Source organism: Budorcas taxicolor, chromosome 25 (genome assembly GCF_023091745.1).
Source record: "Budorcas taxicolor isolate Tak-1 chromosome 25, Takin1.1, whole genome shotgun sequence".
In the NCBI taxonomy this organism is placed as follows: domain Eukaryota; kingdom Metazoa; phylum Chordata; class Mammalia; order Artiodactyla; family Bovidae; genus Budorcas; species Budorcas taxicolor.
The window spans coordinates 13,062,808-13,134,896 of NC_068934.1; the positions used below are offsets into that span (position 1 = coordinate 13,062,808).

The 72,089-nt window shown below is 39.0% G+C and overlaps 1 protein-coding gene across 1 annotated transcript; it reads right to left on the bottom strand.

Annotated features, from left to right (window-relative positions):
* Window positions 1–466: 466 nt before the first annotated feature.
* Window positions 467–24,447, bottom strand: PCF11 (PCF11 cleavage and polyadenylation factor subunit). Its single transcript, XM_052661640.1, has 16 exons — window positions 23,968–24,447; window positions 20,185–20,310; window positions 18,221–18,409; window positions 17,666–17,860; window positions 15,740–16,854; window positions 15,141–15,321; window positions 14,551–15,034; window positions 12,465–14,029; window positions 10,520–10,619; window positions 6,087–6,206; window positions 5,480–5,585; window positions 4,021–4,204; window positions 3,313–3,468; window positions 2,852–2,944; window positions 2,265–2,300; window positions 467–1,396 (listed from the first exon to the last, which is right to left on the bottom strand). The coding sequence occupies exons 1-16, from the start codon at window positions 24,157–24,159 to the stop codon at window positions 1,181–1,183; spliced, it is 5,058 nt and encodes a 1,685-aa protein (XP_052517600.1). The 5' UTR covers window positions 24,160–24,447; the 3' UTR covers window positions 467–1,180.
* Between the last annotated feature and the right edge of the window lie 47,642 nt (window positions 24,448–72,089).

Sequence of the window (72,089 nt, forward strand, 5' to 3'; positions counted from 1 at the left end):
ATGGATTTAATTTCATCTCAAAAGTGAGAATACCATCTACCATTTAGATTTATAAGCATCAGAGTATATGTAATATGCCTACCATATAATAAGTGCTAAACACTGACTTTTGTTGTTTTCTAATAGCCTGTCTCCTCCAGTAGATGGCAGAAAAGATTAATCTTGCATCTCAGAGTGCCCAGCTCATAGCAAGTGCCTTCTTCATGTTTTAAAGAACAGAGTGATGAAAGACAAAGGAAAAGGAAATCACTTTCTGAAGGCACTCAAGAAATAAAGAGATACAAACTGGAGTTTCTTCATCATTCTATTTATTACATGTATGAATATTAACATCTCATGGCATCCATCTAATTCAGTCAAAACCAACAAAGGAAAAAAGGTTAACCATGTTTCAAATTAACATTCTTACAGATTCCCCTGTAACTTAAAATAGAAATATGTTCATCTGCATTAAACTGACAAATCTGAAAAATGTCATTAAAAAAAAAAATCACCTTTAGTATTTAAATATATTTGTTAATCTTTTGATGGCATCACTGTCCAAGAATAAAAGTTGCTCCATTAGGTACTTTTCAAAAATGGACATCTGGATGGTTCTCTCTAGCTGGAGATACATAGATATGCAAATATGTCCTATTTCATTTAAAATTTTTTCAAATCTGCCTTTTCAATTTGAGAAAAGTCCCACAGTGCTCTCGCCACAACCCCCTTTTGAAGGATAAAAGTAATTCAGACTTTGCTTTAATCATGGGAAGCTGCTGGAAAAAAATCTTATGTTGAGGTTGCTGTTTAATTCCATTTTCACCCAATAAAAAGTACAGAAACACTGTCTTTATTTGATGGTGTGCATAAATATTACACTCCATTGATAGCAAAAATATTTTTTATTTATAATTTACAGTTTCACAAGTGAAAATCGTACATTTTTACACATACAATTTCATTTTGTTAAATTTGCACACATCTACAGAACTTTCACACGACAAGCACCTGAAACTGTGCAGGCAGTAGGAAATGCAAATACTAAAATGTATTTATTAACCAAATGATAGCTGAAGGCCCTGCCTCAGCTAGACAATTTATATAGATATGTCTATATATACATAAAAATGTCTTCACCTTCTAGATTTCAACAGCAGCTTTTTTTTTAAAAAAGAAAAACATACCTTTCTCATTTTATTTAAACTGACTCGACTGTATCATTTTCTGTTTTAATTTCAGTGGCTGTTGCTATGCTTTCCTCTGTGCAAGCTGGTGGAGTATCAATTCGTTCTTCCTTAACTTTGGGACTTTCAGAGGGTTCCTGCAATTCGTTTTTGACAATGTTCAACATAATGTTCAAGGGATTTTCAACTGGTGTCTTGCTGGGAGATGGTGTACAATCAAATGAAGATGTCTACAAAATGAAAAACCCTTTAAGTACTGACGAATAACACATTAAATGACGTTTAGTTTTATAAGACCCTTTTATGGGCAAAGAAACACACATATACCAAATGCAATTTAAAAACCCTGCTGTCCTGCAAAATATGCCATAAAGGCAGCCAATTACTGAGCACTTGATTTTTATCTACTCAAGTAATGAGATAAGGTAAGAAAAGCAGTCATAAGGCCAAAAGAAGTTGATTAAATGACTAGACATGTTTCTGTATTTTAACCCCACTATAACCCCCTACGTATATCCTGCGATTTGTGTGTGACTCCTAGTTTCAAATACTCCATCAAAACATCCTGTAAAGTCTAATCTTTTGATGACCTAAGTGTATCTTCCAAACTGCCCCTTGAACCTGTGAAACATTCACTGAGAGTCAATGTTTCACTGTTTAAAAAAAAAAAAGAAAGGTCACTACAAATAGGAAAATTTAAACTTCTAAGGTCAATACACTGGTGTCTTTTCATAATTCATATATGATAATTTAAAAATTATTCCTATATGTGGCTGAGTAGGGTATGTAAAAGAAGTAAATGTGACCCATAACTTGTACAATATTATTAACCATCATGAACCTTCTCATTTTTAGTCTTCCTCACATTTCTCTAAGCCTAATGCTGCAGTAAGATCAAGATTCAAACGAAAAGAATGCAAGGAAAATGACACAAAATCTCAACAGACCATATCAATCTATCACCAATATTTAGTGAACAACCTAAATGCGCCATCAAATCTAACAGCTCAACATATCAAGATTAAAATAACAATGCTGATACAAAAAATAAAATTTACAGTATAAATGAGAACAAAGAAGTAACCAAAAAGAACTTACATTTTGATAATCTTCATAACATGATGGATGATAAATCTGAAGCAAAAACAAAAAAGTTTTAAGTATTCACATGCATGCATACTCATTTCTAATGGACTATTCTGATAAAATTTTCTTTTTAAATTTAAACCAGAAGGAAAACTATCATTGGAAAGGCAAAGAAAATCACTTGGTCAGAAAAACAGATAAAAACAAAATTTTCATTCTGATTTTTCTTAAAGCTTCCTTTGTATATTTAGTTAACATGATATAGTAAACTAGTTAATATATGAGTTTTGATGATGAAATATAAATTCAGATCAAAATAGTGTGATTAAGCAGAAGACTAGCTAGACTCAGAAGACCTAGTGCTGGATTTATCATTAACTAGTTAGGCAGCCTCTTTTATAAAATGAGTACAAGACCAGATGATTGGTAAAACGCCTTCCATCTCAAATACTGTGACTCCCTAAAGTCAAATACTTAAGAAATACTGCTTTTATTAAAAACCATAAAATAAAAAGTTTTCTGAGAACTATCCCTACAAAATTAAAAATTTTTAAATCTTAACTTTCTTATAAAGTACATCATAAAGAGCTGAAAATTACCTTTCCATCTACTCTAATAGCATTTTTTAAATGCCATTCCTCCTCCTCTTCATCCCAGTACTGTTCAAATTGCTCTTGACAGATTTCACAACTCTAAAAATAGAATCATAAAAATGAAGTTTATGTAACAACACATTTAATCCCATTAAGTAAAAATAAGCAAACATTTTGTTACATGGAGAAAACAAGAGTTTTCTGAAAATTTAAACAACGTTCAAATATATAATACAAAATAAGACCCAAGAATTTTGCATTCTTCCATGTAAAATTAGTTAATATTTCACTGCTCTCATTTTTGTATAAAATGCAAAACCAAACTCAAAAACACTGAAAAGTAAAGCTTATAAGAAATCTTAAAATCATTAAAGAGGGATGTAAATAAAGTTATATGTTTATGGTTATTTACTTAAAGGAAGTGAAAGGCATGACCAAAGATAGAAAATTTAATGTTTCCCTTTTACCTCGACTGCTCCTGCTGGTCCAGCCGGTACACTCTGGAACTCCTTTTCTTTAGCAGCCTCCTGAGTTTTGAGTACAACTTCTTCATGTACCTTTTCAAAAAACTGGCTCTTTGCACGTTCTTCCAGATCAGCTATTTCCTCAAATTCTATCCAGTCCTTAAAAAGAGTTAATTTAAAAAGAGTATATTCATTTGTTTCTAAATTCTTACTGAACACCTTCAATATAATGCCATTTCAATATAAAAAGTTCATTCTTCTACAATATACTTCATTCTTCTACAATATACTTCATTCTTCTACAATATACTTTAATATTGATTATTTAAAATTTTGTCATCTCTATGAACCCCATAACTAATAGACAACATAAAGCAATTAATGAACAATTAAGATCTTAGTATCAACACTCCACTACCTCTACAGTTACAACTACTTATGCAAGTAAGATAAATTTCATTTATAATTTACCAAAAAAAAAAAAAATCAGTCATGGAACCTTGGAATTTTAGAGCTGGAACAAACCTGTGTTCTACTCTAATACAAGCAAATACGTACTCTTCAAAAAAAATTTTTTTTAATTAAAAAGGCATTTTATATTCTAGGGGTCAAATTTTATTCAAAAAATTCACTAGTACTCATCAATTACTAAATTTACTTTTAGAAATATAACTTAAAGGCTAAAAGTTCAGAGGCACATGAATTACTTACTGTTAAACTGTAGTACCAACGCCTATGAGTGACTTTTCTGCTTACATCTTTTTCAGTTCTATTTTGTCGATAATGCCAGTCCAAGTGATCTGCGTATACATCTGTCTGTGATGTTGTAAACCTCATTCCACAGGAATAACACTGAATACCAGTGTACAGTCGATTTATAACACTATCATAGCGTCTATTTTGAAAAATACAGAAATAATTTTTAGTTTTGATAACATGGCTTAATGGCCTTTAAAAAAAAAAGGCAGTTATAAGTACTTCAATTTTCCACATTTTAATAATGGTGAAGCCATTATTATGTGACAAAATAATGTTTCAGCCTAGAGCTGGTTGAGACTTACTATCTAAAGATCAATAATATTCTCTAGTATTGTATCACTGACTGTCTTTACCTTACCTTTGGTTAAATTTTGGAACGTGGAGTCTACCCTCTTATCAACAGACCTGGCTCAGTTACTTATTTCCCTCTAGCAAATAACAGAATGATCACTGGCCCACTAATAAGGTAATACTTGGCCTATTCTTCGATTAATGTCAGTATCATGGTGGATATGGCAGAACAATTCAGGTTCACCTTTCCAGAACTTCACAGTTTTGAGTAACTGTCCCACCCTGGTCTAAAGAATAGGGAAAGAGAAACTGAGGTCAGCAATAATCAGTTTTTTAAAAAATTCTAGGCTCCCTATTTGGAAAGAAATAGGAATGCAGAACAAGTAAGTGAACAAACAGGCCATTAAAAACTCTAAAAAAGTTTTTAAAGTAATAGAATAAAGCAAAGCATAGTACACTAGTATTCTGTATACCAGAAAACAAAATATTTAGAGGCATACTATTACTACTGAATAAAAATTTAATGAGAAATGGTTTTATAACTATACAGAGGAGAGCTGGTAGGACAGCAGAAGACCCAACCAAGTCTTCACTTTCAGGAAGTCAAATTGTCTAAATGGGATAAATCAAGATATGTACTAAATCAGAAGTTCTATTTTTTTTTATGAAGTTGCTCAACATAATGGATCTAATAAAGCAACTGTAATGATTTTATGTAAGTAATATAGGCAATAAAAAAATGAAAATATATGCACCAAATGTTAACACTCATGTTATCAGCGTTAACACCAAACGTTATCAGTAAAGTGGGAATTGTAGGTAACTTTATTTTCTGATTTTATTTCTGTAAAATGAAGTTTTAATTTTTTAAATCCCAGCCTATAAAAACCTCATTTTCTTAACTTCAAAAGCATGAAGAATAGCAGTAAAGAAAAAAAGTTATGATTAGGAGGAAATAAAGGTAAAGACATGAGTGACTTACTAATACCTAATACTCAATCTCCTTATACTTGCTATAAAACAGTAAGAGGGGTAAGATGAATGGCACTAATGATAATAACCACTGTTAGAAAGTCACCGTCCCTTTTACCTTAGGAAATCAGAGAACTAGATTACATACTGTTTTAATTCTTCAACTGTAAAATTGGTAAGATCTGGAACGTCTTGATCTTCATTTTGATCTTCCTCCTCCTCAGCAGGGGGCGGAGCAGCAACTTCATTTACTTCTTCAATTGAAAAGAAACAACAAATTTCTAAATACCAGTTTCCATGTATTCTTTACAGCGGAACACTAGAGTGTTAAAAGCATATGGAGAACCCCATCTTGTCTACTCAGGGCTTCTGATCTTAGGTTAACCGGCCAAGGAACCTAATACATTTATTTTGATAAGTAATATTATGTTTGATCTGTTAAAAGTCAATCTTTATGAAACTCATTAAGTCTAATTATTTTTATAGCCTAAAATAATATCGAACAACTAGAAAAAGTCTGCACATGGTATTTGCAGGAATATTTGTTAACTGATACAGTGTCCACTATAAAGCTAACAGTTCCATGTTAAAATATTTTTAAGTTTCATTATAAACCAGTTATATTTAATTTTCAAAAAACAAAGTATACCTAAGAATTCAATTATTGTAAGAACTCTTTATCATAGAACATACCATTTTATATCATGTCTTTATAACTTAAGCTTTGTGTAGATGAATTACAGATCCATACTTACGTGTTGTAGCTGAATCAGGCTGGGACAATTTGAGAATTCCTGTTTTTAGCAGTTTTGAAAATAATTCATTTACGTCCACCTGACTGAGATGATTATCAGGATAAGCCTTAGGCAGGGCTCCTTTAAAAAAAAATAACACTCTTAAAAGTAGAAGAGGCAAACTGTACTAAACATTTTAAAACTTTTTTTTAAGATATCCTATCAATATTAACTTTGAAAAAAATCTTAAGATCAGTGTAATTACCAAAACCTAAAAATGTACTTTGCAATTTATGTCAGCAAATCATCACCTCTTAAAAATCTATTTACGACAAGTACTGAAACCACAAATATTTAAAAGGACATTCCCTGGTGGCTCAGACAGAACCTGCCTACAGTGCAGGAGACCAGGTTCAATTCCTAAGTCAGGAAGATCCCCTGGAGGATGGCATGGCAACCCCACTGCAGTATTCTTGCCTGGAGAATCCCATGGACAGAGGAGCCTGGCAGACTACAGTCCATGGGGCTGCAAAGTCAGGCACAAATGACCGACTAACACTTTCACTTTCGTGTATTATCTTAAAAAACCAGTATTACCTACTGTTGCCCAATTAATCCATGCCAAAGAAAGGCAGAGGACAGAAAGCTTAATGCTTCTTTCTATGCAATGTAGCACACCTCTAGATCCAACTTTTCACCCTTTCAATTCTCTATTCTTCACGTAACTATATTGGGAAAGGTAGTCTTATATAGATGAAGTAGGCTACCATCTCTTAGCACAGATTTCCAAGAGGAAAAAAAAATAACCAGAGCCTACACAGAAGTACTCCTGCCCAGCTCCCCAACTCCCCCGCCTCCCCATAACTACCCAGGGGAACTAATGCAAGGAGATGAGCCATAAGGCTCAGAATATACCTACCTCTGTGACCTGTACTTAATCACTGCCCTGGGAAAGCAGCTCAAACTACTGCTGAACAGGCAAATTACTGAAGCCCCAATAATTTGAATAAATGAAACAAGAATAACAATATTCTCCTTAAGCTCACTGGCAAGGAATCAATCCAATTCCATATTTGGCTAAGCACTAATTTAAAAATTATAGTTCTTTAACTCAATTATAAAAGACAAGTATTTTAATGTTTGTGTACCATTACTATCCATCTTATTTACCACACCTTTACACAACAGTTCTGAACCACTAAAAAGTCCTCTTAATGGGAGAAATTCAATTTGCATCCACAATACAATAAATGTGAGCAAACTCAGGGAGACAGTGAAGGACGAAGCCTGGCACGCTGCAGTCCACGGGGCACACAGAGTCGGACATGAGTTAGCAACTGAACCACCACCACAATACAATACAGACTCTCTGCCCTTAACCACTGCATGCTCTTTCCCAGGTGGTGCTACTGGTAAAGAGCCTGACTGCCAATGCAGGAGATCTAAGAGATGTGGCTTCAGTCCCTGGGTCAGGAAGATCCCCTGGAGAAGGAAATGGCAACCCACTCCAGTATTCTTGCCTGGGAAATCCCATGGACAGAGGAGCTTGGTGGGCTACAATCCATAGGGTCGCACAGAATTGGACACGACTGAAGCAACTTACCATGCACACGCTCTTTACATGTAGCACAGTGCCTGGTGTACAGCAGGCTAGTTAATGTCTGTTGAAATGTCTGACTACATGAATAAGTTAATTACAACAGTCATTTCACACACTAGTTTAACATTTACATTTCATTAGAATTAGTTATTTATATGTCTAGGAATCCTAACTAGCTGATCACATGTCTGCCAGCAGCCAAGTCTAGTGATCAAGAACATGAACTGTAGGAAAAAGAGCCAGGAATCAGACTCCTGGGATTCTAACTAGAAATTCCACTTTCTGGTTGTGTTACATGCTAAGTTGCTTATCTGTGCCTCAGTTTACTTTCCCAGGGACGGCAGAGCCTGGTGGGCTGCCGTCTATGGGGTCGCACAGAGTCAGACATGACTGAAGCGACTTAGCAGCAGCAGCAGCAGCAGTTTACTTTACTTATAAAAGGGCAATGATAATTGTTCCCACGTGAGGTTGTTATAAGGATTAAATGAATTAATATTTATAAAGGCACTGAGGTATTTGGCAGTATATATAATATTTGCTTAAAGAAAAACAGTCCAAGTGAAATAAGTCAGTGAAAAACAAATACCGTAAGGTATCACTTACATGTGGAATCTAAAAAATACAACAAACTAGCAAATATAACAAAAAAAGAAGAGAACAAATGAGTGGTGACCAGTTGGGAGAGGGAAGAAGGAAAGGGCAATATAAATATAGAGGGTAAAGAGTTAGGAAGTACAAACTATCAGGTATAAAATAAACTCAACAATATATTGTACAATGCAGGGAATATAGTAAATATTTTACAATAACTATAAATGGAGCAAAACTTTTTAAAATTATGAATCACTATATTGTATACCTATAACATATAATTTTTTAAAAAACCACAGAAAACAAAAAGCTTTGACAGTCTCAGATTTACTTTTCTGTTCATTTAGAAACAGGAATAAGAGGTAATTCTCAGAACAGACCTGGAATTTCAAACTTGGGTACCCAATGATGGTGTCTAGTTTATCAACCAACAGATGTAACTGAACAACTATTTAAATAAAAAAAAAGTCTACAGATCCTGCTACACTATAAAGCTCTTAGAAGGATAAACCTTATTAAAGTTATCCTAGCACAATGCCTAGCATACAGCAAATGATCAATATTTGTTTGAATGACTAAACGAACAAGAGTATGTTTACTACAAGGGAAAAAATACTTTAAATATTGAGAAAAAGACCTTGAGAGAAGCCAAACACTGAATACTTTTTATATCTCTTTAAGTAAAAAGAAGAAGGAAGGCATATCTAACATATTCAATAACCTCCAACCCAGGATATAAGATGTGATTTCCTCTGTGACATTGCTATGCCCTGTATACATAAGCATCCTAAGGTTATTAAAGCAAAAGAACACTGACAGGTTTTGTATATTATCTCATACAAAAAAGAGCAAAACTTAAGAGTTGTTGCACAGTATGTCATGCTACCAACTCCAATACAACAAACCCTCCACTCAACAAGAAAAACTGAGTTCTCAAGGAAAATACACTAATATAGCACTTTACAAGTCACAAAGTACTTTTGCATCTGCTATCTCATTTGATTCTCTGAAAAAAAATAAAGAGTCCCGGGCAAATCCTGACATTTATCATATCCTGTCTACACAGGAAAAATCTGAATGAAGCCCAGAGAGGCTATTTGCTTATATACACTCTGCCTACATGTACAGCAGCAGAGCAGAGGTTCTATCCCTGCTCTTTTGACTTTAGAATCCTAACACTTTGCTCCCTTTTCATTATGTGAAAATAAGAAAATACTAATCCTGTCAGTCTAGCAATTAAAAGCAAAATGTTCAAATTAATTTAGTTTCTTGTGATGATACAGCTGAATAATTAATCCATAAACTAGAGTTTGGCTAGGACTTTACTTGTTACTTCGGAACCTTTCAAAAACTCTAAATTTGTACCCTTTAATAGAGGCACACTAGACCATGTTTCTGAAAATGGCTGTTTTAATGATTCAGAAATAAAGCAAGTACCACTATAATTTGGTTAAGTTAGCTCAGTATATTGACTTCACAGCAATTCTTACTTACATATTTCCATTTTTCACCTATTAAAACTATAACTTTTTCTTCTTTTTTTCTTTTTGCCTGCATCACGTGGTTTGCAGGAGCTTAGTTCCCTTACGAGGAATTGAACCCAAGGCCTTCAACAGTGCAAGTGCACAGTCCTAACCACCGGACCACCAGGGAATTCCCTAAAACTTATTTTTAAAGCCTCAGGATCTACTATTGTTATTGTATTCATAACACTGTTATGTTTCACCCCATAGATGCTTATCATGGACATCAGCTAGGAAATCACAGAAGTATTTTTCTACTTCTCTTTCAGCATGTTGTGTACAATTATTACTTGGGCATCCATAAAGACATATAAATGAATCAACTTATAACATGAGGTCCCCAGTATTCACTTAATGTTAACTGGATCATCACATACACACAAAACAAAAATTCAAAGTATCAAATAACTAAGACTTCTGCGATTTGTCACTGATTTCATTTTATCTCAACACAAATGTCACATTCCTATCCCAACCTCTAGCTGCCACCTAACAAAACTCTGTTTGTGGTCTATCAATCCTGGCTAACCATCTATAGTTGTAAAGGGGATTAATGTGAAAACACATCAACAATGCAAACAAGCAAAGAAAGGAAGCAAAACATTCCTGTCAGATTAAATTTCTCTAAATTGCATATGCCCTCTCAAAATTGTCATCTTCTAAAACTGGCAAGGTAGCTATTCAATCAAACAATAATTATTTGTCTTTTGAGAAACACAAAGCTCAGAAAGTTAACATACCTGAAGGATTTTGAACAAATGCTCCAGGATTTTGTGGATGAACTGGCAAAAATTGCTGTCCTTGGCCAAATGCTACTGGCTGAGAAACACCAGTCAGAACCTTTAAGAAAAATCTTGGTTTTAAGATAGTTTTTTCTCTATTTTAACTAAAATCTTAACATTCAAATTACCAATACATTAAAATAGTCACAGATATCATAATGGTTTTTATGATAATGAAGATGTAAAAGTATGACCTGACTAGTTCTTTCACTTCTAAGGCTTTCTATAGAAAAGAATACTACCTTCCCTTTAGATTTTTCATAGAAATATAAGAAACTGAGAATGGATGTGAAAGTTCTTTGAAGTTTAAGATACCCTGCAAACTTAAGGTAGCCAACAACTAGTGAACTGTGTGACCTTACACAAATCACTTTACCTTGCCAGCACATTCTCTTATTTTACAAACAGAAAAGCTGACATGCAGATATGTGACCTATACAGAATCATAACAGCCAGTAAACATCAGAGCTGAGGCCAGAACTCCTGACCTGACTTCTTTACACATTTCAGGAGCCTGCTTTAATTAGCAACCTGAACTGCTTTATGATCATTCTGTTAGCCACCGAACTTTGAGTTCCAAAGTAGTCTGTAAACATTTTAGGGGACTGTTAAAAAATAAAACAGCCAGGAAACAAGTACTGTATATGCATACAAATATTGTACTCGAGAGTGAGATAGGACATCTGCATACTGCTACCATATAAACAAGTGTTCATTTATAAGCCTTGTTCAGGATTCCTCTGAACCTTTAGTGGTATGTATTTTTTCTTATGTATGAAACCCCCATCAATTCTGTATAATGTAGGAGCAAGACTAAGTCAAGTCCCATTCTCGAGTATCTTATTGATTACAGTATCATTTAAGAACACGTAATAGAGTAAATCTAAGGAGGCCAATTGTTTTCTCAAGCCACTGGATATGGACAGAAGGCCGCTTTCTTAACAATGATGCTTACAACATGCTTTAAAAGCTTTCTTGTTTTAGACTTTCTTCCATGCAATGTTACTAATATAAATGAATTCATCCTAGTAAGAAAGTGTCAGTACCTGGAAAAAAGTAAATCTAGCCCTGGAGAATGTGAACAGGCAAACAATAATAGTCATTAATATCAACCGAATTAATCACAAATTACAAGCATACAGCTTTAACATTATTTCAATATGCATTTTAAAATATATGCAGAAGAAGTTAACATCAAACAACTCTATTTGACTGGAATGACAGAAAGGTAGTGAAAAGTAAAAAGAGAGGAAGAAAAAGAACTACAGACTGTAAAAATATTTGATTTTCTTGTTTATTTAACTCAGGCTAAGAAGTTCTCAAAGAACAGTCTTTAAAATCAGCTTTATGGTTACTTAAAAGCTTATCAAGGCTTAACAGTTGTATAATGTAGCACAGGTCTATGAAACACACACAACTGTATCATACTTTAATAACCTTTGAAGCCAAAAAATAAAAATCAACCCATAAAATGAAAAGCCGTAACAGGGAGGCTATGCATATGCAAGGGCAAGGGGTATATGGGAAATTCCTATACTCCATACCTCAATTTTGCTGTGAGCATAAAATGACTCTTAAAAAAACAAGGCTATTTAAAAAAAAAAAAAACCAAGATTTTGTGGGGGTAAGGGGAGGGAGATTCGGAAGGTTCTCTAGATCCTGAAAGAACTAAGATCAATTTTGGATTTAAATCACAAACTTCGGTTCCTAAAGACTGTCATCCCATTTTCTTAGCAGTGGGGGTTTTAAAGTACACTAAAAACTTCCTCCGAAAACAAAAATTTACTAAAAAAAATTAAATCTTTAAAAGCCCTTTCCAACCCATAAACTATATCCTAAAAACCTTTCTCAAACACTAGACACATTAAAAATGGTTCACGTAACTTTAGAGTAACAGACTTACCTGTTGAGATGCCTGAATATTTCCTACTGTTATTGGAGCAGGTAAATTGCCAAAGTTTCCAAATTGAGAACTCTGAAGATTCTTCTCATCAAAATAGTGTCCAGAAGCTCTGTTAAGGGGATTGGAAAAGCTCTGGTTTCCAGGGCCATGTGGTCCATTGAAATTTGGTCCTTGAGGTGAGTCAAACATTTGTTCGTGTCTTTGGAACTGTAGTCCTTGGGATGGGGCATTAAAAGCATTGCCAGGTGGATCATTATATGGGCCAGTCTGATTGAAAGATACTGACTCAAGCCTCTGTGAAGGATGATTGTCAAATCGTGTGCCTTGAAGACCAAGAGGAATATCAAACCTTGATGCTTGCTGGTGTTGTGGGCCTTCAAATCTCTGAGGCACACCATCAAATCTTGGTTGAACCTGCTGTCCAGGAGGTCCATCAAACCTCTGTGGGCCTGGCTGACCAGTTCTTTCAAATCTAGGACCTGGCTGACCGTGCAATCCATCAAATCTTGGCAGGAGTGATGACTGACCTGGCTGCCCTTCAAACCTTAAAGCATGACAACCTTCAAACCTTGGACCACCTTGACCCAGAGGTCCTTCGATTCTCAGGCCACCTCCTGGGACCGAAGGACCCTCAAACCTCATTCCACCTCCTTGTTGGACTAACGGTCCTTCAAACCTGATCCCAACCCCTGGCTGACCATGTGGACCCTCAAACCTAAGGTTCCCACCAAGTTGATTATGTTGTCCTTCAAACCTCATACCAGCTACTGACTGACCATGGGGGCCCTCAAACCTCATTCCAACTCCCTGCTGTAACAATGGGCCCTCAAATCTGATCCCACCTGATGGCTGACCATGAGGTCCATCAAACCTCATTGCAGCTCCTGATGGACCATGACCTCCCTCAAATCTAAGTCCACCTACTGGCTGACCTCGAGGATTCTCAAATCGAAGTCCACCCACAGGCTGACCATGAGGTCCCTCAAACCTAAGACCACCCACAGGTTGACCCCGATGTCCTTCAAATCTGAGACCGCCCACAGGCTGGCCCCCTGGCCCTTCAAATCGCAAACCACCTGCAGATCCCTCAAACCTCAGACCAGGGGAACCTTCAAATCGGAAGCCACCTCCTCCTGCTTGACCAATCGGACCCTCAAATCGCAGCGGTGTCCCGACTGGTCCTGGAGGACCTTCAAATCTCAAAGGACACCCACCTCCTAACTGGCCTTGTGGTCCTTCAAATCTCAAAGGGCCACCTCCCCCCATCTGTCCTGGTGACCCATCAAACCGAAGAGAACCCGGTGTAGGAGGTCCATCAATTCTAGGGCTTAATTTATTAGGTCCTTCAAAAATCATCTTGGCTGGGCCATCTCTCGCTACTGATGGCCTGCCAGGTCCATCGTATAACGGTCTATCTTCAGCTAAAGCCGTAAGTCGCTGATTTGTATCAAGGCCGGCGAATCTTGACGCAGGGCTATCTACAAATGGTTTGTCTGAATCTTCATATCTAGGTCGTTTAAGTGGAAAACGATCATTGAATGGTGATCTCTGCTCTTCTCGTACACCTTTTAAAAGGAAAAAAAAATTATTTCCCTGAATCTGATAATTTATATCAAATTATCTTAAAATATTCTTCCTATATTCTTGTAAATATTTATTCAAAAACACCCATAACTATCTCACTATCAGAGGGGAGGGAAAAGACAGCAACAAGCAGCAGGTAAGAGAACGCCCTCTAGAACCAAACACACCGGGGTAAAAAAAATCCCCACTCAGACAATTTACTAATTATTTGACTTTGAGAGCAAGTTATTTAACCTCTCTGGTCTTGTTTCCTATCTGTAAAATGGGTATAATATATACTTCATTGGGTCACTGTGAGGAATGCATCAGATTACTAGTTTAAGTACCTAACACACAGTCGACCCTTTTAGTATTAGCTCCCTCCCCTTTGAGGGAAAAAACTAAACAAAACAAACAACGCAGCAGTCTGAACAGTCACAAAAATCCATCCCCACTTAGCTTGTTCATTTTCCCTTCACTGCTGTGTGATTCAATAGGTATAATCTGATTTAACTTTTTCTACCTTTAGAAGAGACTTGCTCGTCATGTCTTCTCCGGCCCTCATGGGGTGAAAGATTCTCAGCATAAGTACGACTCCCAGATATAGGAGAAAGACGTCTTGCTCTTTCACTAAATTGTTCTTTTCTGTCAAACTGTGCTCCACTATTCCTACTTGCATGTTTACTTTTGGATGGCTCACATTCTATTCCAGACAACAAGGCATCAGTCAAAGGGTAGTCAAAAATATCAGGATCTAAGAGATCAAGTCTTGGAAATGAATGCTGAACCTGTGTCCTTTTCAGTTTTGCTTTATGTTCATAGTAGGTTAATTCAGCATCAGATAAGAGAGGTTTCTTTTTTAATCCACCTTTATTTTCTTCTGTAGGACTATCCCGTACACTGCATCTATGTTTACCTTCTTGATACTGAAATAGCTGTCGTATTTGATGCACAACAACAAGGAACTCATCCTGTGTAATTTCACCAGATGCTAAACGTTCACTCGTCTGCATAGGGATGATAAAAGGAAATCAGATATTTTAAATATAAAAAGTACTTACAAAAGTTACAGACAAAATGAGAATCATGACTACATGGGAGCGTGGTAGCTACCTTTTGAAGTAATTCTCTTTTGCTTGCAACAGTTAACTCTTTAGGAATCTGAAGATTGGCATCTACACTTAATCGATGCTGCGGCTTTGGGGCTCGAGGTGACAAAATTCCTTTAGTGCTTGACCAGCTCTCCCTATGCCTTAGATGAGGAGCTTTACTATGTTCATCACCCTGTTGTAAACTGAAACCATAAAAGGAATATGTTACTTTATAAAAAATACTTACTCAGGACCATATTCAAAGATCCTTAATAGGATCTGGTTAAAATGAACACACATCATAAAAGTTAATTAAATGATTAAGAGCACAAGATCTGAAGCCAGGAAAATCAGATATAAATTCTGATTCTTGTGTATCCTGGATGTGCCACCTTAGGTAGATTAGTTAACCTTCCTAAACTTCAGTTTCCTTCATCTGTAAGGTAGCAATAATAATGGTACTTAACTTGACAAGGTTTTAAGAATTAAAAGCGGGGGGAGTACTAATTATACCAGTAAACATTATCAGTATACCCAATAAACATTATCCAGTTTTTAAAGTAACACCATGTTTTTAAAGGTACACATTATTCTACTTGATTAAAAACGTTAACATCCTACCTTTTATTTTCTTCCCAACCGGATTTCCATCTTTTGGTAGACTTGGAACTTGGCCAATTTTCTACATTCTCCTTTGGCTCAGTGCCTGACTTGGTAGAATGTTGACCTGCAGTCTCTTGTGGTCGTTCCTCTTCAGTCTTTTTTATGCGCCTTGGATCTCGAACATCCTGTTTAGTACTTCTCTTTGCACTTCTTTCTTCCCTGGAAGGTGTAAACTCTTCCATGTGTGACTGTTTAACTCCTGACTGGCGAATCTTCCCAGCTTTGGGGGTCGAGGTTGGAGACATACTCCTTTGCCTTCGTTTGGGTGACCGCCTGTCCCTTCTCTTGGGAGAATGTATAATTGGTGACCGAGACTTGGGTGATCGTGATCTTGATCGCTTTCTAGTACTCGATCTCCCTGGTTTTGTCCCCTGCTTTTCTGATTCTTCCGTTATTGTATCCTGTTTTTGTACAATGCCATTTATGATTTTATTTCTACTTCCCACCAGTCTGTGTTCAGATGATTTCACGTGCTCATCTTTCTCCTTTTTTTCTACAGTTTTTCTCTTGTCCTTTGTATCATCATCTTTGCTATCAGTCTTATCCTGAAGATGTTTTTTTAATCGTGGATCTCTCTTGCTCATATCAGACACCCTTGTACTTTCAGATTCTTGATTTTTCAAGTCTTTTGTGTGGGATAATTTATTTTTCAAAGGTGACGGTGATTTAGATTTAGATTTGGATTTAGAATCCAATTGGTCAAGTTCTTTCTTGGTTATTTTTTCACCTGATTTACTTTTTTCTTGCTTGGATGAATTCAGTTTTTCAGAGGGTACAGTTTTACTTGTCTTAATATCAGATTGGGTCAGTGTGTTCATTAGGAATTCTTTCCTGTGACTTTGATCTTTTCCATGAGAAGAGTGTTGACTCATCCTATTAAGACGGGGATCCCGGTTAGTTCCTTTTGTATCTGGAATTTGTAAGGATGGACCTGGACGACTTTTCTCAGGCTGCACAGGAACCTGATGAGGAGCTTTAACTGCCATTGGGGGAATCTGTGAAACATGTAATTTGGATGGTGCAGATCCAGGACCTAAGTTGGATGTCTCCTGCTGAACACTAAGAGAAACTGCCTGAAATACAAAATATATGTTCATGTTACAGCTGTGAAAACATTCCAACATTATTTTCAGTGTATCCTTTTGGTATTTTAAGTGGAGATAAAAATAAAAGGAGAAAGATCATATTTATTTATGTAGCCTGTTATTTCTTCCTGGTTCTCTACTTTGGGGTTTTATAACTTTTAGGTAGAATGGGGAAAAAAAATCTTCTAATGGCTTTTTTTTTTGGTAGCCTTCTAAGGAACCTGCTAAAGATTTCTGCTCATGAAACCTTAAGTTCACAATAAAGACTAGGCAAAAACATTTGCCACAACATACCATCTGGGGACTGATATTAAGAAGTTAACAAAACTAAGATGCTATCTCATAAGACAGCAATCTTTTTTGTCTTTGTTTTTGAAAGAGAATAGTGCAGTGTATATTCAAGCGAGTTCTACAATAAAGTGAAAGTCGCTCAGTCATGTCCAACTCTTTGCAGCCCCATGGACTGTAGCCTGGCAGGCTCCTCTGTTCATGGAATTCTCCAGGCCAGAATACTGGAGTAGGTCGCCATTCCCTTCTCCAGGGGATCTTCCCCACCCAGGGATGGAACCCAGGTCTCCTGCACTGCAAGCAGATTCCTTATCAGGTGAGCTAACAGAGATTCCCGAGTTTTACGATAAGGATACAAAAATTTGGCCTAAAAAATATACCTCAATTTGCAAAATAAAGGCAAAACAAATACACTGTTAACAAACATAACATGTTAATACAAATACTAAATAATTCCACCTCCATAAGAAGGCAAATTTAAAAATACTGAAAATACCAAATCTTTACTTACCAGTTGTGCCTTAGCTTGCTCAAGTTCAAGCTCCAGCTTTTTCTGCTGAAGTTCTAACAGCTGCTTTTGTTTTGCCAGTAATTGCTGCCTTATTAGCTGCTCTTGAGTAAGATTCTTTTGTATATCCGGAACAATAGGAGGAGTGGAGATGCTAGGGGAACTGACCACTGTGCCAGGTGTTGAAGATTCTTCAGGCTACAAGAAAAAATAATTTGTTTAAAAAAAAAATCACAGCTAAAAAGGAAGTAGCTAAGGGGGAACTAAAAGTTATCAGTTTCTCTTTTAATAAACACTATCCATAATTTTAAACGGCTAATCATGTTTAAAAGCACAGAAAATTTTCAGGAATTTAAAAACCAAAATAAATACTTTATGGACTAAATAAGGACAATACTTATCTTAAAGGTACTGTGAACCTGGGTGGGGGGGGAACTTTCTAATTAAACTGATTCAGCACTGCATATTCTTGATACTTTTTTCTGGCAAGAAATTTTAGAGAAGTCAAAACTTGACAGTTGAAAATATTAGTTACATATCATTTATGTTAAAACTTACCGATTTGTTTAAAAACTTAGGGTTCACATGGATGCTAGATGTATTCACATTGGGGGGCAGAGGTTTAATAGGCCAAGCAGGATCTAACGAATTGACTCTGACATCCAGGGCATAAAGTTTCTTCAAAGGAAATATTTCATCCCATGTGGAACGTAATTTAAATAAACTTTTTCTAGTATTTTCATCCACCTAGAACAACAGAACAATTCTATGGCTTGTTAAGTTACTATAGGATATTTTATATATCAAGTATAATGCTACATCAATCTCAGTTCTACTTCACATATAGCACACATACTTATCATTCTTATATATATATAACAGTAATAATTTAATAAAATTGTATTTGCACATATAAAGTTATTTAAAAAAAAACTGTCAAAAAAAAAAGACTTCACATAGTATTCCTAATGTAACTTTTACTCCAGACAAAAATATAAAACTAGAAAGTAGTTTATCTAATGACTTAAATTTTAAGTTATTTACATTTAGTACAAAGTTAGAAGTAAAAACTATTTAACTGATTTCATGCAATGCAATATGGTTAGTACCTATGAACAAGCTATTTGTAGTGTGGTAGACACCTGAATAATTTAAATTCACAAAATTTTACCCACTGGTAAGCTTTAGTTTTATATAACATATCTGCTCATGCTTTAGTTTCATGTAACTTAACTGCTTATGCTTGTGATGAGCACAATAATACTTTAATTACCATCTAGAGAAATCTAGCACTTGGGAAAACTGAATTAGATTTTTAACTATATTTGAATCTTCAGATATTTATTACAGTCATTTTCATCATCTTCAGTGTTAAGGTCTAGTTAAGAGTCAGTGAAAGTATTCTACCAAATACCCAAATGAATTTGAACATCCCGAAACTGAAACCAAGAAAACTGGTTTAGCATCCCTATTTCTATAATGCAAAGTTGGTTTCTCCTTAAAGTCCCAGGCAAGAAGGATTTAGTAAAGGTCTACAATACTATTAACAAGTTCTATTAATACAATTTGAAATATGGCTTTCCAAATTTCTTCTGCATATACTTACTTAGCATTTATTTTCTCTAGGAACTTAAAGGGAAAAGAGTTACTCAAGTAGCAACTACACATTTTCTAACAAACAAGTAAAATCTAATAACCAGTAGTTCCTTCTAAATAATCCCAATTCTCCAAGCCTGACAACTATAAGATTACTCAAGATACCTAAAATTTAAGAACCATCCATTTTTTGGTTAGAAACAGTATTTAAACCCAAGTATCTTATAAATGTCCTTTTGCTCACTGTGAAAGATGAAGCCTGACAGGAAAAAGAATTACTTCAGCAAATCCTTTGTCTTCCTCAACATAACTATATTAACCAAACTATCAGATACAACATTATAGAAGGAATTTATAATTTCTAGGTAAAAGAAACTAACAATCCTTTCTTCTAAACTCTAAGAAGGTCCAGAATTGGTGCATGGGGGGTGGGGGGTGGGGTTACTTCCAAAATAACCTAAAGCATTTCACTGATCCACTATTCACATATCTCATAAAATATACTTGAACAAAGTAACAAGAGTAACACTTCCAGAAGAGAAAAAAAAAAAAAAATCAAGTTTCAGGAATCACAGGTTGACACACACTAGCATTAGGCTTTTTAAGAAATAGTTAACATCCTAACACCAGAAACCTAAACAATGACATTGGAAGTACTCTTGACAGCTTCAGATCTTTTTGCCTACATTCTAGTGATGAAACAGATCTTCTATCAAATAAACACACATAAAAAGTTCTACAAGCAAACTCATCTGTTTTTGAATGGATGTTAAAAAACCTAGCACCCACTTTAGGTATAAAACACTAACTTTAGCCCAAAAAGAATAAACATTTCACCACCCAAGAAAACCCAACACAAAGGCAAGAATTTATTTAATCAGGAACATTTTTTTAAAAAATTCAAATGTTTCTAAATGTATATATACCTTTTCAAACACACAAATAAATGTTGCAACTAGATTTTTAGTAAAGGCAGTGAGATACTCTCTTCCAACATTTTTCACGATAGAATCCATAAGGTACATAACAGGAAGCTTCTCTGAGGAGGGAGCCTGAGTAATAAAAAGAAACTGAGAAGTTTAGTATAATGTCTTGCCACCAAAGAATTACGTTTAAAAATGAGTTTTTAAGCTACAATACAGACCTCTATTTTGTTGGTATTAAATACTTTTGAATCAATATTATTAACCTTTATGAAATTTAGGTGTTCAAGTTCTCACCTCTTACAACGGTCTTTAGTTGAGCATACAAATTTCAGAATTAACCGGAAAGAAAAAAGTCTCTAGTACCCTCATTTAACAATCAATGGAATTTCAAGTTTGTATAGTAAAAAAAATGTGTTTAAAAGTGACCAAAAAAGGGGGTGGACATTTTCTGCAATCCAAGTGTAAGCTTTGTGACCCACATTAACTTTGATGTACCCAGACTCAATGAAAGTTTTCAGACCTCTGGCCCTAGTCTTTTATATGTTAAAGTCTATGAACCCTTGTTACCTGTAAAATCATTAGGATTATTTTTCTATAATCCAATGAACAAAAGAAACTAAGTACACTTCACATATGAAGTTACTGACAAAAAAAAAAACTTTTAAACTTGCACATTAACAGGCATAAAAGTGCAAGTTGTTACTGATACAAGAAAAACTGGATGGAGCAGCCGCTGAGTCATGTAAGTCAGGTTGAACTTGACTCTGGAAACCAGGATTTGTCCTGAAGATTTTCTTCACCGCACGGACTCTCCGTCGAAATAGTTTTCCTCTGACCAGCACAAACCAAGGTTCTAAATTTGTGTAGGGCCTGTATGATGACGCCGATACAGGTGGCCCTTTTCAAAGCAAAGAAACGTTGCCCCCGCTCAACTGTAAAGCCTACCCATCACTGGCTTTTAGAAGGCACAGCAAGTTTCCAGAAAGCATCAGCAGGTTCACAGACTTGTTGAGGAGCATTAAAACACACCACATAAACCAAGTGTTAACTCCCACTCCACAGGAGCACCCACGATTTAAAACAAAATTGACCCATTTTACCCTTCCCATGTGTATAGGAATCTTAACCCTGAACAACTTACCCAAAGCTACCTGTAGCTAGGGTAAGCTCACAGTTCTGCAGTACACAATACCACCATTATTTCACAAAACCAATTGCCCATACAAGTGTGTGGAAGTGCTCCTGCTTCTGATAACTAAAGTTGACTAAGGAAACCTTTGAATAACTTTGTATGAAAGTTTTTTACAGTACTAATAAAAGGGTTTCACAAGGACATTGCATGTGGGTAAACTATTACCAACATGTCAATTGCTGTACTGCTGTGTCTTTATCTTACCATGTCATGTTTTATACCATTTTAGTCATTGTTGTACTTATGAAGAAACAGGCTCTTTAAAACCAGAATCTGTTCAGTAGGCTAACTTTTTATTGTACAAGTAAATGAATCCTTATATGTAATATTTTTTCACTACTACTGCCTCATGGGAGGAGTCAAAGTGTGAATCCTTAAGTTTAGTAATACTGAGACACTAGAGGATAAGGACACAAACATTCACCTCCAGAAACACAAAACCAAGCCAGTTTGCTACCAAATGACAGAAAATCCCTCCCCTCACCCTTGCCCCCATCCCTCATTAAGATATTTCCCCAAAGTGACTGTTACATCTTTCCCTCCATCTGGCTTTACAAAAATAACCAGGAAATGTGTGCCAAAAAAAATTTCAGCTGTCTTTCATCAGCAAATAGTCCATCTATTTTCACCACTGTGTAGCCATACACAAATACAAATTTTAATGTGGGCACTATATTCAGCATTTAGCTTTCACTTCTCGAAGGTCTTCTGGATCCTTTTAAAAACCAGCAAGGAAACGGTTGAGTGACAACCTGAGCTGCTAAATATTAGGCTCTGTGGAATATTAGTAACCCCAAAAATACGAGGTAGGATTTTAAAAACCAATGATATTTTCTTTAAAAACGCAAGTGCACTTTTGTTTTTTTAGAAAAGGCATTTAATGTTAAGCCTTCAACAAGGCAAAAACTTAAGTTTTCACGTCCAACATGTTTGTGGTATCAATAAAAAGGATGTTGAATATGAGGAATGCTTCCTTTTAAAATCTCATACTTTCAAAAAAGAACAAAAGCTGTTTCACACAGACATTCACAGGAAAAGGTGAATAAGGACTCGTATTTGAGCTGTCAGACTGAGCAGGACAAACTTGTTGGGGCTTAAAAAAAACACCCTTACTTTTTGTCCTCTTTAAAGTATGAAAGGACCGCCTGAAACCGTGTATCTTGTGAACACATTTACCCAAAAGAGTGGACAGAACCTATAAGAATGAACCCAAGTCACTTAAAGACTTTTGTTTAAAACACACAACCACGTAGATAAAAATAAGTCTTGGAAACAAATTCTACACCTTACAAAGGTAAATAAAAAAGACAAATACATATTTCATATGTTTTATTCACAAATTTTATAATACCAGTCACACATTTCAAAACCATTTATTAAAGTCAGACCACTCAGTTTTACACTAGACAGAAACCGCCTCTAAACAATATATTGGTGGTTGTTGTTAAAGTGGCCTTTAAAAAGGGGTTCACTCTGCTAAGAGGAGGCTGATCCTGATCATTTCAATCACTAACTAGAAAAAAAACTAAACCGTAAGTACAAGCTTCAAAAATAACTTAAAACGTGTTACTGGGAAGCTTTTAAAACTCATTACGATAACTAAGTTTAACAGTAAAAAATGACACATCGCTCCCACATGAATCCACAGAAGAGGAGAACTATAGGGAAATATAGGGTGGCAGAGGACCACTACTGTCAAGGGGTGAAGCAAAGAACGTCTTCACTCTCAGGGAATGAAGGGAGGGGGGAAAAAAGGAGAAAAGGAAGAGGAGGGACTGAACTTTTCAAAAAAAAAAAGAACGAACTACAAGTACTTGTTACCCAGTGGGCCAGTTCTCCACCTACAGGTTGGATAAGATCTCCTCCCCACCCTCTCCAACCGCACCCTCGACCCCAATTTTCCCGGATTTGGGGACAAATGAGACCTTCCGACAGGAGAATGTACACAAGTTCTATCTAGCCGCCCCCACCCCAAAATGGGGATGACGGGTGTGAGCAGCTGCCTGGCTGGCAGAGAATGGATTCTCCTCTCTTCCCTTTCGCATCATGTGCTTTCCAGGCGCCATGTTGGGCTCCTAACAGGCGGCTGCTCCACTCGGGGCCAAGGCCCTATTCCCACCCCCCAACAGCTCGCTCCCAGGTCCCCCTTCACCTCCTTCCAACCCACAGAGCACAATTACCCAAAAGGGCTCGGGGAGGGGGGGCCGGGAACGGGGAAAGAATCACTCCCCACCTTCCCGGGGCGGGGGGGTACTTCAAAAGGCTTTAACTCTTCCTTCCCCACACCACGAACTGCCTTCCAGTCTCCCCCTCCCCAACGGAGCGCGTGTGTCGGGATACACGAGGCAGTGGCCTAAATAGGGAGCTGGGGAGCGGAAGTGGGACTCCACCCTTGATCCTCCCCACTCCCTCCCCCCGAGCGAGGCCCATGCTCGAAGCCTGGGCCAAAGACCGAGAGCCTGAGTTGGAGGTGGGGAGGGTTGGAGAGGAGGAACACCGTCCCCCTTCGGATGGAAGCGAGACCTGGGATGAGGCTGACACTAAAATCAGGGAGTATTAGAAGAATAGGAGGCTGCGGGGTGTATAAAAACCTTGGCGGTTTGGGCCTCGATGAGAGAGACGATCTCCTTGGCGAAGGGCAGGTTCTCCTCGGCTAGAATGGTCAGCATATTGATGTGCGGTTTGCTATTGAAGGTCAGGTCTTCGAGTGACGACTGATAATCCCGACAGGCGTCCTCCCGGGCCCCCGCAGTACCGGCCTCGGCCGGCGTCTGCTCTGACATTGCGCCGCGGCCCCCCTCCGAGGTCCGCCGCAGCTGAAGCTGAAGCCGCTCTGGATACCCCGCCTCCCTTCCGACTCCTCTCTTCCTCTCCCCGGGTCTCTCGCGGCTCCGGCTTCACCACATGCTGACCGCGGAGGGGGGTTGGGGGACGACACAGGGGGAACCTCGGGTATGAAACGCCGCCGTCTCACGGGTGACCTCCGTCCACTTCCAGCCGCCACAGAATCTTCTTTCTCCACAGACACAAAATGGCGGCGGCAGTGGCGGCTCCAGCTCCGAAAATGTCTGTGTTCCCAACCGCTGCGTCGTGCGAAATGAGCTAGGGGAGGGGAAATGTGCGGTAAAGGGGCGGGGCCGTTGATAACACAAGGCGCGATTGGCTCGCCCTGTAACGTCACAAGCCCCGCCCCCGGCCCTTCCGCCGAACGTCCTGGCCACCACCTTCTTCTCGGGATCCTACCCGGGCTTTCGCAACACCTCTTTCTCAGAAGTGGGGTGGAAAAGACGGCCTCTCTCATTGGCCGATTCGTAGGGACTGTTCGGTCATTTGTTGCCATAACAACCCATTCAGGGAGGCCAGTGGGCCCGGGAGAGGCTGTTCCCGAGGCCCAACCCAACCGATTTAAGGCTAGCGCTCAGCGGCTGGCTCTTCGACCCTCCCTCCGCATCGCCCGGGCCGCTGAGGCGCTCAGTCAATCATCAGCCTTTCCGGCAGCCCGGCGGCCGCGGCGGAAAGCCAGGGCTGAACCGGGAGGAGGCGTTTGGCGCGCCCCGCCTACCCCCGGCGCGTCCTACGACTTAGGTGCTCCCGAGAGCCTGGGCGGACCCCGCTGTGGCGGCCGACCGTCCCCTCCCGGAGCCGAGGGCCAGAGGGAAGCGCCGGCTTCACCCGGAAGCTCGGGAAGAGCCCCTAGAGTAGGCTCCGACGCGCCGCTTTCCACTGCCACAGACAAAAAACACCTCGGTTGGCTGTCTAGAGTTGAAGCCCTTTATTTAGAAGGTGTGTGTGTGAGAGAGAGAGAGGAAAAGAGGAAGGCTTTTCTATGAGGCATGTGGAGGAGATATTTGGGAAGCCCGTCCTGAGTTCTAGGAAAGGTTTCTCACCACAGCCTCACCCAGCCCCGAGCCAATAGCTCCTTCGAAACACCCCTAGGGTTCGCAGTTTGGGTCACCTAAGAAATACTGCATAAATACTTGAAGGATCTTTTCCCAGGCTTCTAAAATCCTATTTGGAGGCTGGAAATGACGCAAAACACAGAGCATTCAAGTGCGGAGGAGCTGGCACAGAACACAATAAACTAAATGGTGGGTTTTGTTTTGTTTTCGTTGAGTCGAGATAGTAATCTAAATGTAGGCTGGAAAAAAAATAGGTATTAATTACATAAAATGTGCATTGCCCTCAGGCTACTAGGCTCTGCAGAGGTACTTTGTTGTTCCCCAGAAGAAACTGCTCTTAAATAAATGAAGTAATTCCTTTATTTGTCCTATGTAAAGTTAACATTTTTCGTTTCTTTTTGTTTCGTTTTGGGGTTTTTCAGCAGCTTGATTGAGGTTTATTGATACATAATAGCACATATTTAAAGTGTACAAGGTTGTTTTGATATGTTTTTCAATTCTTCCTAACGTGATACCGCAAATGAGTGAAAGCCTAGGGAGGAGAACTTATCTTTTGTTATTTGAAGCTACTAAATATTGTTGAATAAGTATTTATGGATCTCAATACCATTGTTAGTGATGATTCTTAGTTATAATAGAGTTAAAATTGAGAAACTGTCAAAGTGCCTCTTTTCTCAAGGCACATGTCCGCAGTAAAACAGCCCTTCTAATAGTTTTCCTTTTAATTTTAAAGCTGAACTTAGTTACTAAACTTTTAGTTACAGAGAATACCTTGTCTTTCCTTATTTTTTATATCATCTTAACAAGCAAGTGAATTTTTAAAAATAAGTTTTCATAGCTCTGATTTGGCTTCTATTGTGTCCCTCCGAAGCTACACAGAGTAAACAGTATATGCTTAGCATATAAATCAGCAAATCTATGTACCCACAAAAGACGGGGAAAACTCAAGAGCGTTGTCCAATCGTATTTGAATTACCTCCTTTACAAGAATACACCTTTGCTTTATATACTCCACGAACTAGATCATCAGTATTTTTAAATATACAAATGAATGCATGAAACTTCTCCCATGACAGTTTCAACGCCAGTTTTTTTTAATGCGCTCTGCGCCTACATTAAGCCCATCTCTATGCTAGGTTCATTGACCATGATAGGCACTGGGCCTGGCCCTCATCATACTTACAGCCCGATTATAATCTCATGGAATAAAATGGAAAAAGTACTACACCTGACCAGGAAACAGTGGGTCTCCCAGAGCTATTATAAAAAAATCAAACCAACTGGTTGTTGTTTCTTTTCTTTTTTTTTTGAGGAAAATAATTATACTCCTCCCTTGGTTCACGGTGTTTACAAGAGGACTTAACTCTTCCCCAAAAAAACCTCTGTCTTAGGAAATCAGGTATCTTTTTGATGTAAATGATGTCATCAGACTAAAATGTATATACTAAACATGGAAAGTCAAAAGGAAATAAGGGAATAAGAATTAAAAAACAACCCCTTTATAAACAGATAATTAACTAGCACTTCCAGCAGGTGAAATATTATCTTTAACATGTGAATCCAGTTTGTATAAATAATGTACAGGAATAATATTTACAGTATATATATATATATATGAGTGTGTGTGTGTGTGTTAGTTGCTCAGTCATGTCCAAATCTTTGCAACCCCATGGACTGTAGTCTACCAGGCTCCTCTGTCCATAGGATTCTACAGGCAAGAATTTTGGAGTAGGTAGCCATTCCCTTCTCCAGGGAATCTTCCCGACCCAGAGATTGAACCCAGGTCTCCTACATTGCAGGCAGATTCCTTTACTGTCTGAGCCACCAGGAAAGCCCCATGTGTATGTATATATGTAACATATTTGCATATTTATATATATAAATATAAATATATATATATATATATGTTTGCTTCCCCAGTGGCACAGTAGTAAAGAATCTACCTGCAATGCAGGAGATACAGGAGATGTGGGTTTGATCCTTGGATCAGAAGATCCGCTGGTAAAGGGCATGGCAACTTACTCCAGTATTCTCGCCTGGAGAATCCCATGGACAGGGAACCTGGGCAGGCTATAGTCCATAGGGTTGCAAAGAGTCAGACGCGACAGAAGCAACTTATCACATGACTGCTCAAAACATGAAGAAAATTTGTATCCACTTAAATATTCGTGACTTAGCAGTAGCAGTGCAAACATTCTTTGTTATTTAGACATTTTACAATCACAAAAGTAATGCATGCTTATTCTTGAGAATTCAAGTACAAATATATAAATAAAAAATTAGGGACTTCTTTGGTAGTCTAATGGCTGAGACTCCACACTCCCAAGGCAGGAGGCTGGGGTATGATCAGAAAACTAGATTCCCACATGCCACAGCTAAGACCCTGAATGCTACAACTAAAGATCCTGAATGACGCAACTAAGATGGAAGATCCTGAGTGGTGCGACTAAGACCTGGTGTGGCCAAATAATTAAATAAATATTAAAAATAAAAGAAAGTTCCACTTTCTGCCCTTGACCACAAGATAATTACTGTTCAGTACATAATGTATTTCCATGCCTTTTTCAATGAACATATGCATAAATATGATATGTACAGCATATTATATTTGATCTTGACAAAAATGGGTCCATTACTTTTCAAACTCAAAGTATAATGGACATCCTTTCATGAGCAGACCTAAAGCTATGTAACTCAAAGTATTTGTTTTTAAAGTTTATGGCTTAGAAATATAGCTCTCAAGAATAAAGCAATTCTGGTATTTCTAAACAAAGTTCTAAAACTGGCATATAGTAAATATTCAAAGAATACTTGTTGACAGACCCAAACTTTCTGATTTCAGTTTCGCCTTGCTTGTCCACTGTTGTATTCCACTAGCTGAAATAGGCAAATACAAGGTCAGCTGAGAACCTAGGCTGAGGCTGGATTTGATGTTACGGAGTTGAAATAATCAGGGGGAAGAGGCTGACAATTCAAATGATGTGATCACCATGTTCCAAAAATCAGTTCATAGTTTGGGGCCTTAGAAATTTTGCCAACAGCCCTACTTTTAGCAATCTTTTCACTTGTTTACAGAAAAATATGATGATATAATTTCTCAATTTAAGTTTTACTCCCATACATTTATTTTTAACCATTCAGCATTTCTTTCCAATTATGCTTGAAAAAGGCAAAAGAATATGCAGCAAATATATACTAACAGAAAACCTCCAAAATGTTATTTCATAACAGATTATAGGTAACTAGATTTTCTTGCTAAAAAGTTGTTGATTTTTTCATTAGTCTTCTCAACATGGCCCCTGCTTTCATGGAGATAGTTACATTGTATATGTGCTCAAATGCTCAGTTGGGCCCCTCTGGTTGGAACCATATAGACTGTAGCCCATCAGGCTCTTCTGTCTATGGGATTCTCCAGGCAAGAGTACTGAGTGGAGTGCCATTTCTCCCTCCAGAGGATCTTCCCCACCCAGGGATCGAACACTCATCACTTATGTCACCTGCATTGGCAGGCAGATTCTTTACCACTAGCGCCACCTGGGAAGCCACATTGTATATATGTAGTCTATATTTTATATATAGAGAGAGAGGAAACAGAGAGAGTCATAGTCTGCTGAGTGAGATAAGCAATTAAACCAGCGTGACAAGAGTCTTACCATACAGTGTGACAAGATAGCAACATAAGGTCAGGTAAGCCCTCCCTGATTTGTTAACAGTTGACAGTTTTCAAAGGCATGGCATTTGAAAAAAGGACATTCCTAGCAAAAGGACAGGTAGATTCAGGTTTTGTGGGTCCCAAAGCATATACAATTTGGAGAACTTCTCAGAGAAAAAGAGTGCAAATAAAGTTTTATGGCCTATGTTAAGTGAGGTTTTGCTAGTTTCACTGTATGTCCAACCTATTTGAAGTAACCTATTCAAACAAGGAAATAAATCTCTGAGATCTGCAACTATTTTAAAACAGATCAAAAATATATGTGTAGGAGAATTTATGAGGTAAGAGCAATTGCAATGGCCTTTTATGAGCTTTGAAGTATAAGAAATAGGAGTCCACTGAAGGATTTTTACTGGGGAGTGGCCAGATTTTTTTGTATCAAAAGATAATTCTGTGAGTGCCAGGTCTGGTTAAAAAAAAATTATATTTCTTTTAAATGTATTTATTTGTATTTTCAAATGTATTTATAAATAATCAAAATTATTTCTTTCAAAACTCTTAGGGTTGCCTTTTTTGTGTATTTAAGGAAAAAAAGTGATGCTGCTTAAACAAAGGTAACTACAGTATAAGTTTCATGGGGTGGAAAGCAGATATACATAATGTAATGTTGACGTATAGTTTTGGTTATAAAGTTTACTCTGAGAATTATGTGAATTAGGACTTCCTTGGTTGTCCAGTGGTTAAGAATCTGCCTGCCCATTCAGGAGACACGGATTCAATCCTGATCTCAGAAGACCCCACATGCCAAGGAGCAACTAAGCCCATGGGCCACAAGTACTGAACGTGCAATTTAGAGTCCTCGAGCTGCTGTTTCAGTATCCCACACACCTAGAGCCCTTGCTTCCCAGCAGGAGAAGCTGCTGCAATGAGAAGCGCACACACTGCAACTAGAGAGTAGCCCCTGCTCTGCCCGTAACTAGAGAGAGCCTTCGCACAGTAATGAAGACCCAGCACAGCCCAAAATAAATAAATATAGATTTTAAAAAGGAATTATGTGCCTTAGTTTTAACTGCATCACATTCTAAAATTCATTTCCCAGATTACCTGGGGGCGGAAATTCTTGTGAGTCAAAATAAAAAGCCCTGTTCATCTTAGCACTGAAATCATTTTCTGGTGGTGATTTCTGCTCTGAGAAGCCAGTTCATCTAATTTCAGGACTGTTCTGTGCCAGGAAATAACTTGGGTTAAGGCAAGAACAGAGCCTGTTATCACGTAAGTGAATTAAACTGAAGGAGTGTATATAGGTACTGCATAGAGAAACCATAACTCAGAATAGTGGTTCAAAGCATGGAGGCTGATAAAATAGTTTCATTCCTTTCCCTGTAGCAGTTTCTTAACCCAATGACTCCAGAAAAAATTATCTAACATCTTTGAACTTCTGATTTCTCATATGTAAAAGGGAATTATTGACAAGTCTTACCTTATAAGGTAATTACAAGGATGGAATGAGATGATAGATATTACTGTGGACTTTGTCCTCATACATTGACCTAGCAATCTCACTTCTAATTCCACACAAAACCAATTTACTCACATTGGGGAAATAAAGTGTGTAGAAGGCCATTCGAGCTTCCCAGGTGGTTCAGTGGGTAAAGAATCCGCTTGCAGTGCAGGAGATGCAGGAGACTCAGATTCAATACCTATGTGGGGAAGATCCCCTGAAAGAGGGCATGGCAACCCCTTCTAGTATTCTTGCCTGGAGAATCCCATGGACAGAAGAGCCTGGTGGCCACAAAGAGTCAGACACGACTGAAGCAACTGAGTACCCGTGCAGCAGGAGGTTATTCATTCCAGCATGGCTTGAAGTAGCAACATACTGAAAACGATTGAAATGTCCATTGTCGTGGGACAGACTGAGATACGGTGAAGTGAAAGTGGCTGTGCTGCTGCCTGCTGCTAAGTCGCTTCAGCTGTGTCCGACTCGGTGCGACCCCATGGAATATACAGTCCATGGAATTTTCCAGGCCAGAATACTGGCGTGGGTAGACTTTCCCTTCTCCAGGGGATCTTCCCAACCCAGGGATCAAATCCAGGTCTTCCGCATTGCAGGCAGATTCTTTACCAGCGGAGCCACAAAGAAAGCCTCTACATCTGTGCAATAGAAGAGCAGTTCTCGAACTTTTTAAACTCAAGACTATACTACACTCTTGAAAATTTTTGAGGACCCCAAATATCTTTATATGGATTACATATAGTAACATTTATTATTTTAGAAATTAGAAGTTAGACATGAAAAATATTTATTCATTTAATGTAACAATAATAAACCCTTTACATGTTAATATAAAAATATATTTTTAAAAAATTTAAATTCTTTTGGGCCATACCACAAGCACAGCTTATGGGATTTCAGTTTCCCAACCAGGGATGGAACCTGGGTCTCCCCGCAGTAAAAGCATGGAGTTTCAACCACTAGACCACCAGGAAACTCCCTAAACACATTTTTTTTCTTTTTTTAAAAATTTATTATTATTGAAGTATATTTGATTTATAATGATATGTTAGTTTCAGGTGTACAGCAAAGTGATTCAGCTATATATGTATGAATATATATTCTTTCTCAGGTTATGTTCCATTATAGATTAATATAATATTTTTCTTTTTATTTTATATTGGAGTATAGTTGATAAACAATGTTGTGATAGTCTCGGGTTTACAACAAAGTGATTCAATTATATATATACATACATCCACTTCTTTTCAAATTCTTTTCCCACTTAGGTTGTCACATTATATTGAGTAGAGTACCCTGTGCTATACAGTAGGTCCTTGCTGGTTAGCCATTATAAATATAACAGTGTGTACATGTCAGTCCCTAAAACTATCCCTTCCTCCCACTCTTTCCCTCATGGTAACCACAAGTTCATTCTCTAAGTCTGTGAGTTTGCTAAAAACATGTTTTGTTTTTTTTTAAAGTTATATTTTCCAAACACACTCAAAAAGTCGGTAAGAAAGGTAGCATGGTTTATATTTTTAGCAAATCTCTTTAATGTCTGGCTTAATACAAGACAGCTGGATTTTTAGGTTTGCTTCTGCATTCATTCTGTTGCAATAACACAGGACATGTAGACACTGGAAAACACCACTGGACTCTAGTGAAAGAGACTGAAAAAGCAAAATAACATCTTAATATTATGAAAATAATTCTGAACTCAAGACCCCTCAGTTTGAGAACCAATAGATTGGAATACTATGTGACTTTTTTAAAAGAATGAGAAATCTCTTTATGTGTTGCACAGAATATTCTCTAACATACATTGTGAAGTGAAAAAAATAAAAGCAAGATAGAGAATCCTGTAATGATATGTTAATACTACATTGGTTTTTAAAAATCAGGGAAACACAATATACACACGTAATGATGTACATGTTTGTATGTGCAAATAATATCACTGGAAGAATATACCAGAGAAACAGATAACAGTAATTGCCCTTGGACAGGGCAACATGGGAAACAGGGTAAGAAGAAATCTTTTCACTTCATTCTCTTTTTTGTTTTTGTAACTTTCCACCTTATGAAAGTATTAACTAATGAAAAAAATTAAATTTCTTTTTAAAGAAAATGATGATATGTATACATACTTTCCACAAGTCCTGGAAGATGCTTCATGAATTACATATAGTGTCTTTATAAAACCATTATTCTAAAAGTATTTTTTCTTCTTTTTTTTTTTTTTTTTTTGATGGGAGGGCTACGTCATGTGGGATATTAATTCCTCCACCAGGGACTGAACCCACACCCTCTACAGTGCAAGCATGGAGTCTTAACTGCCAGGCCACCATGGAAGCCCCTAAAAACTCTGTTTTTTTAACAACAGGAAAAACATAAAACAATTAAAAATCTTTTATTCAAATGCACACAGTCTTATTAAGCTGCTTCAGAATTAAATACATGAAATCTAAGCATCCTGATAACTGCAGTTAGTTTACATCTGTTAACAGAATCAGTTACTTTGCATATTTTATTAGAATGATCCTAACAATCATGGACATAGACAAACGAAAATCTGAAAATAATGTCAGTTCAACCACACAGCAAATAAATGAGCTACCTGATCATTCAAATGAAGAAACCTAAGACAAATTAGAAAATTTCACAGAGCCAAATCATCATAAACTAAAAAAATTGTTTAACACTAATTATTGGCTTGAAAAAGTTTTTGCTGCATATCAGTCAACACTAAACTTTTAGAGGCTTTTAGCTGCAAATATTTATTTCCTTTCTCACTGATCTGTCTGTTGGATGTGGCTCTGCCAGGCTTGACAGGAATCAGTTAGGCTTGATTCAGCTGCTGGTTGGATTCAAGCCTATGCCACATATTTCCTCATTCTCCTTGGACCAGTGGCTACCTGGGACATGTTCTTCTCATGAAGGGTCACTGGAGTCCAGGAGAGTAAACTGAAACATAAGATGCCTCTTGAGATCTTGGCCTGCAACTGGCACACTTGTCATTTTGGCCCACACATCTCATTGACCAAACCAAGTTACAAGGCCAAGTACATCATAGATTGGGGTGAAGGGAGATGTCCTCTGCCTCCTCTAGTAGGAGACACTGAAAAATTATATGATCAGTATGTGGATGTAGAATTGTAATACAGGAAGTTCATGAAGCATGGGGAGCAGTGATTCAATCTATTATATCATTTTCAAAGAGTTCAGTGTGCTCCTTAATGGCTTAAGAATAATGACTCTGGGTAGATGCAGTCCAAGATACGACACAAAATTTCTGGTCCATAAATAATCTCATCCTGCTGAACTGGTAGCCCCAGTTTCCTTGGGCTGGTAAACATAGATACAATGAAGTAAATTAAACCCGTATTGGAATAATCTGTATACTTGCTGTTTTTCAGTTACTAAGTCATGTCCGACTCTTTGCAGCTCCACGGACTATAGCACACCAGGCTCCTTTGTCTTCCACTATCTCCCAGAGTTTGCTCAAATTAATGTCCACTGAGTCAGTGATGCTCACCGGCAATACTGTCTGTACATATCTGGTATTTATTTGAGAGAGAAGGGAGCAAGATAGTGCAGTAGTATGAGTTTGCAGCCAATACAAGCCACCACCTTCCTCTGGCCCCAGGTTGCCTTCCTCAGCTTTCAGCCTTACTGGGTATAGCAGCTCAAAGGTGCCTTTGCCAACACACACTGAATCGTGAAAGACAAGAAGACCCAGCAGCAGGATTTTTGCTGAGTGTGTGGCAAGGCATGAAACCTAAGGCTGGACTAGATAAAAAAGACAAGATCTTGCGGTACATAGGTCAAAACATACTACTTGAAAAGAATCTTCTAATTTGCATACAACCCATCTTTCCCTCAAGACGTTTGAAACCAGAAATGAAACAAAACTAATTAAAGATGCAAACTATCCTGGACCGCCTCAACTATTGTTTGGACCAAAGTGATCAGGTCCTTGTCCTTCATGCCTAACAGAAGAAAGGGCATGTCTTCTAGGGGAGAGGCGGTAATATGTACTCCAGTATCTATAGTCTTTTATAACACTGTCTGGATGACATCAATTAAAAATTAAAAGACTTGAAAAGAAACAGGGCAATGTGATCTAAAATCAAGAGGAAAAAAGTCAGGAACCGGTTCACGCCGGAGCCAGGGCAGCAGCGTAGCGGTCAGAAGCGGCCGCTGCGCGGAACTCGCAGGAGAGCCTTTCACCGGGTGGACAGGCCGCCGCCGCCGCCGCAGCGCCGCGGGGAAGCGCCACCCCAGCAAGCCGCGGGGCAAGAGGTCTGCGTACGCCTTCTTCGCGCAGACCTGCCGCGAGGGGCACAAGAAGAAGCGCCCCGACTCCTCAGTCAGCTTCCCAGAGTTTTCCAAGAAATGTTCCGAGAGATGGAAGACCATGTCGGCCAAGGAAAAGTCCAAGTTCGAAGACATGGCAAAAAGTGACAAAGCTCGCTACGACAGGGAGATGAAAGATGATGTCCCTCCTAAAGGTGACACGAAGGGAAAGAAAAAAGATCCCAACGCTCCGAAAAGGCCTCCATCTGCCTTCTTCCTGTTTTGCTCCGAACATCGCCCAAAGATCAAAAGGGAACACCCATTGGGGATACTGCAAAAACACTGGGTGAAATGTGCTCTGAGCAGTCAGCCAAAGATGAACAGCCGTATGAACAGAAAGCAGCTAAGCTAAAGGAGAAATACGAAAAGGATATTGCTGCATACCCTGCCAAGGGCAAGAGTGAAGCGGGGAAAAAAGGGCCCTGGCAGGCCGACAGGCTCCAAGAAGAAAAATGAACCAGAAGATGAGGAGGAAGAAGATGAAGATGAGGAGGAGGATGAGGAAGACAGGAATAAATGGCTCTCTTGTAATGGTGTGTGTGGAGTGTGCCTGTGTGCTCAGGCAATTGTTTTGCTAAGAATGTGAATTCAAGTGCAGCTCAATATTAGCTTCAGTATAAAAACTGTACAGATTTTTGTATAGCTGATAAGATTCTTTGTAGAGAAAATACTTTTTTATAAATGCAAGTTGTGGCTTTTGAGCGGCTACTACATAGTTAGAGTTTCAAGCTTCTGATGTTAAATGTTTCTAAATATTTAATGGTTTCTTTAATTTCTTGACTTGTGTATGGTAGCACAGCAAACTCATAGAAATTAGCATCAATAGCAACTTTTGGGTTTTCTAGAATGAGAATGTTGCGTTTTTTTTTTTTAATTTTGTAATAAAATTATATATATTAAAAAAAATCAATAGAAAATCGAAGCAGATCTATAGATGACCCAGATGTTGAATTAAGATGGAAGAACTTTAATATAACTACTGTAAATACATTAAAATTATTTGATGAACAGAATGAATGAAAGATAAATATTTTAAACAAAGAAATGAATCTCTAAAAAGAGAACGAAATGGAACTACAGACATAAAAGAAAACGTGAATATTTAAATATAGCTCAGTAAATTATAGCCATTATTTCTCAATCACCTTGATTCAATATGTGAAACATTTTGGTATAGCTGATAGAGACTTGAGAAACACCTTGATCTTGTTAGCAACATAATAACACTCTAGCTCTAAAGTATATCATTTTCTCAGAGGACTTGTTTCATTTTCTTTCTGTTGAAAAATGTTTAACCCTTTGCAAAAAGTCTGTGAATGCACTCTATTTTGGACTTCTGATCTCCTATATACTGTCACCATCTAGAACATTTCAGAGAAAGTTCTATTACAAACACAAGTAACTGTGTTAATTTTTAAAATTGTTTTGACATTTAAAGAGTAATACAGAAAAATCAACTGCCCTATGACCTGGGAGGAGCCAGGGTTTTCATATGCTTCTGTTTACTCCTTTCCTTTTAAATCAAAGAAGAATTCTGATTGTAAGACATTTTATGCGGTCTTTCACCATCCTTGATATATCTTCACTCTCCCTGCTACAATTCCAAGGCCTTAACAACTTCAACTTTCTCTAAGAATATCTGCCTCTGAACCAGAATTGTAACACAATGCCTCAGATAATTCATTCTACACCTTTTATGATATGCTTAAATAATTCTCATTGTTTTAAAATGAGTGGTTTTATTTAAATAAATTGAATATTATATCAATTTAGATAATTCATTTTTAAAAACTACTGTTTGCAGTTTTAGAGAATTTAGCATTTTACAGAATCTGAGACATAACCATATGGTTTTCAAACAAAAATTTGTGGTTGATTCTTTACTTATAAAATAATCTTACTATTCATAAATATTGTTGCAATATTTAAGAGAACTGAGAGCTTGGAAAGGTTTTGCTTATAAGGTCATGCATTTAAAGTGTTTAAATGGAATGTATTAAATTTACAAATGCAGTTTAAAGGTTTAAAGAAATGCAATTAACTAAGTATAATTGTTTGATGAAGATTTGCTTACTCAAGTGAAGTTGACTGCATATTCATTAGGCAATTTTTGACATTTTCTTGATATATAAGTAAAATAATTGAAATTATTACAAGTTCAAAGGCAATTTTTGAAAATGAAGTTTTTTCAGTTGTCATCTTAATATATTGAATATTAGTTTTTTAAAACTCCAGTACTGATGAAGTCTTTTCTATGTGCAAAGCTCTGGGTTAAAAATTTATGTTAACAAAGTCCTTTTTAGGTAATAAAAATGGAAAGTATCTCTGATAATCTGAAATGAATATATCATTTTCTTGTTTAAATACAATAATCAGCCTGTCAGAGACCTTGGAATATACCCTTGACAGCCTCACATTCTTCATTTAGCAAAGAACTTAGAAGCTGAGCAGCCTAGCATAGGTTCCCACTGTCTGTTCTTGCAGGTGGAGCTATCTTGCCAAACATCTACTGCAGAAACTTAAACCCTTCCCTGGCTGCCCACTGAGCCGGCATCAAGTCCCTGATCCTGAGGTCCCACCGCCTCTGGCCTTTGCCTCCCACTGAGCTTCAGGAAGCCAGTTGACCCTGGCTCTCTAATCCGCCCCCATGTAAATAGAGCTCCACGCCTTTTCTTTCCTCAGGCCTTTAGCAATGTCATTTCCTCAGTTTGAATTGCTTCCCAGAGCATTTCCTCCCTACAACACACAAGTGGTTACTGTCACTTAACTTAGGAGGCCTTCTCTGACCCTCCAGGCCAGGTTAAAGACTCCTGGTTTTATGTCTCAGAAAAGGTTGTTTATAGTGTTTGTGGCTTCTCAGGGGACACTAGTGGTGAAGAATCCACCTGACAATGCGGGAGACGCAGGTTCGATTCCTGGGTCAGAAAGATGCCCTGGAGGAGGAAATGGCACCCTGCTCCAGTCTTTTTGCCTGGAGAATCCAACTGATAGAGGAGCCTGTCAGGCTACAATCTGTAGGAACACACACAGGTTTAGCCATTATGCACAAAGACCTGAATAAAACTCTTTGTAGACTATTAATATACTGCAACAGAGCTGTTGGTGCCCCAGAGATATTCCCTTGGCCTTCAGTGTTTTTTACACTAAAGGATCTCTTTCTACTTCAGGCACCTGTGACCTGGCCTTAGACTTCCTAGGGGGAGGAGAGAGTCTGGATCATGCCTGGGTGGGGCATCAACACCCAGTGCTCACCATACGATGACGGATGGGAATTTGTGGATCAGTTCAGTTCAGTTCAGTCGCTCAGGTCTGTCCAACTCTTCACGACTCCATGGACTGCAGCACGCCAGGCTTTCCTGTCCATCACCAATTTCCAGAGTTTGCTCAAACTCATGTCCATTGAGTGGGTGATGCCATCCAATCATATCATCCTCTGTTGTTCCCTTCTCCTCCAGCCTTCAATCTTTCCCAGCATCAGGGTTTTTTCCAATGAGTCAGCTCTTCACATCAGGTGGCCAAATATTGGAGTTTCAGCTTCAGCATCAGTCCTTCCAATCAACACTAAGGACTGATTTCCTTGAGGATGGATGGGTTGGATCTCCTTGCAGTCCAAGGGACTCTCAAGAGTCTTCTCCAACAACACAGTTCAAAAGCATCAGTTCTTTGTTATTCAGCTTTCTTTATGGATCAACTCTCATATCCATATATGACCACTGGAAAAACCATAGCTTTGACTAACCTTTGTCAGCAAAGTAATGTCTCTGCTTTTTAATATGCTGTGTAGGTTGGTCATAACTTTTCTTCCAAGGAGTAAGCATCTTTTAATTTCATGGCTGCAGTCACCATCTGCAGTGATTTTGGAGCCCCCCAAAATAAAGTCTCTCACTGTTTCCATTGTTTTCCCATCTATTTGCCATGAAGTGATGGGACCAGATGCCATGATCTTAGTTATTTGAATGTTGAGTTTTAAGCCAGCTTTTTCATTCTCCTCTTCACCTTCATCAAGAGGCTCTTTAGTTCCTCTTCGCTTTCTTCCATAAGGATGGTGTCATCTGCATATCTGAGATTATTGATATTTGTCCTGGCAACCTTGATTCCAGCTTGTGCTTCATCCAGACTGGCATTTCACATGATGTACTCTGCATAAAAGTTAAATACGCAGGGTGACAATATACAGCCTTGACATCCTCCTTTCCAAATTTAGAACCAGTCCATCGTTCCATGTCTGGTTCTAACTGTTGCTTCTTGACCTGCATACAGATTTCCCAGGAAGCAGGTAAGGTGGTGTGGTATTCCTATCTCTTGAAGAATTTTCCACATTTTGTTGTGATCCACACAGTCAAAAGCTTTGGTGTAGCCAATAAAGCAGAAGTAGATGTTTTTCTAAAACTCTCTTGCTTTTTCTATGATCCAACAGATGTTGGAAATTTGATCTCTGGTTCCTCTGCCTTTTCCAGCTTGAACATCTGGAAGTTCATGGTTCACATACTGTTGAAGCCTGGCTTGGAGAATTTTGAGCATTACTTTGCTAGCGTGTGAGATGACTGCAATTGTGCAGTAGTTTGAACATTCTTGGCATTGCCTTTTTTGGGGATTGGAATGAAAACTGACCTCTTCCAGTCCTGTGGCCACTGCTGAGTTTTCCAAATTTGCTGGCATATTGAGTGTAGCACTTTCACAGCATCATCTTTTGGGGTTTGAAATAGCTCAACTGGAATTCCATCACCTCCACTAGCTTTGTTCATAGTGATACTTCCTAAGGCCCACTTGACTTTGCATTCCAGGAAGTCTGGCTCTAGGTGAGTGATCACACCATCATGGTTTTCTGGATCATGAAGATTTTTTGTTGTTCAGTTCTGTGTATTCTTGCCACCTCTTCTTAATATTGTCTGCTTCTGTTAGGTCCATACTATTTCTGTCCTTTTTTGTGCCCATTTTGCATGAAATAGTCCCTTGGAATCTCTAATTTTTCTGAAGAGATCTATAGTCTTTGCCATTCTATTGTTTTCCTCTATTTCTTTGCATTGATCACTGAGGAAGGCTTTCTTATCCCTCCTTGCTATTCTTTGGAACTCTGCATTCAAATGGGTATATCTTTCCTTTTCTCTTGCCTTTAGCTTCTCTTCTTTTCTCAGCTATTTGTAAGACCTCCTCAGACAACCATTTTGCCTTTTTGCATTTCTTTTTCTTGGGGATGATCTTGATCCCTGCATCCTGTAAAATGTCACAAACCTCCGTCTATAGTTCTTCAGGCACTCTATCAGATCTAATCCATTGAATCTATTTGCCACTTCCACTGTATAATTGTAAGGGATTTGATTTAGGTCATACGTGAATCGTCTAGTGGTTTTCTCTACTTTCTTCAATTTAAGTCTGAATTTTGCAGTAAGGAGTTCATGATCTGAGCCACAGTCAACTCCTGGTCTTATTTTTGCTGACTGTATAGAGCTTCTCCATCTTTGGCTGCAAAGAATTTGTGGATAACTACCTCAACTTTCTTGGGTGAGACACCTCTGAGACAAATTCTGTATAGTTCCCCAGGGCAGGTGTGAGCCCAGTTACCCACAGTAGTGATCTGTTAACTAATCTTGCACCTATCCTTCCCTCTGGTCCCTCACAAGTGATTCTGGGTTCATTATCCAAATAAACTGCTTTCACTCAAATCCTTGTCCCAAAAACTGTTTTAGGAGGAACTTAGCCTAAAATATTATCATATATTTGCTTACTTGGATTCAGTCAATAATCATTAAAGTAGAATTATTCCTGGTGCAAGGATTAAGTATTTCAACCTGTGATCAATAGTCTCCAAAAAAGTTGGTGTAAGGAATGTCTATTTAACTAGCTCCATTTATTATAACGTTTAGCAATTTTAAATTAATATATCCTGGGACTTCCCTGGTGATACAGTGATTAAGAATCCACTTTCCAATGTAGGGAATGAGAGTTGGATTGCTGGCCAGGGAACTAAGATCTCATATGCTGCAGAGCAACTAAGCCTGCCTGCCCCAACTAGGGAAGCCTGCTACTGCAACAAAGAACCAGTGCAGCCAAAATAAAATACGTAAATAATATAATTAATTAATGTATCCTATATTATTTCACATTGGAATTGAGACACTTTCAGGAATGAGGAACTGTCAGCCAAATTATTTACTAGGAATTTTTTGTAACTTGTTAAGGGAACAGAACCTTTGGAGTCAAGTAAACCCAGGTTAGAATCCCATATCTACTTCTTAATTTACTTGTCAATCTTACTTGTTAATTATGTGAACTTGACAAGTTATTAGTGTCTCTCAGCATTGTTTTCTTTACGTCTAAAATAAGCAAATAATAATGCCAATTTCATAAGTTATTTAAGGATTAAATGAGAGGATTATTTAAAAAAAAATAACTTAGGATGGTGCCTGACAAGTAGAAAAAGCCCAATAAATTGTAATTATTATTATTACTAGAAAGAAACAACAGTAACTTAGCCAAATGTAATACCCTATGGTACTAAGCACAGTACTTGGGACCTAGAAAATGCTCAAATATTTATTGAACTACTTAATCCACAAAGTTGTTGTAGAGATCAAATGACAAGATGTGTATAAAATTGTCATATTATAGACATATCATAGACACATGGTACTGTCCCCCTTAACTGGTCAAAAGCTTTACCTTTTCTCAGACGAAAGTTGGCTAGATAGCGTCATTCTCAAAATTGATATTTTGAGGCATGTTTTAGATTTCACTGTGTAATAAATGGCCTTTTCTGTGCTTATTCTGCCTTCAGCTATAGAGCTGTCAGAAACAACTTCTTCACTATGGAATCCTACTGCCAACTGTCCTGAATCAAACTCCATTAGACCCATGGGTTTGTGCCACAGGCAGTCATATTGAGGTCAGAAGTATAAAGATTGGATCTGGGTTTTTGAGACAATCCAAATTTAAAATATCCAAATATTGTAAACTGATTTTTTGGGAAACTTCCCTGGTGGTCTAGTGGGTAAGACTCCACCTTTCTACTGCAGGGGGAATGTGTTTGATCCCTGATTGGGAAACTAAAATCCCACATGCCACATGGCACAGTCAATAAGTAAATAAATTCAAACTGATTCCTGTGAACTGTTTTATTTATTTTTATATAAATGTGTTATTATCAATTTATTCATTTCTTCCTTTGATTTTTATTAAATACTCAGTGTGAGAAGGCGGAGAAGGCAATGGCACCCCAATCCAGTACTCTTGCCTGGAAAATCCCATGGATGGAGGAGCCTGGTAGGCTGCAGTCCATGGGGTCGCTAAGAGTTGGACACAACTGAGCGACTTCCCTTTCACTTTTCACTTTCATGCATTGGAGAAGGAAATGGCAACCCACTCCAGTGTTCTTGCCTGGAGAATCCCAGGGACGGGGGAGCCTGGTGGGCTGCTGTCTATGGGGTTGCACAGAGTCAGACACGACTGAAGCGACTTAGCAGCAGCAGCAGCAGCAGCAGCAGCAGCAGCAGTTGGGAAGGACTTTCCAGATGGTGCTAGTGGTAAAGAACTACCCTGCAAGTGCAGGAGCCGCAGGAGACGTGGGTTTGATCCTTGGGTCAGGAAGATCCCCTGGAGGAGGGCATGACAATCCACTCCAGTATTCTTGCCTGGAGAATCCCATGGGCAGTGGAGGCTGGTGGGTTAAAGTCCATGGGGTCGCAAAGAGTTGGACACGACTGTAGCTACTTAGCATGCACGCACACAGTGTGAGATAAAGAAGTGACAGTATTGAATAAAATAAACATGATCCTTGCCCTTGTGAAGCTTACGATCTTATAATTATATAAGTCGCTGCTGCTGCTACTGCTAAGTCGCTTCAGTCGTGTCCGACTCTGTGCGACCCCATAGATGGCAGCCCACCAGGCTCCCCCATCCCTGGGATTCTCCAGGCAAGAGTGCTGGAGTGGGTTGCCATTGCCTTCTCCGATATGTGGTTAATTTCTATGCTTTGCAAGATTTAAAGCCTGTGTACGTATTTTTTCATTAAAAAAAAAATACTGTCACATTGTCTGTGAAAATGTGCAAAGGATTATCCCCTTTCCCATAGTCCTATCAGAAAAAAGAGGAAGAAGAAAGAGAATTCTACTTTAAAACCAAACACTTCACTTACCAAATAAAATCATAACAACTTGAGAGGAAGATGTTCTTGTCTCCATTTTAAGAAGAACTGAGACTCAGAGAGGCTAAATGTCTTGCCAAAGTCTACCACTAACAAATGCCACTGCTAAAATTAGAACCTAGCACTGCCGGATTCCCCAGTCCAAGCTCTTTCTTCAACTCCATTCTTCTGCAAATCAAGCAACCAGCTATTGAGGCAAATGAGTATCACTGAGTGTTACGTGCCACGTTGTTAGTTGTTTAGTCGCTAAGTCATGTCCAGCTGTTTTGTGGCCCCATGGACTACAGCCCAAATGTATCCTTCCTCCGTCTGTGGGATTTCTCAGGCAAGAACACTGGAGTAGGTTGCCATTTTCTTTTCCATATGTGCCATGGGTAGGATCCAAAAAATATATATGGTTCTTAAACTCAAGGGCCTTAAATCCGATTGTGACATACCAAAAAAAAAAAAAAAAAAATCAACTAAACTGATGCTTACTATAATGAATTCCCAGAAAATATACATAAATGTGCATTTGAATGCTTCAAAATAGTTTCATGGATGATATATGAGTTCCCCTAAACCCTTTCAGGCATATGTGTTTCCTGTGGGGCTAAAAGTAATGTCTCTGATCACATTGTATTCAAGGAGTTTTCCTGCCTTCCTTCCCTCCAAGAACATGAGCTCCCTGAGGTCAGAAACCACCTTAACCTTTGTGTTCCCATAGTCTAACACAGCACTTACTACCCAATAGATAGTAGTTTGAATGAGGTTGAATTGAATTGAGATGGCTTTTGAGAACTAGGTATCGTTGGATGATTTTTTTTTTTCTTTTGGCCTCGAGGCAAGCAGGGATCTTAATTCCCCCTTCCAGGGATCAAACTCAGGCCCAAACGAAATGAGAGTGCAAAGTTTTAACCACTGAACTGCCAAGTCCCTAGAATGACTTAAGATTAATAAGAGATTAACCCCCACAAGCATTCTGGGTTGGGGGGTGATAGTGAGGGCAAAGGTGAGGAAGTATATGGGAGACTGAGTATGGCAAATGTGGTAGAAATCCTCTGAATGGAGCAGGTTTGAAAACCTGAACTTCACAGCTGTTTCTGAGTTTGTCGGGGCACATATGGCCTGAGAAGGAAATCTTTAAAGTCCAAAAAACTAATCTGAGATTAGAGGCACCGTAAAAGAAAAAGGTCCATTTTTGTTTGTTTGCTTTTTTTGTTTGTTTCCCCCATAAAGAGGGAAAGGTAGTTAAAACTATCACGAAAACAGAAGCGGTAGAAACACTGGAGAAATTCACAAAATGCTCACCACTTCTAACAACACAAACCAGTTGTGAGCAGCCAGCCCAGAGGAATGGAGAGGGTAGCAATCATCTCATCAGAGCTGCTAGACTGCATTCCAGGGCTGAGTTAATGATCCCATCTTTCCATTTGATCCTAACTATAGCCCTAGGTGAGGCCCATGGAAACACCTCTAAAGGTAACAAATTAGAAGGCACTTCTTTCATCTGTCATCTCCTCATGCCCCCTTCTTCCTTTCCCAAAAGTCTTTAAATCATAACAATTCCCTCTCATTAACTGAGTGGCTGGATTCTTTAGCCTGCTAGAGCAAATCAAGGTGAGACCCAAAGAACCGCAGAAAAACAAAAATGAGTGTTACACTCTTTCTCAGGATACTCAGAGGCCCAGTTTTCAGAGGCTGAGGGGAGGGGTCTTCCAGGTGCTGGAACCCCTGTTTGGCCCAGGTTTCAAGCGCATGAGACCTCAGCTTTTGGCTGCTTCTTAGTGTTGAATCTGCAGGGAGCAAGGAAAGGCTTTCTTATAAATGTTCATTCTAGATGAAATTTAGGTATCCCTAATAACTAGCTATATCTGAGGGAGAAGACTGATTCAAGATGAGGGGCCTCAAAATTTGAAAGCTGCTTCAGCTTGTGGAGGCTCTAGAAATAAGGAGAAGCAATCTAAGATAGTTATCTATCATAGCATAGTATAGTATAGTTATCTTTGTACCCAGAGGCCAGGGAGGAGAATTTTCTGGGGATTATTGTTACTTTAAAAAGGACAAACTCTGAACTTGAGCACTTTAAAAGAAAATCTTTCTTTTTTTTGGCCAAGCCAAACAGCATGTGAGATCTTAGTTCCCCAGCAGAACAGACCCTGCACCCACTACATTGGAAGGGTGGAGTCTTAATCACTGGACCTCCAAGGAAGTCCCATGAACTTGAGCAGTTTTAAATTTGTTCTTGCATGAAGGTTACTAGTTCATTTACAAAAAGCTTTTACCTACAGTTGCTGGCTTGATCCTCATTACAGCCCTGTGAGATCATCACATTCCCATTTATCAATGAAGGTGTAGATGTTCAAAGAGGTGAAACACACTCAAAGAGGTCATTGGGTAGGAAGTTCTGGGGTTGGGACTAGAATCTAGATTGTCCTTCAGCTGATCCAATACAGTTAATTTTCCCCCCATAAATCAAGTAATACAAAAGTATTTTTACAGTTTTATTGCAATTAGCAGAAGCAAATCACAGCCGCAGACCTGTCATCTTGCTAACACCTCAGCAAACATGTACTGCACCCAAACATGAACCAGGAATTAGACTAAGCACTGGGAAAAACAGAGATAAATCAGTCATAGACTTTATCCTCAAGGTCCAGAGTCTAGCTGGGGAGGCAGAGATGTAAAAAATTAATTGTAGTGTGGGGTGATAAGTGCTATAGTTCAATTGAGAATTGGAAATACAGTTGAATAAAGGAAGATCATCTCTCCTTGTGGTGATTGAAGGACAGTGTCCCAGAGGCAGTGGTGATTAAGTTAAAACTTGAGATATAAGTAGGAGCATGACTGGTGGACGAGGGAGAAGACATTCTTGTCAGAACGAGCAGCTGGAGCAAAAGCAAGGAAGTGTAAAACAATATGACTAAATTGTTATCATTCAATGGTGGCTCAGACAGTAAAGAATCTGCCTGCAACGTGGGAGACTTGGGTTTGATCCCTGGGTTGGAAGATCCCCTGGAGGAGGGAATGGTAATCCACTTCAGTATTCTTGCCTGGAGAATTCCATGGACAGAGGAACCTGGTGAGCTACAGTCCATGCAGTCGCAAAGAGTCAGACAGGACTGAACGATTAACGCTTTCACTTTCTTTCACGTAAGTTAATGAATACAAGCATTATACTTCCTGCTGTCACTCCTTCAACCAGCAGTTCCCACATCTGCAGTTTGCACCAGACACCATTTAACAAATATTTATTGAGCTCCAAATGGTGAACACTGCTTTAGGGGCTGGGATACAACAAAATAAGCCGAGTCCCTGCCTGTAAAGGCTCTCCTAATGGTTCAAGTGGTAAGCAATCTGCCTACCGATATAGAAGATGCAGGTTCCATCCCTGGGTCAAGAAGATCCCCCAGAGGACAAAATGGCAACCTATTCCTTTAGTTTCGCTTGGAGAATCCCATGGACAGAGGAGCCTGGCAGGCTATAGTCCACAGGATCACAAAAAGTTGGGACACAACTGAGCACACACACACACACATGCCCTGCCCTTAAGAAGCCTACGTTATAGTGGAAGGAAGCAGGCAATAAAAAAAAAAAAAATACATTAGTGAGTGATAAGGGTTATGCAAACAGGGAGCTGCTGCTGCTGCTGCTAAGTCACTTCAGTCATGTCTGACTCTGTGCGACCCCATAGACACCAGCCCACTAGGCTCGCCTCTCCCTGGGATTCTCCAGGCAAGAACACTGGAGTGGGTTGCCATTTCCTTCTCCAATGCACGAAAGTGCAAAGTGAAAGCGAAGTCACTCAGTCGTGTCTGACTCTTCGCGACCCCATGGACTGCAGCCTACCAGGCTCCTCCATCCATGGGATTTTCCAGGCAAGAGTACTGGAGTGGGTTGCCATTGCCTTCTCTGAAACAGGTAGATACCACAATATAAAATTTTAGTTCCAGAAATACATTATTTAGAATTTGTTTGGCTGTACATAACAGAAAAACTTAATACAACCGGGACTTAGACAATACAGAGGTTTTTTCTCATGTGGAAGAGGCAGTCCAAGGCTGTTATGGCCAGTTATCAACTTATCAGAGACCCTGGTCCTTTCTAACATTCTATTCCTCCAAGTCTAGTGTGTGACTCTAACCCTCATGTTCCAAAATAGACGCTAGAGCTCCAGGAGAAAGCAGGGTGGAAGACTAGAGAAGGATGAGCCTTTTAGACAGATATAAGAATAATTTACAGCTTTTTATGTGCTCTTTAATAGTAGTTCTTTTGCACATTTAGTTTTTTATCCTTGGGAGGTCAAGAAGTTTGGTTTTTGAATCTGTTATAAACTAAATTCTGTAAATGGAAATTTCAAGCCTCAAAAATAATATACATACCAGAAAAAAAAAAAAGTAAGAAGAATCTATACCATTTCTACTTGTTGTGACTCTGCCTAGCTACAAGGGAAACTTGAAATATAGTTTTTCAGCTGTGTAACAATAAAAATGAAGTCGCTCAGTCGTGTCTCACTCTTTGCGACCCCATGGACTGTAGCCCGCCAGGCTTCTCTGTGTAACAATGAACTCAGGTAAAAATGAGCATTCTGCTTCCAAAGAAGGGGAAAATGAACATTAAGAAGCATAATAGTGAAGATTCCAACAGGAAACAGTTGGTGCTCTCAAAATTAGAGAAGGTGTATTTACAAACAGATCATGTGTATGTGCCTGCTAAGTCACTTCAGTCGTGAACAACTCTGTGACCCTATGGATGCTGCCAGGCTTCTTTGTCCATGGGATTCTCCAGACAAGAATATTGGAGTGGATTACCATTCCCTTCTCCAGGGGATCTTCCTGACCTAGGGATCAAACCTGTATCTCCTGCAGCTACCTGTACTGCAAGTAGATTCTTTGCCACTGAGCCACTGGAGAAGCCACTTGCTTATAGATGACTCCCAATGAATTCATAGCTTTGACATTATTTTCTGGATGTTGCAAGCTGGTATCAAGACTCAGACCCACAAGAGGTCATTCACCATTAACTGAAAAGCATTAAATAAGGAAGGCAGCTCTGAACCGGAAGAAATAGAGGGAAAGGTAGTGGTGGTAAGGACCTGATTAAGTTAAACATATAAGAATAATACAGAAAGACAAATGTCATATGATATCACTTACATGTGAAATCTAAAAAAATGATACAAATGAAATTATTTAAAAAACAGAAATGGCAAACTTATGGTTACCAAAGTGGAAAAGGAGGAATAAATTAGGGCTTTGGGATTAACAGATACATACTACTATATATAAAATAAATAACCAACAAGGACCTACTATATAACACAGGGAACTTTACTCAGTATCCTATAAAAACCTTTATGGGAAAAGAATCTGAAGTGGAACATATATAGTATGTGTAATTGAATCATTTTGCTCTACACCTGAAACTAATACAGCACTATAAATTAACTACTGCTGCTGCTGTTCCTAAATCACTTCAGTCGTGTCCGACTCTGTGCGACCCCATAGACGGCAGCCCACCAGGCTCCCCCGTCCCTGGGATTCTCCAGGCAAGAACACTGGAGTGCGTTGCCGTTTCCTTCTCCAATGCATGAAAGTGAAAAGTCAAAGTGAAGTCGCTCAGTCATGTCTGACTCTTTGTGACCCCATGGACTGCAGCCTACCAGGCTCCTCCGCCCATGGGATTTTCCAGACAAGAGTATTGGAGTGGGGTGCCATCACCTTCTCCAACATTCCAATATAAAATAAAATTGTTTAAAAAACAATGAATAAATGTGTATAGATTAGTGTTCTTTAAAATACTTGCTTAGAAATCATGATCTAATTTTTAAACTATAAAACCTATATGTAGTTACAATTAAAAGTTAATGCATTATCTTTAAATACATTAATGAGTATTTACATTAAATCCAAAAAATATAGAAAAGAAGAAAATGATTAATTGCCTACAGTCTATAAACCCAAAAGAAACACTGTTATATTTCAGTTATTCCCATTCAGTTTTTTGAGTTGGATTTCCCTGGCAGTCCAGTGGCTAAGACTTCAAGTTTCCAATACAGGGGGCTGGGGTTCGATTCCTGGTCAGGGAACTGGATCCCGCCTTGCAACTAAGAGTTTGCATGAGGCAGCTAAAGCTCTCTCATGCAACAACTAAGACTTGGTGCAGCCAGATAAATTAATAATAAATTAAAAGATAAATATTCTCAAAAATAGTTATAAAACCCCAAACCCATCGCTTAAAAAATTGGGGGGTAGAGAGCATCTTAACTGAACATCAAGAGACTCTGCTGTTGTTATTTAGTAGCTAAGTTGTGTTAGACTCTTTTGTGATTCCATGGACTGCAGCCTGCCAGGCTCCTCTGTCCATGGAATTTTCCAGGCAAGAATACTGGAGTGGGTTGCCATGATCTCCTCCAGGAGATCTTCCTGACTGAGGGATCAAACGATCAAACCCGCATCACTTTACGTCTCCAGCATTGGCAGGTGGGCTCTTTACCACTAGAGCCACCTTGGAAGCCCCTACTCTATAGTACAGGGAACTATATTCAATATCCTATGATAAACTATAATGGAAAAGAATATGAAAAAACAATGTATGTGTGTATTATGGAATCGGTTTGTTGTACAGTAGAATTTAACACAACACTATAAATCAACTGTACTTCAACACAGTAAATGACATTGTTCTGGAATTTCTTTTTGAAGAGAATTGAGGTTCTGTTTAAAAACATAAATATGTGGGGACTTCCCTTGTAGTCAGGGGTTAAGAATCAGCCTTCCAATGCAGGGTATATGAGTTTGATCCCTGGTTGGGGAACTAAGATCCCACATGCCAAGGGTCAACTTGGCCTGCCCCACGTGCCACAGCTAGAGAAGCCTGTGTACCAGAATGAAGAGACGGTGCACCGCAATAAAGAACCAGCACAGCCAAAAGACAAAACGGAAATCTGTGGACCTTCTAATGGTTTCATTGTTTACTTCAAGGAAAGGCAGTGTCAACAGATGAATGGATTAAAAAAATATGGTGGATACATACATGGACATGAACTGGGGCAAACTCCAGGAGATAGTGAGGAACAGGGAGGCCTGGTGTGCTGCAACCCATGGGGTTGCAAAGAGTCAGACATAACTTGGCAAGTGAACAACAACAACAACAGATATATACAATGAAATACTATTCAGTCATAAAGAAAAAGAATGAAATAATGCCATTTGCAGCAACATGGATGGACTTGGAGGTGAGTATGCTAAGTGAAATGTCAGACCGAGAAAGACAAATACTATAGGATAGCACTTATATGTGTAATCTAAAAAATAAAACTAGTGAATATAACAAAAAAGAAACACACTCACAGATACAGAGAACAGACTAGTGTTTACCAGCAGGGAGAGGAAAGCAGGGAGGGGCAAGTTAAGGGTAGGGTTTTAGGAGGTACAAACTACTATGCAGAAAACAAACAAGCTATGGGGACATACTGTGAAACCCAGGGAATGTAGCCAATAGTTTATGATAACTATAGATGGAGCATGCCTCAAAAATGGTGAATCACTAGGTCGTACACCTGAAACATATAATATTGTACAACAACCATACCTCAATCAAAAAATTTTAAGTCACTATTTCTAATGATTTCAATAAGAAATATCAACATGAGGGATATAAAGTATATTCCTAGCCACATCCTCAAATGTCTTAAAGAGGCACTCACAACAAAAGTTTCCCAGCAAGAGGAACTGTTAATATTATTGAATCAGGGTTAAATACAACTGAAGCCCAGGGCTTCTACAGGTAGTCTTTCTATAGCTATCTGAACCTTTGAAATATTTTAGTATCGTTAATTTGATGGATAGAGTCACAGACCGGGTAGAACAAAATATTTTCTGTCCCTTATCATGACTAAACCAGAGCTGCTACCTTGGTGTCCTAGAGATCTAAAACGCTCTGAATTAAGAGGAAATGTTATTGCCAGAGTTAGTCCTTCATTGATTGAGAACAGAGAGTGCTTCTAAATGAGCACACCTAGATTCACACCAGTACTCAGAACTCTTGAATCCACAGGTGCTAAGGGCAGGCATATAGATATTTCCAAGAGGAGGACAATGGAAGCATCAGTGGCTTCAGACAGTTCAAAGTTCAAATCCTAAATACTTTCTGACTAGGGTGACCTTGGGAATTGAACATTTATGAGCTCCAATTTCTCGTCAGTATAAATTAGGTCTATAAAAGATACTTTGTAAGGTAATTGTGAGACTTAAATGAGAAAGCAAATATAAAAGGGGCTTACCAAATGATACCTCTCTGAGAGAATCTGTGGAGTCCAAAGGGACCTTCAAAAAAAGGCAACCTCTTCACACTCTAAGATATTTTTTATTATAGAATCACTGGCCCTAGGGGAACTAGCCTCTTGACAGTAAAAAAATAAAAAAAATACTAGTTTGGTTCTTTTGCACCAGGCTGGGTTGGACTTTTAGCCTGTCTGCAAAGGAGTCAACTGTTTTGATCAAAGAATAGGTAAAAGGTGCTTTTCTGGGAATGTGTGATCACTGCTCTCTGATTTGGTCAGGAAGGTTAGAGTAGAACTTGAAGATATTTCCTTGGTTCCTACCATGTGCAAGGCATGAGTAAGAAAATTACGACACGGTGATTATAAGCGTGGACACTGGTACCAGACAGCTTGAGCTTTGCCCCTTCCTAACTGTGGGGCCAGCGGGATGTTAGTTTCCTCATCTTAAAACAGAGTTACAATAGTACCTGTGAAAGTTGAAGGTACTATCATACTATTGTGAAAATTAATTAGTTCGTAAGGGCTTCCCTGACGGCTCAATTGGTAAAGAATCCACTTGCAATGTGGGAGACCTGGGTTCGATCCCTGGATTTGTAAACTGCTTTTAATAGAGCGCTTGGCTCATGGTATGTGCTATGTGTTTGATAAATTCATTTTGACTATGTTTAGTGTTTACTTCATCTATTGAGGTCTTGGTTTTTTCTACTGGATTATAAATCCCCATGGAATGAACGAATTTGGAAAGGAAATTCACATTTCCCTTTATGTCAGAGAGTGTCCCTACACCTACTCTGTGTTAGAGTGTCTGTTACATGCTTTATGTACATTTAATTCTCACCTTTTGAGATAAACAATATCATTTTATGTTTATAGATTAGGAAGCCAAAGCTGAGAGGATGGTGAATTGCTTGTGGTTGTACAGTATTGAAGACAGAATTCCAATCTAGTCTAATGACACACCCCATAATCACACACACACTTTAATAATTATGAGGCTATGGGGTGGGAGGGAATCCAGAGCTTTTCGCGGATTACATCCTGCTATGATCAGTTGCTCTCTAAAGTGTTTAGTATGTTTCTGAAATAATACAAGGATGTATTGTCAATATTGGGCTTCCTTGGTGGCTCAGCAGTAAAGAATCCACCTGCAATGCAGGAGATGTGGGTTGGATCCCTGGGTCAGGAAGGTCCCCTGGAGGGGGGCATGGCAACCCACTCCAGTATTCTTGCCTGGAGAATCCCATGGACAGAGGAGCCTGGCAGGCTACAGTTCAGGGGCCACAAACAGTTGGACGTGACTCAAAGCGACTGAACACACAGGTACGCACACTGTCAATATTATGCCTATGGGTCATAGGCAAAAAAGCATTCATCCTACGTTCCCAAAGCAAACACAAATTTCTGTCAGAGCAAAACAAACAATAATTAATGATTATATTTTCAGAAGGGGAGGGTGAAGGAGTGGAAGGGATGAAAGAGGGAAGACAGGCAAGGGGGATATTTTGCTGACTAACAAATGCTGTAAACAACTTTACAAGACTGATGAACATGAACATGCAGGAAGCATCATAAGAAATAGAATTAGCTTCAGCCTTGAGGAAAGAAAAGGCTAGCAGACAAACTTATCACAAGCCACTAGGCAGCACCATGTGAACAGACTGAGGCACAGTCAAGCACAGGAGGCATCCTGAGTACAGGTGTTCCAGGCCAGGTATTTACTAAACAAGGAGCAAGAGTGAAGAGAAGACGGAACCACTGTCATTGCTGCTGACCTTCAGGTAAGGCTGACAAGTCAGTGGCTTCTGGAGATGGATTTTGAAAAATGTTGTTCAGAGCATTTGAGAAAGATTGTTCCATAAGACGTGGAGTGTAATGAGAAGGAGAAAGGGGCTGGAAAGACAGATGTGAAAGAGGCAGGAGGAAAGGAAAAGAGGAAAGAGAGTCCAGGGTCAGTGGAAAAAAACATTAAAAGTCCAGATAAAATCACACGATCCGTCAGATATTTTAACTTAGCACCTACTATGTGCAGAAGCCTGAAACTCTGTGCTGAGGATACAACAGAATAACAGCAGATGCTACCATTCTTTGAATATTTACAAAATGCGAGGGACTGTGGCAACAGATAACATACTATTTTTTGTTTCCATCTTAACAACAGCTCTCTGAGGCGAGGATTCTAGACTTGAGAGGTTAATCACAGCTGGTTAGTGACCACCAGGGATTCCCAAACCACGTCTAGCAGGGTGATGCTAGTGTACTTTCCTTTTTCTCTCTCCTCACCTTCCCTTTAATTTTCATAGGATTTTAAGAAATGCATTTGTGTATATTGTTAACTATAAAAGATACATATTTATTGTAGGAAAACTGGAAAACACTCTTAAGACAAAAAAGAAAAAAAATTTTTTTCAAATCTATGCAATTTTAAAGTAGTACAAGAAAGAACATCCTGAAATTCATTGCTAGAGTATGTGTGGAAGTTTCTGTTCTTGCAATCATATCAACACGAAGTGGCATTCTTTTAAAAGATGCCCATTCGATAAAGGGAAAGAGAAGCTCATTGCTATTTTAATCTACTTTTCTCTGTTACTACTGAAGCTTTATGGTTTTTCATGTTTTGGGCCTTGGCCTCTTTTTACTTTGTGTGTCATACACTAGTCTTTTTTCTTCCTTTTCTTTGGGGAAGTCTGCTTCTAATTGATTTGTAAAATTATATCAAGAATATTAACTTTTGTCGTACTTGGCAAACATTTTCCCTAGTTTCTCTTGTTTTGACATAAAGATGTTTTCATTCTTGTGTAATCAAACTTTTGCACAATTCCTTTTTTTTTATGTTCTTCTGCTTTCTTTCCTTTTAAGCTCTTTATATGTTTCCTTTTATGTTCTTTTGCTTTCTTTAGTTTGGAAAGACCTTCCTTATCTTAAGGTTGGCTTTGTTATCTTCTAATGGGCTGGGCTTTGAAGGAGGCAAGGGATGTGGATTGACGCAGAAGAAGACAAGGAAGGGATTTAGGGACTCAAAGCAAATGCTGATGGAGTTGGTGCTGCCAGAAGCAGGGACTGGCAAATAGAAATTGGATTGCATCAGTCTAAAGACAGCAGACACGGAGGAAAAAACTGTAAGTTTGGGACCTTGAAGCCTGGGCTATGAAGCTTGATATTGATTTGTTAAATAGGAAAGAGACTCACACCACCTTCTCCCAAAAGGGAATCCCACATGGGAAAAGGGCACTATATAATGTAAATTTACTGGAAGTTATACAGATGCAGGGACCCAGAAGAGCTAGGATGCTGTTGCTGAAATCCAGGCCCTAGGTGATGACACACTAAATTGGCATGACTGGCTGAAGAGGTGCAATAGAAGAGGCAGGTCCAGGAAATGCTTCCACAGGGAAAATAAAACAAAACAAAAATAGCAACAAGAAGAAACCCAGGAGTTTGCGACTTAATAAGTACAAGAGGAGGAGGCATACAAAAGACAGAGGTTAAACCACCTCCTGCGTCTGGAGAAAGAGGTAAGGTTTCTGTTTCAATAACAGTAGCAGGGAGATTTGGAAGGATGAACTGATTTTGGGAGCAGCACAAAAGGGGAAACCTAAGCTTAGTGTTGGCATGCTCTAATTTCTGGGTGCTGATGGAATATTTCTACGATCCCATGAATCAGAAGAGAGAGCGAGAGCAGCTCATTGGCCAAAGGAAGGAAGTTTAAGATCAGCAAGAGAACTGAAAGACTTGATTCTGTCTTCCCCAACATATGACTCGGAGCAGGGCTTGGGCTTGAAGGAAAATAAACCAGCTTGCTGTCTCCTTAGGCATATTTAGGGACTGACTAATTAATGATCAGCCTAAATGGTGTAATTTTGAGAAATGACAGCTTTTATGTTGGTGTTGATGGTTGGGGTGAGACCCTCTAAGTAGGATTGCCAGATAAAATAATAGATCCCAGCTACATTTGAATTTAAGATGAACAGTAAAAAACAAAACAGGGTAAATATGACTCAAATGTTGTATGGGATCCCTTGACACTAAAAAAATTATTCACTATTTATCTGAAATTCATTTTTAACTTGGTGTCATGTATTTTTTTTTTCTGGTGGCTCAGTCAGTAAAGAATCTGCCTGAAATGCAGGAGACCACCTGCATATACACATTACTTTATATAAAATATATAAACAATAAGGACCTATTTATAGCACAGGGAACTACTGATTAGTTATTCAATATCTTATAATAACCTATAAAGGAAAATAATCTGAAAAGGTATATATATATATATTCCTTTTGAGGTGTATTTAGGCTTACCAGATGGCTCAGTGGTAAAGAATCCTCCTGCCAAGCAAAAGACTCAAGTTGAAATGCGGGTTCGATTCCTGGGTTGGGAAGATCCCCTTAAGGAAATGGCAACCCACTCCAGTGTTCTTGCCTGGAAAATCCTATGGACAGAGGAGCCTGGTGGGCTACAGTTCATGAGGTCAATAAAGAGTCGGACATGACTTAGCAACTAAACAACAGCTACATGTATTTTTCTTTGCTTAACCTGGAAACCCTATGTATAGGGGGAGATTTTCCAAGAAGATGGCAGTTCGTACTAACAGTTGGTGACAGTTGAGAAACAGAAAACATAGCAGGAAATTTCATCTTCCTAAAGATGAGAAGATGCAAATGAAGCAGGAGGAAGAGATAATAAATGCAGAGTGAATGAATTAATCAATTTGTGTTTCCTGAGCAACTACTCTGCACTGTGCTGGGTACTTTCGGGGCTTCACTCAAGGAGATTGCAATGAGTGTTAAGTTGATTCCTATCAGTTCAGTTCAGTTCAGTCACTCAGTCAGGTCCGACTCTTTGCAACCATGAATCACAGCACGCCAGGCCTCCCTGTCCATCACCAACTCCCAGAGTTCACCCAAACTCATTTCCATCGAGTCGGTGATGCCATCCAGCCATCTCATCCTCTGTCGTCCCCTTCTCCTCCTGCCCCCAATCCCTCCCAGCATCAGAGTCTTTTCCAGTGAGTCAACTCTTTGCATGAAGTGGCCAAAGTACTGGAGTTTCAGCTTTAGCATCATTCCTTCCAAAGAAATCCCAGGGCTGATCTCCTTTAGAATGGACTGGTTGGATCTCCTTGCAGTCCAAGGGACTCTCAAGAGTCTTCTCCAACACCACAGTTCAAAAGCATCAATTCTTTGGCGCTCAGCTTTCTTCACAGTCCAACTCTCACATCCATACATGACTACTGGAAAAACCATAGCCTTGACTAGATGGACCTTTGTTGGCAAAGTAATGTCTCTGCTTTTGAATATGCTATCTAGGTTGGCCATAACTTTTCTTCCAAGGAGTAAGCGTCTTTTAATTTCATGGCTGCAATCACCATCTGCAGTGATTTTGGAGCCCCCCAAAATAAAGTCTGACCCTGTTTCCACTGTTTCCCCATCTATTTCCCATGAAGTGATGGGACCAGATGCCATGATCTTCGTTTTCTGAATGCTGAGCTTTAAGCCAACTTTTTCACTCTCCTCTTTCACTTTCATCAAGAGGCTTTTTAGTTCCTCTTCACTTTCTGCCATAAGGGTGGTGTCATCTGCATATCTGAGGTTATTGATATTTCTCCCGGCAACCTTGATTCCAGCTTGTGCTTCATCCAGACTGGCATTTCACATGATGTACTCTGCATACAAGTTAAATAAGCAGGGTGACAATATACAGCCTTGACATCCTTCTTTCCCAATTTGGAACCAGTCCATTGTTCCATGTCTGGTTCTAACTGTTGCTTCTTGACCTGCATACAGACTTCCCAGGAAGCAGGTAAGGTGGTGTGGTATTCCCATCTCTTGAAGAATTTTCCACATTTTGTTGAGATCCACACAGTCAAAAGCTTTGGCGCAGTCAATAAAGCAGAAGTAAATGTTTTTCTAGAACTCTCTTGCTTTTTCTATGATCCAATGGATGTTGGCAATTTGATCTCCGGTTCCTCTGCCTTTTCCAAATCCAGCTTGAACATCTGGAAGTTCATGGTTCACATACTGTTGAAGCCTGGCTTGGAGAATTTTGAGCATTACTTTGCTAGCGTGTGAGATGACTGCAATTGTACAGTAGTTTGAACATTCTTGGCATTGCCTTTCTTTGGGATTGGAATGAAAACTGACCTCTTCCAGTCCTGTGGCCACTGCTGAGTTTTCTAAATTTGCTGGCATATTGAGTGCAGCACTTTCATATAGTCAGTCATTTAAGAAGCATGTACTGAGAACCTATTGTGTGCTGGGTTCAGGCCTTGGCACTAAGCTCTCAGATGAAGAAGATCATGTTGGAGGTCACAACCGTAGGGGAGACTAGAATAACTCAGGAAATATCCTTTGGAGACCGGTTCGAGAGGAAATCTAATTGGGAACTAAAACTGGCTCATGTGAGCAAAAATGTGAGCTAAGAAGTGATATTTCTTCTATCTTCGTAGCTTTGCTTAGTTTCGAGAAGCAGCCATAGTTCAAAGGAATCAGTGACCTGCTGAAGGTGGTATTAGTGAAAGGATAGGGGCTTGAAGCCAAGCCTTGAGTCACTCTGCAGCACTGTGTGTGACACCACACCATAAGAAAGAGCTCATGAAACATGCCAACTGTTTCTAACATTCTAACATGATGATGAAATAAGTCTGAAGGTGAAAATCACCGTAGGAATATTCTGAACACAAAGTGCTGAGCAATAATATTCTTCCTCCAAGTTTCTGGATCCTTTGTAAGAGGTATTTCTTCTGTGACAAAGTTGAGAGTGCAGATGAGTTTTTCTGATGTGGGTGAACTATGGTGAAGAGTTCCTTGCTGAACAGATTTGGGGAGGCTGACCTGGAACCTCTTATATCCCGGCTCCCCTTCATGTCCCCTTCTACTCTGTCCATGGCTCAGCATCTGATACAGGAGTGGCTGTGAAGTCATGAGACCTCTGCAGCCCTTGTGATGGGCACATTATACACAGTGCCATGTTCCCCTTTTTAGGGCACCTCTGGTACAGGGCCACAGACAAAAGCACTTAGTGTGTTTAAGAGTACTTCACAGTTTATAAAGGGCTATAATCCACATATTTCTCCTATTACTCAGAAAAATCCTGGGAATTACTTTCAGATGGGGAACCTAAATCTCAGAGATGACAGGTGATTAGTGCAAATTCACCCTGCCTAAAAAGGTTGGTGTTGGGATTTGGGACCTAAATTCTTCTAACCCTAAATCTCACAATTAATCACATTGCGGCTCCCTGTCTTCTAGGCAATTCTTTGTAAACATAACGAGTAAAATCCTGTTTCTGAGGACCATCTTCTGAGTACTTGAGCTTTTGGATATGAGAATTTATTATTAAGGGATTTGGCCTCAACTCTTTCCCTTCTTTCTCTGATAACAGAAACTACCATTTACTGAGCACATTCTGTGATCTATGCATCAGTGAAGCAAGCAAGTTCTTTAAAATTTAACAATTGATTACTCAGGCTTTAACCATGCTCCTTTCCAAAACATGGTGAGTCCTGTTCATCCCCCCAAATGTTACAATCTTTCAAGCACCTACCTCTAAAAAATATTTATTTATTTGGCTGAGCCAGCTCTTAGTTGCAGCACATGGGATCTTTGGTTGTGGCATGTGAACTCTTAGTTGCAGCAGGCTAACCCACTCCAGTGCTCTTGCCTGGAAAATCCCATGGACGGAGGAGCCTGGTAGGCTGCAGTCCATGGGGTCGCTAAAAGTCGGACACGATTGAGAGACTTCCCTTTCACTTTTCACTTTCATCCATTGGAGAAGGCAATGGCAACCCACTCCAGTGTTCTTGCCTGGAGAATCCCAGGGACAGGGGAGCCTGTTGGGCTGCCGTCTATGGGGTCGCACAGAGTCAGACACGACTGAAGTGACTTAGCAGCAGCAGCAAAGTAGGATCAAATTCTCTGACCAGGGATCAAACCCAGGCTCCCTGCATTAGGAGTGTGCGGTCTTAGCCACTGGGCCACCAAGTCTCATCAAGTGAAGTGAAAGTTGCTCAGTTGTGTCCGACTCTTTGAGACCCCCATGGGCTATACAGTCTGTGGAATTCTCCAGGCCAGAATACTGGAGTGGGTAGCCTTTCCCTTCTCCACGGGCTCTTCCCAGCCCAGGGATCGAACCCAGGTCTCCCATGTTGCAGGCAGATTCTTTACCAGCTGAGCCACAAGGGAAGTCTAAGAATACTGGAGTAGGTAGCCTATCCCTTCTCCAGTGGATCTTCCTGACCCAGGAATTGAACTGGGGTCTCTTGCATTGTAGATGGATTCTTTACCAACTGAGCTATGAGGGAAGCCCAGTCCCATCAACAGTCTACTTTTAATAAAGACTCTCCTGTTTCCATATGCTCGGTCACACAGTCCTGTCTGACTCTGTGACCCCATGGACTGTAGCCCCCCTGGCTCCTCTTGTCCATGGAATTGTCTAGGCAAGAGTACTGGAGTATTTTCCCGACCTAGGGATTGAACCCACGTCTCTTGCGTCTTTTGCATTGGAAGGTGGATTCTTTACAATCGCACCACTTGAGAAGCCCTTAAAGGCTCTACTACAGTTTCTCAATTAGATGTAGTTGGCCCAGTTTTTGGACTTTGTGTGACATTTGCAGGATTGACATCTCCAGGAATGCTCAAGTGTTTTATTGAAGGCATGCATCCCCTTATCTTTCAGTGAGGAGGGTCCTGTGTTGATTTTCCTGAAGCTTTAATATGAGGAAGTCACAATGAAGAGAGGGGGTGGGTGGATCAGGAATGGGAGCTGCATGCCAGCCCCTGATGGGAAAAATTCAGAACAGGGCCTCTGTGTGCTCACTGCTTCACTTAGTTGATTCGCAAATATTTGCTAAGCACAGACAACACCCACATGCTAGCTGTCTGGGGATCTAGCCATATCCTCCTAGCACATGAGTAGACAGACAAGTTAATAGGTCATTTTGGTTTCCACACAAAATGCCTGCAGAGTATAAAGGATCAGTGCTTGACTTTAAGTTTTAATCACAGATCTTGATCTACAGGTTGGGGTATATAGCTTTTATTTATTTATTTTTAAAGCTTTTATTATTTGCCTGGTGATATGCTATATATTTTGATATTTACCATCCAAGATTCTGTTTCCTTGACTGTAAAATAGAGACAATAATGGTCAAGCTGCCTTGTAGGGCTATATTAAGTGAGATGATGAAAATAATAGCTACAATGTGTTGAGACTGAGCCTTATGCCAGGCACCACTGTAAGCAGAGTGGTGCTTACAGAGGAGCCACGGGGGCTACAGTCCATGGGGTCACAAAGAGTCAGACAGGACTGTGTGACTGAGGACAAGAAACAGGAGAGTCTGTATTGAAAGGAGACTCTTGATGGGACTGGGCTTCCCTCATAGCTCAGTTGGTAAAGAATCCGCCTGCAGTGCAGGAGACTCTGTTTTGATTCCTGGGTTGGGAAGATCCACTGGAAAAGGGATAGGCTACCCACTACTATAAATAATTACAATAATTATTTAACTTGATCCTTACAAACCTCAAGTGGTGGATACCTTTTTTGAAAAACTCAAGTACAATTGATTTATGTTGTATTAGTTTCAGGTGTACAACAAAATGATTCAGATGTATATACAAATATATATATTGCTAAGTTCACTAGTAACTTCAGTTTAGTTGCTAAGTCATGTCCGACTCTCTGTGACACCATGAACTGTAGCCTGCCAAGCTCCTCTGTCCATGGAATTCTCCAGGCAAGAATGTTGGAGTGGATTGCCATTTCCTTCTTCAGGGAATCTTTCTGTCCCAGGGATCAAACCTGCATCTCCCGTACTGACAGGCAAATTCCTTACCACTGAGCCACCAGGGAAGCCCATATATATATATGAGAATTATTGGTTATTATAAGATATTGAATATCTTAGATCCCTATGCTATAAATAGGTCCTTGTTGTTTATATATTTATATAAAGTAGTATGTATATGTTAATCACAAACTCCTAATTTATTCTTATTCCCTCCCACCTCCAACCCATCTATCCTGTTTGATTACCATAAGTTTGTTTTCTATGTTTGTGAGTCTATTTGTTTTGTAAATAAGTTCATTTTTTTTAGATTGCATATATAAGTGATATCATATAATATCTGTCTTTCTCTGACTTACTTGACTTAGTATGACAATCTCTAGGTCCATCCATGTTGCTGCAAATGGCATTATTTCATTCCTTTTTGGGGCTGAGTGATATATACATATATATATATATCATATACATACATATATATATATGGTGTACATATATACCGTATCTTCTTTACCCACTCATCTGTCAATGGACATTTAGGTTGCTTCTATGTCTTGGGTATTGAAAATAGTGTTGCTATGAAGTGGATGCTCTTATTAACCACATTTCACAGATAAGCACATTAAGGCTCAGACTGATGAAGTAAATTGCTCACCGTCACAAGGAAAATAAATGACAGTGTTTGGACTCCAACCTGTGTTGGTCAGAGATTAAAGATATGTGCTCAGCTAGTGATCCACGGTGCCTTCATAATAAAAGTGTAAGAAGATTCTAATTCATGGTTTGGCAATGGCTGTTCTCTGTTGATTGTTTCTAATCCATTTTGCAACACTAGAAACAGTTTTAAAACCAAAATTAAAAATTTCCTCTGCTCAACAGCATTGGGCCAGTTTAGTCTTGATCAAACAAACAGAAAATAAGACCATCCCTTTGGAGCTTGGAAGATAAAGTGAATACATTTCCTTTTTGCCTTAATTAATTCTTCTATCTTGTTAAAAATAGTCCTTGGTGACCTTTGGGAGCAACCTTGAAGGAGAAAAATTCACCAAAGGGCAACATACAGCCTGAACTGAAAGTGAGAAAGGTGGAGAGTAGGGAGGGAATTGTTGTTTATTAAATTCCTCCATATGCCAGTCATCTTAAGTATGTTATTCAACTCATCTCGCTCTATAAGCCTGGAAAGTGTCAGTGTTAGCCTCTCAGTCATGTCTGACTCTTTGCGACCCCCTGGACAGTAGCCCAACCAGGCTCCTTTGTCCATGGAATTTTCCAGGAAATGCTGGAGTGGGCTGCCACTCCCTTCTCCAGGGTATCTTCCTGACCCAAGGATCAAACCCATGTCTCTTGCTCCTCCTGCATTGCAAGAGGATTCTTTGCCATCTGAAACACCAAGGAAGCCCAGTAAGACTCACTGAGCATTTAAACTACACCTGGAAGTGTGCTGATGATGATTTATCAAATTCTTGCCACAGCATTGCAAAATGAGGACACAGAACCTCAAAGAACTTAAGCAATTTGCCCAGGGTCACATGTCGGGTTGTTGACAGAAATTAGTTTCAAACTCTGGTTTGCCTGCTCTCAGTCTGCTTTTTTAATACGTTTCTGCTTTGCCCAGATGATGCTGGAAAAGGAATTCTCTGAGATTCTAAGTTGATAAGCCTAAGTTTTAACTTCTAATTGATAAACCCAAGCCACATCCCACCCCCTGACCCTTGTTCACCACTGGTTGACTCACACTTTCAGAGAAGATGGGAAATTAGGAGAGACCAATAAAATTTTTCTATAAAAATTTTTTTATAGATTCAATAAACTAAGCATTGCTTTAAGCACTATTTTGGAAAATGTCTAGTAACTTTCAGTTTGGCTTTAAACAAATGCCTTTTAGGAGTTGCTGATTGCTCTGGAAAGACTAAATATCAGTTTTCCAGAGTCTGTGAGCTTTGCAGCGAGTATAGTGCTTGTACAACTGAGAGGCAGTTCACTTGAGCTGTAGGGTCAGAAATCCTCTGACATGGAGCAGAACTCTTTGGGCACAAATAGGCTTGGGGCCAACTACTTCTGCTCTGAGCAGTCCAAATGGAGCTAGGAACAAGAGGCATCCAGTGAAATGTTTCACAGGATAATCCAACAGGCTAGTCTCACACTGGCCTCCGTCAGCTGTGTGGAGAGGCACGTGTTTTTAGAATGTTTTGAACTATTCTCTTATGCACTAGAAAACCAAACAGCAAAGAAAACAGCTTGCTGCTGAGTCATGTGGCTACAGTGTTCACCATCACAATTGCATTCTTTTTTTTTCCTTTTTAAATTGCTTTGTACAATGAAGACAGAAATTAAAATAGACTGCCTTGGGAGTTCTCTGGTGGTTCAGTGGTTAGGACTCGGCATTTTCATTGCTGTGGCCCAGGTTCAATCCCTGGTCAGGAACCAAGATCATGCAAACTACATGGTGATCCCATAAGCTGTGCGGTGCAGCCCCAATAAATTAAAAAATTAAGATAAAATAGTCTAGTTTTTAGAAAAGACAGCAGTTTCTAGCATTTACATCTCATAAACATCCAGTTGCTAAAAGAAAATCATCTAACTATTGATGTCACCAAATTTTATTGAGCACTTACCACGTATCAGCCATTGTGACAGAAGCCGATGATAAACTGAGGAAGGGCTCCTGCCTTTCAAGAAGCTTTCTATCTAGTGGAAAAACAACACAGACACGTGGAGTCACACTCAGAATAAAATGAGGTATTTTTCACAACTGAGTTACTTTCAAGGCAGGCTGCAGTGACCATCCCAGGGAAGGCCAGGCCTTTTGCTTCTTAATGACCCAGACACCTTGTCCAGACATTCCATCTCATCCATCACTAGTTTAACCCTCTGTTAGAGAACAAGAGTGCCATCTCGTAGGACTGTTTTGAAATGCAGCACAGTACTAGACTCGCATTTCATCAAGGAGATCTGCCAGATGTGCTGTTTTTTGTTTTTTTTCTTTAAAGATTTATTTATTTAGTGTTTGACTGTGGTGGGTCTTTGTTGCTATGTATGGGCTTTCTCTAGTTGCAGTGAGCCAGAGTTACTCTTTGTTGTGGTGCATGGACTTTTCATTGTGGTGGCTTCTCTTGTTGCAAAGCACAGGCCCTAGGAGCCGGGGCTTCAGTTGTTGAAGCACTTAGGCTCAGTAGTTGTGGCTCCTGGGGCTCTCGAGCCCTGGCTCAGTAGTTGTGGTCCTCTGGCTCAGTTGCTCCACAGCATGTGGGATCATCCTGAACTGGGGATCAAACTGCTGTCCCTTGCATTGCAAGGTGGATTCTAAACTACTGGACCACCAGAGAACCCTGCTTGTTTGTGTTTTGTTTTTGTTTTTGAAAGATAATATATGTGCCTGGTGAAAAAAAAAACTCAAACAGTACTGAGGAACATAAAGTGTAACTCTCTCCTAGTTCATTTCCTTGGAGGCTACTGCTCTTTTCAATCCTTTGTAACATTACTCCAGAGATGCTTTAATACTTAACATACATGTATATACATATATATCTTTAAATTTTTATACAAATGATAGCATCCTATGTATACTGCTCTGAATTTTGTGGTTTTTTTTTTAACTTATTTTAGGGATTTTAAAATATCATTGCACAGAGATTGCATCTTTTTGGCTCTAAAAAATTACATTTTCTGGATATGCTGCAATTTACATAATTATCACCCTGTTGATAGACATTTTGGTTATTCTCCATCTTTTGCTGTTCCAATGCTGCAATGAATATTCTTTATATATATCCTTGTATGTACATTTCTGTAGGATAAATGGGATGCTAGGTCAAAATCATGGTCATTTTTGACAGACATTGTCAAATTATTCTCCAAAAAAACTGCACCAATTTATGCACTCATCAACAATGTATGAAAGGGACCTCCCTGGTCTAAGACTCCATGCTCCCAATGCAGGGGGCCAAGGTTCAATCCCTGTTCAGAGAGCTAGATCCCACATGCTGCATCAAAGATGAAAGATCTCACACGCCACAACTAAGACACGGTGCAGCCAAATAAACAAATAAGCATTTAAAAAAAAAGTTAAAAGGAGAAGCCAGGTGGCATTAAAAAGAAATCTATGAGGACTTCCCTGGCGGTCCAGCGGTTAAGAACCCACCTGCCTACGCAGGGGACATGAGTTCGATCCTTGGTCTGAGAAGATCCCACATGTCGCAGGGCAACTAAGCCGGTGCGCCACAACTATTGAGCCCGTGCGCTCTAGAGCCCACACTCTGCAACAAGAGAAGCGATCACAGTGAAAAGCCCTAGAGAGTAGCCCCAACCTCCACAGCTAGAGACAGCCCGTGCATGGCTATGAAGAACCAGCTCAGTCAAAAATAAATAAATAAATAACAAAAATGTTTAATGTATGAGAATAGTTCTCCATACCCTAGCCAAAATCATGTATTATCAAGCTTATAAATGTTTGCCAAGCTGATGAAAAAATCTTACTTAGTTTTAATTTTTCAATCTCTCATTTTAAGTGAAACTGAACATCTATATATATGTTCAAAAGCCACTTTTTGTTCAGAAAGTTTGCCATAACCTAATGCAAAAACAGGAAGTTGAAGAAGCTAATGGAAGAGAGTGAATAACATAGAACACCCAGTTTGGTTATCGAAGATGAAAGATCTTGCACAGACAAGATCTGTGCAAGAAGCAGAAGCAGAATAAAAAAAAAAACCAAACCTAGGTGACCCAGTAGGTGTCAGATATGAAAGAAAAGTAATTTAGGCAAATGAATGGATTGCAGAGAAAGGGAACACATGGTCAGAAATTTGGCCTCTAACATTACTAAATAGCTACCAAGTTAGGGTTTTTGTTAGTTGCTTATATATATATACATATACACATATATATATGAACATTGAACAATGACAGTAATACACACACATTGCATTGATTTAATTTTATAATAATCTTATTAGGGAAATACTATAATCCACCTAAATATTTAAAAAGCAAATTAGATGGGGAGGGAGGTGGGAGGGAGGCTCAGGATGAGGAACACCTGTACACCCATGGCTGATCCATGTGAATGTATGGCAAAAATCACCACAATATTGTAAAGTAATTAGCCTCCAATTAAAATAAATAGATTAATGAAAAAAAAAAAAAAAGCAAATTAGAAAAGTAACATGTGCAAAATAAAAAAATCATTGAATTGTCCTGATTCATATCGGAATTCAAAGTCTGACATATCTGACTGCAAAACCGATGCTCTTTACACCCTCCAAGTTACATGGGCTTAAAGAAAAGATTTATGAAGAAAAAAATTATCTTACATCATTCAGGGAAGGAACTGCCCACAATATTTGCAAAGCACCAGGAATTATTCCCTGAGCTGCCATATCATCAGTTTAGTTTAAACATGAAAATTCTCTGAGGAACCTATTATAATTCACAGCTGTCTCCATTCTGAACTGAGCAAGGTCATCCTCTTTACAGAAAAAAAAACCCTCTTCCCTCTTGTCACTTCTCTGCAACTCATTTGGGAAAACATGTTGAATTGCATTAAGACTTTAGATACTATATTCTGCTGCTGCTGCTAAGTCGCTTTAGTCCTGTCTGACTCTGAGCTCCCATGAACAGCAGCCCACCAGGCTCTTCTGTCCAGGGGGTTCTCCAGGCAAAAACACTGGAGTGGGTTGCCATTTCTTTCTCCAAAGATACTGTATAGTCATATTCAAATGTTACATGAAAATGCCTGGCCAAGAAGATAACATCTTCATTAAATAGATTGACTGTTAAATTGGATGGGGATTGTGAACACATAATTAACATAACTACTTTGGAATAGTAATGGGCTATTGGAGAAAGAAATTCTTATTATTTTGGACTGGATGGTATATATAGTATCCATAAAAGTAGATTCTATATCATTGCTTACCTTGGAGAAATAATATATTTATATTTCACTTAACACTAATCAAGTTGCTAGCTTCCTTACATATGCATTATTATTTTATTTTATCTTTTCATTGGGTAAATGCTTTCATCACTCAGTGTTTTCTGAGCCTGGCAAGGTAATTGACCACATGGCTCTTTAGTCTGTTGTTCCCAAAGCCAACTGTACACTTCATATACTAAGTCCTTAATAAAGACAGTTAAAACAAAAGTAAACATTAAGTCAAAACAAAAGTAAACATTAAGTCAAAACAAACAAATATAAATATATAAATAGTGAATAGTAATTCCCCAGCTATTGAATTATGGAGTAAAGGTAAAGAAATGACATAATAACTTCAGAAAAATAACACAAAAGTACAAGTCCCAAGTTTCTCAAATTTGGACCAGGATAAAGAGAGAACTTGGAGTCAGATTAGGTTAAAAAAAAAAAGAAGCAAAGACAGAGGGGATAGGAAACCCCAAGAGGTTATAATTAGCTTACAAACATCTGAGGAGTGAGCAGCACAGGAAAAGAGATCAGTCTTGTTCTAGAAAAGAATTTAGACAGGAAACTAGATGGCAAAGTCTGCCAGGAAAGAGACTGTCTAAAAAGAGCGTTGTTCCTTTCTCTGAGAGACAGTTCTCCAGAGAGGAGATGAATCTTGATTATTCAGGCTTCTAAGGACCCTACCCAGTACCTGACAAAGAGGAGGGTTGTTGAATAAATTGAGTAAATGGAATGGGCTCCATGGGAGGCAGTGAGTTCTCTATCACTGGAAATGGCTAGGAAGTTGGAGTGAATCCAAGAAAAGATAGGATTAGAGTACATTCTTGATTATATTTGTGGTCCTTTCTAACCAACTGATTCTCATAGTCTAAGATTTCCAAGATGTTTGCAAATCTTTAACATAATACGGTCCGCTTGTTCTCTGTCACATACTTGCCGCACAGCTTCAAAATATGTTTCCAGTCTATTGACTTCCATCCATCTCTGCTGCCACTCTCTTAGTCAAACCACAATCTTTTCATGTCTGAACTACTGTATTGGACTCTGAAAAGGTTTCCTTGGTTCTACATTTGCAAACAATGTAATCTTTAATACTATAATCAGAGGGACTTCCCTGGTGGTCCAATGGTTAAGAATCCACCTTCTAAGGTTGAGGACCTGGGCTCAATCCCTGGTCAGGGAGCTAAGATCCCACATACTTCAGGGCAACTAAGCCCTTGAGCTCTAGAGCCTGTGCTCCACAACTAGAGAAGCCCCTGAATGCTGCAACTAGAGAAAGCCTGTGTGCCACAACCAAGACCAGTGCAGCCAATAAATAAATAAGCAAAATATATCATTAAAAATTGTAATCAGACAAGATAGCCCTGCTGCTTGTAATCCCTTAGTGGAAAAATATAAGAAATAAATAGTAGAAAGAAGAAAATAAATTGTATGCTGTTTAGAGATGATATAATTGCTTACCTAGGGAAAAACAAGAGCATCTTGGAGATATATAAAATATAAGGAAAATCTCTTCCTTATAGACAGGAAGAGAATTTAGTTCAGTGATGGGATTACAAAAGTAATTCAGAGAAAAACCAATAGGCAAACTTCAAGCAAACAATGACCAGTTGAAAATATAATGTAGTAATATCTTCATTAGGAATATCAAAAAAAAGACAAATGTCTAGGAATAAATTATGAGAAATGCACAAGCTCTGTATTATAATACAAAGGAACACAAAAGATTTGAACAATTAGAAAGGCAGGCCCTGTCTGTAGCCTGCCAGACTCCTTCTGTCCATGGTATTTCCCAGGCAAGAATACTGGAGTGGGTTGCCATTTCCTTCTCCAGGGCATCTTCCTGACCCAGGAACTGAACGCTTGTCTCCTGCACTGGCAGGCGGTCTCTACCACTGAGCCACCAGGGAAGCCCATTCATGAGCGTAAATTTCAGAGTAAAAAAAAGGAATAAACAAACTGTCATTATTCACACATAGAATTTTCTATGTTATATACATAGAAAATTCAAAAGAACTCACAGATAAATTACTAGAATTGAAAAGGAACTTTAAGAAGTTTGCTGGAAAAAAAAAATAAATAAGGTTCCTGAATATACAAATCAGTTGTACTTTTCTGTATTGGCAACAAACAGGAATTAAAATTTCTAAAGTTTCAAGTACTTAGAAATAAATTCATACCAAAAAATGAGCAAGATCTTTATGCAGAAAAATGTAAACTTTACTGAGAAAAATTAAAGGAGAACTAAAAAAAAAAAGGATATACTATATTCATGGGTTGGAAGATTCAGCTATATAGATGTGAATTCTGTTATCTATAGATGCAATGCAATTCCAACCCAGGTCCCAAGATGACTTTTTTTGTTTTGTTTATGAAACTCCATAAGCTAATCTAAAATTTATAGGGACATGGAATATCCAATCATAGCCAAGACACTTTCGAAAAAGAACAAGGTTTTTCCAGTGGTCATGTATGGATGTGAGAGTTGGACTGTGAAGAAAGCTGAGTGCAGAAGAATTGATGCTTTTGAACTGTGGTGTTGGAGAAGACTCTTGAGAGTCCCTTGGACTGCAAGGAGATCCAACCAGTCCATTCTGAAGGAGATCAGCCCTGGGTGTTCTTTGGAAGGAATGATGCTAAAGCTGAAACTCCAGTACTTTGGCCACCTCATGCGAAGAGTTGACTCATTGGAAAAGACTTTGATGCTGGGAGGGATTGGGGGCAGGAGGAGAAGGGGACGACAGAGGATGAGATGGCTGGATGGCATCACCGACTCGATGGATATGAGTCTGAGTGAACTCCGGGAGTTGGTGATGGAAAGGGAGGCCTGGCGTGCTGCGATTCATGGGGTCGCAGGGAGTCAGACACGATTGAGCAACTGAACTGAACTGAACTGAGGAGTAATTGCTTCATAAGATATCAAGATTTATCACAAAGCTATTGTAATTAAATCAGTATAGTAATGGTGCAAGGAAAGAAAATAGACCAATGGAATAGAACATGAAGCACAGGAATGATAAACTACCTCACTAACACCTGATTTATTGTAGAGGTGGAACTTCAAAACACTGAGGAAAGCTTGCATGCATGCTAAGTTGCTTCAGTTGTGTCTGACTCTGCAACCCCGTAGACTGTGGCCCTGCTAGGCTCCTCTGTCCATAAAATTATTTAGGCAAGAATACTGGAGTGGGTTGATATCTTCTCCTCCAGGGGATCTTCCCAACAGTTAGGAAAGGATGGTCTTTTAATAGATAGTACTGGGTCATCAGATATCCATATACTAAAAAAAGGAAAGACAATACACAAAACTTAACACCAGGTAAACTATCACCCTCAATGTGGAAAGTGGAACAATACAACTTCTAGGATATTTCTCTGGGGGCATATCTACTTTAAGATAGATAAAAAGTTCCTAAACAGAATCTTAAAAAGTATAATAACAGAAAGATCAGTTTAGTCCATTAAATGAAGAACTTCTATTCATCTAGAGACAGCATTAAGAAAATGAAAAGGCAAAGCACAGACTGAGAGAAGATGGATAAAACATATAATCTACAAGGACTTACATCTAGCATATAGGAAAAACACCTACAAATCAATAGAACTCAAACAATTCAAATGTATAGATGGGCAAAAATCTTCAAGGGCTTGTCACAAAAGACAATATCCAAATGGCCAGAGAACATCAGTACTCAGGGAAATGTTAATTACACAATGATATACCACAACATACCCACTAAGATGGCAAGCGTTGAAAAAGAAGGAAAAGGATGTGGAGCAACACCTTTTCTTGCATTGCAGATGAGAATGTAAATTGGTTCAACCAATGGGGAAACTCTTTGGTATTAGCTATGGAAGTTGTATATAAATATACCCATGACCCCACAAGTCTACTCCTGGGAATATACACAACAGAAATACATTTATGTGTGCACTGAGAGACATATACAAGCACATTCCTAGCAGCACACAGCATTCATTATTTGTAAGAGTTAAAAACTGTAAACAATAGGATCATAAACAGTATAATGAACAATAAATGGCATGCTTTTTTGACAGAATACTATACAATGAAGAAATAAACCCATAACATATGAGTTAAAGATGTTAGAATTAAAAAATACTGCTATATGTATTATCCCATTCTTAAAGCTCAAAAACAAGAAAAAATGAAACTATGGTGTTTAGGAATTCACTATTATGCAGTAAAGGGCTTCCCTGGTGGATCAGTGGTAAAGAATCCAGCTGCCAATGCAAGAGATGCTGGTTCAATCCTTGGGAAAATAAAGACCCCTGGAGAAGAAAATGGCAACCCATTCCAGTACTCTTGCCTGGGAAAACCCATGGACAGAGGAGCCTGGCAGGTCCACGGGGTTGCGAAAGAATCAGATTTGATTTAGCAACTGAACAACAACAACATTATGCAGTAAAACTATAAAGAAAAGCAAGAAGTTGTTACTATGAAAATTCAGGAAGGTGGTTACATTTTAATGGGAGGAAGGGAGCCCAAGGGGCCTGTGGGGATTCAGGCGGTGTACCAGTTCATCTTGATAGTGGTGGTGGTTACATAACTGTTGGCTTTTTGATCATTCATTGAAGTTACGTGTTTTGTGGACTTTTCTATAGGTGCATTACATTTCACAGTTTGAAAAAATAGGTTTAAAGAAACCCCTCTCCAGAGAGAGAGAAAGCAAATATGTCAAAATGTCAACAATTGTTACAACTAGGTGAAGAATATTATTTAATTCTTTCAACTTTTGTGTAAATGAACACTTTTTAAAAGTTGGAGGAAAAATTCTCTTTTGACCTAACTTCTCCTGCGGCTTCTACCTAATTTCATCCCTTTCCTTAAGGCAAAACTCTTTGAAATTGTTGTCTGTTTTCAGGGTTTCCGGTTTCCTTCTTCTAATGCTCTCTGAACATACTCCTATCAGTGGTTTGCTTCCACTATAGCAGTGAAACTGTTCTTTCAAGGTCACTGATGAGCTTCAGTGTTTGTGTTTCAGTTCTTATCTTTATTTACTAACTGCAGTATTTTACATTGTTGATCTCTCTCCATCCTGAAATATTTTCCAGCTTCCAAGACAATTGCCTGATTTTTCTCTTACTATTCCAGATGCTTCTTGATATTCTCCTTTCCCGATGTTCTTCATCTTCCCTGACCTCTAAATACTGGGCTTTGTCCCTGGACAAGCACATGGACATTTCA

What these genes read in the sequence shown, in the direction of transcription:
- PCF11 (XM_052661640.1), bottom strand. Translation starts at nt 24,159, where the DNA reads ATGTCAGAGCAGACGCCGGCCGAGGCCGGTACTGCGGGGGCCCGGGAG. An exon ending in CTAAGTTTTTAAACAAATCG is followed by an intron (nt 17,861 to 18,220) that starts GTAAGTTTTAAC and finishes TTTTTCTTGTAG; the next exon opens with CCTGAAGAATCTTCAACACC. An exon ending in AAAGAGAATTACTTCAAAAG is followed by an intron (nt 15,035 to 15,140) that starts GTAGCTACCACG and finishes ATCCCTATGCAG; the next exon opens with ACGAGTGAACGTTTAGCATC.